This window comes from Dreissena polymorpha, chromosome 7, assembly GCF_020536995.1.
Source record: "Dreissena polymorpha isolate Duluth1 chromosome 7, UMN_Dpol_1.0, whole genome shotgun sequence".
NCBI lineage: Eukaryota > Metazoa > Mollusca > Bivalvia > Myida > Dreissenidae > Dreissena > Dreissena polymorpha.
Window position 1 is genome coordinate 110,202,289 of NC_068361.1, and position 72,089 is coordinate 110,274,377.

General features: G+C 35.0%; 1 protein-coding gene and 1 long non-coding RNA gene across 2 annotated transcripts in view; both read right to left on the minus strand.

The window, feature by feature from the left end:
- Window positions 1–816, minus strand: part of LOC127838008 (uncharacterized) — a 1,462-nt gene extending 646 nt beyond the window's left edge. Inside the window, exons 1-2 of the long non-coding RNA XR_008029600.1 lie at window positions 681–816; window positions 95–205 (exon numbers count right to left, since the gene is read on the minus strand). This is a non-coding gene — a long non-coding RNA (uncharacterized LOC127838008). The remainder of the gene's footprint in view (window positions 1–94; window positions 206–680) is intronic.
- Window positions 817–13,140: 12,324 nt separating this feature from the next.
- On the minus strand, window positions 13,141–39,747 carry LOC127838956 (zinc phosphodiesterase ELAC protein 2-like). Its single transcript, XM_052367091.1, has 19 exons — window positions 39,693–39,747; window positions 37,349–37,419; window positions 36,150–36,220; window positions 35,053–35,116; window positions 31,758–31,936; window positions 30,104–30,162; window positions 29,091–29,151; window positions 28,658–28,712; window positions 27,527–27,665; window positions 26,549–26,773; window positions 25,650–25,825; window positions 21,344–21,446; window positions 20,314–20,455; window positions 19,807–19,955; window positions 18,854–18,944; window positions 16,657–16,777; window positions 15,319–15,397; window positions 14,074–14,218; window positions 13,141–13,806 (listed from the first exon to the last, which is right to left on the minus strand). Exons 2-19 carry the CDS (start codon window positions 37,404–37,406, stop codon window positions 13,291–13,293), a joined length of 2,433 nt encoding a protein of 810 aa, XP_052223051.1. The 5' UTR covers window positions 37,407–37,419; window positions 39,693–39,747; the 3' UTR covers window positions 13,141–13,290.
- Between the last annotated feature and the right edge of the window lie 32,342 nt (window positions 39,748–72,089).

Genomic DNA, 72,089 nt, shown 5'->3' on the forward strand with positions numbered 1-72,089 from the left:
CATATGACAAATCATTGGAATAGCTCTAGAATATTCAATACAAAAAGGAATCTCGATCATCCCGTACTTCACGTTATTGTTTGAACATGCTTACCTGGTTGTTCTTTGTCCATTGTTATTGTGTCTTAAAACTCTATAATAAAGTAGTGACTGTGATAATTTAAAATTTAAACACCACGAGACGACGCAAACGAAAAACAGCGCACTCTAGGTTACAATATACTAAATCTTTTTGGAGTGCAATGCTATACTCTCTAAAAACATGAACATCATTTATTTGAAGACACGGTTCTCTGTAGGGTTACTTGCCATGACTTTATTTTAGTATATTTCTGTGTGCATGTGGCAGGGAAAACATTGTTGTTTACTAGAAATTCACTCTTTTATCTGAAGATTGGAGACTACATAAGACTTTGACAGATGGCGGGAAACCCTCATGAACTGGATAGAAGCCGGTAAATAGATGGCCGTAAAACAGTGACTTTTGATTCGTGGCGAGTTCTTTCTTACATGTCGCGTGACCTATCTTTTTTATTGCTTAAATCAATTCGGCTTGGAATGCTCTTCGAGAAAAGGTATGGTTATGAGGGTCTCTATGCGCAAAAGTTTGACTTTATTTTTCGTTAAAGTTATTGCATTTACATTGAATTTGTGTAGGAAATCTTTTACTATATTGTAACCTCTATACTTTCCGCGTTCGATGATGACGTCACGGCGTTATTTATTTCAGGGGAAACAAATCATGCTGCATGAAGATAAAGTCGATCGTACATTAATTTGCGTTTCTTAAAATTAATTCCTATGACAAAAATCCACAGATTAATACATTAATAATGTTTCGTTTTAATCAATACATAATATATCATCTAAAAGTATATGAAACTCCTGCAGAGACATTACAAAAAAAAGGAAACCATTGTTATCAAGCGCAATTCATATGGGAATTTAAGGAAAATGACCAATTGCCTAGTATAGAACAATACTTTATAAAACAGCACAGCACAGAAAAAAACGTTATAATAAATAAGCAATTGACTTTTTCAGACGACTGTATACAGTAACGTTAAATGGACGTCTTTTCGACGTCTTTTAAAAGACGTCATTAATATATCGCTGAAAACACGTCTTTACGACGTACTTTAAAATACGTCATTATCATGTTGCTAAAAAGACGTTGAAAAGACGTTTATTTTACAATTTTCTCAGACGTCTTTATAGTGTTACGTTATAAAGACGTCTTTTTTACGTCTTTCAACAGACGTCATTATTATCTCGGTAAAAAGACGTCTTTTCGACGTCTTTTAAAAGACGTCATTATTTTCCTCGCCAAAAAGCCGTCTTGTCGACGTCTTATAAAAGACGTTATTATCATATTGCTAAAAAACACGTTGAAAAGACGTTTGTTTTACAATTTTCTAAGACGTCTTTATATTGTTACGTTATAACGACGTCTTTTTCACGTCTTTTAAAAGACGTCATTATTATCTCAGTAAAAAGACGTCTTTTCGACGTATTTTATAAGACGTCATTATTTTCCACGCCAAAAAGACGTCTTTCTGACGTCTTTAAAAAGACGTTATTATCATATTGCTAAAAAGACGTTGAAAAGACGTTGTTTACTTGGCGGCGACGTCGCGACCGTAAAACAACAAAATTAAGACGTCTAAAAGACGTCTCATGTTTGCTGGGAAGTACTATCGAGGGGGTGGTGAAATCTATTTAAAAGTATTTTTTCAGGATCGTTTTGCTTATAACTAGAGCTTCTTTTATATATTTACATACATTGGGAATAACTATCGCAATAAACCTAATAACTTGTTGAATTAATTAATGCATTGTATGTTTTTATGATGCACGAGCAGTTATTAGAATAATTAAATGGCATTAAATGATAGTGCACGTATCCTATTTCGTAAGCCTGATTTATATCTGGCATTTATAGATTTATAGCGATATTAACATATATCGATGTGAAAAATACACTTTAAAGATGACTGCAGGTGTTATGTAATCATTTTAATATGTTAAAAGGACTTTTAATTCACCAAATGATTCACAAGAGCAGTATTATTATTTTAAATGAAAAGAGGAAGATCATCAGGAAAAATCAAAAGTTGTTGTTTTTTCAATCATAAACTCTCCAGGCAAAACTGTATTTGGCAAATAATTCTTTAATATTATCTGCAATTCAAAATCTTCTACCTGTTTGATGGTTTCCACTGAAAAGTAGCTCTGCTGTGTTTCTTAGAATTTAAATAAATAAACTACCATAAATAACTGGCATGATCAAATCGTATTTTGGTTCACTCAGTTCTACGTTCACATATGTTGATACAAAGTCTTGAAGATTTTTTGTCTAAAACATACGGTTAAAATAAATAAAGGTCATTGTATCAAATGAATAGTGCAAAACGTTGGAAAATAGAAAAACTGTAATTTGACAATTTTTGAACAGGACGTTTAAAATCATACACAGAAATTGACCAACACCAATCATCTGCAGTGTCCCGCTTAGTTAAGCATATATCTTACTTAATTAATGTCATTTATAGTCTAAACCAAATGGGTATTACTCAAGCGCAAAGTAAACATTATTCGTGACCTTGAAGTATGTTATTTAGATCCGATTTAGAGTTAACGGGTCATTAACACGAAGTTACGTACAATCAATATTGCTTGCGATTTGAAACAGATTTATTTTCTAAAATCACATCTGTGGCATATTGTATTAACCTTATAATAAACAATCTCATAAATGTTCGCAAATGCTTCACGCATACAAAGGTCATGAATTGTAAATATTAATTATTTTTTATATATGGGTGTATTTCATACAATTTGTATTTCAAAAAGATACACACAGATTAACAACAACAATGCACTGTTTTGATTTGAATGCGAAGACGCGAATTCAAACACCTTCGAAAAAATTGTATTAGTCACATTTAAGACAGAGTGATCTGCTTTGCTATACGAAATATACTACAATCTAGCAAATATAAATCGGTTTACCCGTCCGCATAACTTGTGAAATGTCTGGATTTGTGCATGTCTTTCAATAACTATTTCACATAATTATTTACTACAAATAAAACAGTTTTGTTCCATTTCAGTGATAAAGATCAGACAGTCAAGATCATTTTTCTTACAGTTAACTGTCTGAAATAAAAGCGTAATGTGCCTCTCTGAATCGGTTTGAGAAAATTTATATTAAATTAAATGTCAAAGATCAAAGAATTGCCGCATCAGAGATTTACATATTCTTTAAGGTATCCCTTATATACTACACATGCATGTAAATGTCAGAATGCAATACAATGAACGACAATTTCATACATGTTTTTTTAATTATAATAATTAGTTTACATTTCAATCATATACAGTGAGGTTGGGTAAAACATCCATAAACTAAACTGATAAAATATATAACTAGGTTTTGGCACAGTTCGCAAATAAACCTTTATTGAATTGAGTATTGCTAATTTTTTGTCAAGTGTTTTCTTCTTGGAATAATTATTTTATTTGTTTCTTTGTTGTGTAATTAATTCCCATAATTTCCCCATTTACTCAACTACTTGATGCTAAATTCATAAATCCTTATAGTAGATAAAAACATTTCTAGACATAAACTGGAGAGAAAATGCAATAATAACACGCGGTCCTATATTCATGAGAAGGAACCAATATCCAGACATAATTCAAATGTTACGAAGGTGTATAGGATAAAGTTGAAATAAATAGATTTCATATAGGTCATATTCGTGTCAACAACATGTATGTATATAGTCAGAATTTGCAATTTATAAACGTTCAAATTACCATATATAAAATATTAGATTTAAGTACAGAAATGCTTTTAAATAGATTTAACAAAAACAATAACACGTATCACTACTACCGATCGCATATGGAGAATGAATATGTTAAAACACTTAATGATGTATATGAACTACTGCATCAACATAACCCAAAACAAACCGTTGTAGTATCAAATATAATCAATTAAAGCTTGGCTAAGATGATCCGGACTGAGTTCATATTCCAAATGCCTTTTCTTCCGAATAAAATTTCTAGTGCCATAGATATAGATATTCCCATCAAATAAGTCATAATATAAATATAGAAATTTAATGAATATTTTCATCTTAATCAGACCAATATACATATTTTTTCTATATAGTTGACCATTTAGAATAAAAAATCTTATATTTGCATCTTGTGAAATATTCGCTAAAATGCGATTAAATTTTATCAATCTGATCATTCGTGTCTCGCTCGCTTTTGTATTCATTACAACTAATACCCTTTAATAATGCACTTGCATGTACCTAATGTGTCATGTCATCGAGTATTATGTCACAAGTACTTATAAATGAAAGTCATTGCAATAAAAATATATAAGAACTCTTAACTTTTTGATTCGAGGTCAATATGCTCCTTCTTCTACTTTGAATATCTTAGTTGATATAACGTTGTTGCAAAATGGTAAAATCTGGGAAATAACTGACGAACACAAAGAATTAGCGTTACTTATTTAACCGCCTTTATTCTTAAATGATTGAAATTAATTACATTATAAACAATAATTGTGTTTAAATAAAAGAAATGAAATTGAATATTTTTCTCATTTTGCAATTAAAGTGCCGTAGAAAGCACACTAAACCTATTTTTCCGAAACGTGCATATAAAATAAGCTTAAATTAGTATATATATATATGTGCTTAGATATGAATAATACATCTAAAACAACATTTTTCACAAACAGCTACTGTTTACATCCTGAATATTATTACTTTACTATTCCTTTTTACACACAATCTAAATTTAATTTCCCTGTCGCAATAAGGAAAAAAACGACAACAACTCAGAAGAGTCAAACTGAGTGTATTGCGGAAGAAAATCTCCATATTGACAGTAAAAAAGATTATTTGAACTTTACCACGGAATGTTTTGACCTTGTATATTGCCGTTTAACGACCCGTTTCTTTCTTCACTTTAGTGGCAATTACAACCTAATTGCATGACAAGTTCGTGAAAAGTTCATCCAACTGACATGACTTTCTGTTCAGTTATATTCACCCCAAGCTTAAAACAACAGTGCCATTGTTATACAGATACAAACACTGATTTTCTCAAAGCACTTATTTCTATACTTGAGGTGTGACGTTGAATTGAGACAATGACCCGTGTTGGGGGACAAAGGTCAATTCGACTATAAAACAGCTTAAAAGATCCTGCCTTAGCCATAACTTTGCATTAATATGATGGACTTATAGAAACAATGGCACACATATAAAAATAATAAGATGGCGTGATACGTGGATTACCAGGCTCATTGCCTCAAATGAATTTCATATTTAGAGGTCAAAGCATTTTTAAATCATTTCTCACCGATTTCTTTACTATATATTATTGTATGTTTAAATAACACGAGGTTTTGCGTGAAAAAGCGGTCGCCCTACGAACAAATGTATGGTCACCGTTAGCGGTCCAGCAGTAAAAATTGACTATAAATTAGATCAGTTTTGACATATGAGAAGTTTTGTGACCAAAGTGGTATGAGAGGCAAGTTGCGCTATGAATACATGTCTCGTTTTTAAAGTTAATTCCCCAAATTAATTGGCTGACATAACGAATGAGAGGTGTTTTTAATTTACATAGCAACAATTTGAAAACTTCGCGATATTGTTCAAAGCAAACAAGCGTACACGAAAACGGTTAAGTGGCCAACTTTGGCTTCTGACACTTCTTTGGATTTTAAATCTACAATGCTTCGTAATCTATAATGGTTTGAAATCTACCGGCATTTCGAAATCTGCATTGGTGCGAAATATATTGAAATCTACTATGGTTTTGCAATCTTCTGTGGTTGTGTCTTAAAAAATTGCATTCTCTTGCCCTGCTATTTCTTAACGATTTAGTAATTACATCGAAACATTATCTTCTTGTATTGCTTTTTAACTGGGATTGAAATGCCATGAGAATATTGTTTATTTACACGTGTATGTCTTGTGATCAATTTTAGGGCAAGTGTACGGTTTGGGATACCTGAAATCCCCCCCCCGCTCCAATACTTTACATCGACCGGTCAAATGCCCTGAACCCAGTTTAAATCATGTTTCTATGTTGAATGTCTTGGTGTATGAATTGACTTGTACTGTTAAGGCGATTCCTAATTTGCCTTAAATTAACTACAAGAAACGTTTTCATATACAGATGATGTTTCTTGAGTTTAACTACATATTATCTGCGTTGAAGACTTTCTTGGTAGTTTATGTATCCGATCATTTTAAAGTTGTTTTGTCTTTATTTGTAACTTGACACCAGACAATTGCTCAAAACAACACTTCAACATTAAAGGGGCCTTTTCACGTTTGGGTAAATTTACAAAATTGAAAAAGTTGTTTAAGATTCGCAAATTTTCGGTTTATGTATGATATTTGTGAGGAAACAGTAGTACTGAACATTTACCATGCTCTAAAATAGCCATTATATGCATCTTTTGACGATTTAAAAACCCGAAAATTATAAAGCGTTGCAACGCGAAACGAATTAATAAGTTGGATAGTTCTGTTGTTGTCGCTATATTTTGGGAAACTACGAGGATTGCTTTTATAAAGTATAAAATACGTCTGGTATTGCATACGGAAGGATGGTCGAGTGGTCTATGTGGTAGACTTTTTACTTCAGGACTCCAGGGGTCAGTGGTTCGAGTCCTGCTGAGGATAACCTTTTTTAAATTTTATTCTTGATTTTTAACTGGAGCTTTTTATATCCAATGGTTACATTAATCAATATAAAAGCATTTAATGCCAAACTTCAAAACATGCAACATTCTGTGAAAAGGCCCCTTTAATGTTTGCCATCAAAAGTATATACTTATATTTTCTAGTTGAAGTTTAACTACTTCTTTACCACTATTATCAGTATTGACATTTTGGAAAATTAAGTCATACATATGCGTTTGATTGATATCAGTACAATATTGTTGCCCAAATATGGAAAATCTGAAGGAATCACAAATCAAGCTCCATACTAAACTTCCAACATTATCAACCTAAGGAATCTAAAAAAAAGACATTTTTATTTAATATTGAACATATCAGCTTCTAACTTATGTCAATCCAATTTAAGTGAACAAAAATCATATTTCGATAATACGGCATATTAAGCATTGACGAAAAAGGAATTTGAAAACTAAAGTCTGAATATTTTTGTTTGAACAAAAAAACATAAATCGATGATGCATCTATTAGGTGTCTATATTTGATAGCAAATCAGACCAATGAGTTAAATATTTTGACAGGATACAATTCATATTGAACACATATTCGTAAGCGAATTCTTATGCAAAGTATAATTATAAACTTGAAATGTTATGAGTTTGAAATGTGTACTATTTAATCAATATTAACGTGCAATCTATTATTGGTATAGACTAGAAGATGCTCATGATAGCATATATAATTCATAAATTTATTATTTATAAATAATTCTTTTGACCACATACACAACTTGCTGACACGCTAGTTTTTTAAAACTTAATTTCGGATTTTCTGTTTTCTGGGTAACAGGCGATCAGTGTTACCATTAACTTGATAAAACCGCGAAGTTCTCGATTTACTACTCTTTTCAAATAAACACTACTTGCAAAGATTACTTTTAAATTATTGAAACGTGGTAAAGCTTCTCTAGAACATAGTTAAGTAGTTTTTTAATCAGGTGTTTTATAATTGAATTTCGGAATGTTTGATTGGAATTCTAGCAGTCATGAATTAGTTTTCAATGAGCACTTGTTTGCATACCGTTTTTTTTTTCGGATTATACAATTCAAACAAGTTTCAAATAATCGTATATGACTTGCTATTATGATAATTTATTTGCATTACTAAAACCTGCACACCGCAAAGCTGTAATTAAACAAGAGTATCGGTATGTATATTTTCAGCATTGCTCTGACTTAGCAATTTGTACTAATCTTAATTTTAAGAATTATTTTAGATAGAAAATATCGTTAATTTATTGTCATAACAATGAAACACGATACTTAACTGATTGAAAGTCCAATTAAACTTGGTAAGTGTTCGACTTCTGTTTTATGAACATCCACGTCATGTTATGCTTTAAGATTGCTTATTCCATAATAATATAACAAGGCTTTTGATGTCATGAATTATAATATGAATTGTGAAGAAGTTAAGATTTTCTTAAATCAACAACGTTTAGTAAAACTGTAAAAAATCTTTACGAATCTAGCGACCATATTTTCCCCGTGTCATACCTATACAATTCGCTATATCGAAACTGGGTTATTTATCTAATGAGATCAATGACCAACTGGACTGGAGTACCTTGACCTAAACCCGGAAGGTTTGTTTGCAAGCCACTTTATCAGCCTATTAAAACTAATTGTATTTCTATTTTTGCACTGACGTTTGTTGACACTAATACAGATCGTATTTCTAATTAATTTCTGGCAGTACATACGTGCTCTACAACGCGTTTATTTTATTAGTTTAAGAAATATTATTGGTCCTTAATTCGTGGTATTTGTACTGTCCCTCCAAGTCAATAATGCCACAATTTGTTCACATGAAAGTCACTTATTTCTTGTCCGAAATTATATTGATTTATGAAACAGAATATTTCAGGATCGCATACCTAATACTATTAATATTTTTTCGAAGGTCAAAATGGTAACGACGAATAGAAAGTTGTTCCAAAGTGATTATGTAATGGAAAGACGTATGCTAAATGCATTCAAAATAACCGTGCCATAAATATCTAAACCAACATGCAACTAACATACGCACTTGCATACAAATTCTTTATTATTGTAACTATATATACTTACATAAAATGTTGGGAGAAATTTACAATTTGTGTTACTCTGTGACTTACTCGTGGTGAAATGTGATATTTGGAGCTCATACAACGTTTTATCTGCATCTGTTTCCATCTGCACACCCTGCCCACCCCCACCCACCAAACAACAAAAATCAGCAACAATTGTGCAACAATTTGCACTGACCTTTAAATTGTGGCTCACCAAAACTTAATAAGTTATGAAAAAAATAATGTAGTCAAATATAAAATAACAAATGATGAAAAAACGTGCATCTGAAACAATCAGTAAATATCAACATGTTTTTGTTACCCAATATGAATATATATATATATATATATATATATATATATATATATATATATATATATATATATATATATATATATATATATATATATATATATATAAACTCGATCTATAATGCCCTCTGGCGGGGTGCAGAAACTTGGCAAAAGGAGGGCTTGAACGGGAGAAATCGTGTATTAACAAGGCGATTCACGTGCCGTTCAAGCCCTGCTATGTGTTTTTCATATCCATAAACTGGTCCACGCGCAGTTACTTCCCATTTTTCATTGGATTCAATGAAGTTTGTTAATAATTCCATCCTTCGACGACTTACCAAGCATAAATGGGGAACTGAATAAGCACCAGTTTCCATGCACTCTCTTGACAACAGCTTTATTGGCAACGTCAATGAAGTGAAGGTTATTTACTCAACACTTTCAAAAGACTATGCTGTAAATGTAAGTGTTTATGTACCTTCAACATCCCTGCTGTATGCTTGAAATACTTCAGTGACAATGTATTGGCAGTATTGACTCTCTTTGAACCGTATGACGTCATATGAAATAATCGAATTTTTGCTACTGTACTCGGACATGATCATTTGCGGGCGCCCTCAAAAGTCGTTCATGTCCGAATGCGCCCGAAGATGATCATGCCCTCGAAAACTTGTATTATCCCTATAATAAAACTTGTTCCATTATTGTTAATATACAAGTTCGTACTGTCTGAAATATACTATCACATATTTGACAGTTTTGTTCTGTGGGTCCCGCTGCGACTACCTCTGTGTGCGGACCATTTTTTTCATCAAAAATAATTAAAGATTATTAAGTATTCCACAAAATAATAAATTAAAGACATATCTGAAAGTTAAATTGCGCTAAGACCTAATGACCGCCCGCAACGAAAACGTTCGACAGTCCCAGTTTTGTTGGAATGTAACTATTAATACACTATATTTAAACAGAAGCAGAGTACTGTGTGCATTGTTTGATCTTGCTGTTGCATAGTGTTATTCAAAACACATGTGAAATCATCGTTGGATACCTTTTCTCTTTATATATATAGGGACCAACAAAATTGTTCAAGCACCTGTGCTACAATTATTCTGGACTCGCTGCATAGCAGTTAACAACATCATATCATCAAATATGAACTTAGGCATACCTGGTAATGTGGGTGTACGTCCTCTTCTCCGAATTGATTCCATTCGATTGATTGTTACAAAATTAATAATTACTGTATTTCGCACTCAAATTATGCGTGTAGTCCCCCATGGTTGCTTCTATGTTATGCCGCGTTATGGCAACCGATGGCATTACCCCTAATGCTGCCTGCGTTTACACTATGTTCCCGGCGACCACGGCAATCACGTTTCGGGCCGACGTGGAGGAAACGGGATGAACGTGAGGCAACGTAGGGGAACGGGATGGCCAAACGTGACATACCGGGGTTGCCGTGCCAAAATTAAAAACTGTCAAAAATTTGCCACGGCAGCCACGACGGAAATGAGAAACGTGATAGAACTTTTTAACCGCAACAAAACTTTACAGTACGTAGCAGGCCGTAACAGAACCCGAAAAGGGTCCGTACTCTATGATACACCGACATGTTATGTTTCTATCAAGTTTTGATACGTTTTGTCAAGATTACCACGGCAAGCTGGGAAAATTGACAGCCATTTTGCTACGTGTTTATTCCAACCCGTTTTGCAGACATGCGTTACGGCTAGTTGAGTTGTTGTACGGTCTCAACAACGGTACGTCGTGCCCGAAACCTCTCGGATGTCCACGTTTGATCCGCACGGTACCTTGACAGAACGTGACAAATGAACGACAAACGCAAAGAACGTACGGGAACTTAACAGAAGGCATCGTACCTTTAAGCAACATTTATAGATCCGTGGATGAAAACTAAGCGCACCGTCGAAGGGCCACGCTTTCGCTTCGACGGCACGTCAAGGATACCTTGATAAACCGTGAGGAATATTGGCACAACCTAGCAAACTTTGGATTAAAGGTCAACAATTGCAACAGTCACACGGCGCGATACGTTTCGAGCAAACGGGACTGCCTTGGCTGCCGGGAACATAATGTAAACGCAGCATTATAACGTGGACGTCACAATTACAAAATGACTTCAACTTCACGTCACTAAGATTAATGTGATAGGTGAAGATAATTATATACTCGCGTTGAGTAGCAATCGATTTACTTATAATATTTTAGCTCTACACAACTTAAGCTAACTAAATACCACTAAATATATAACTATATATCTCGTACATTATGGCGATGTTCTACTTGATATGCGACACCATTATTTCTCTATAAAATAGAGGTAATCAAAGGGGCCTTTTCACGTTTTAGTAAATTGACAAAATAAAAACAATTGTTTTAGATTTGCAGATATTCGTTTTAGTTGAGAGAAAACATAAATAATAAATAAAAAAATAAAAAAAATAAAAATAGCCATTATATGCAACTTTTGACGATGTAAATACCTGAAAATTATAAAGCGTTGCAACGCGAAACATTTGGAGAGTTCTGTTGGTGTAGTTATATTTTGTTAAACTACGAGGATTCAGGATTGCTTATATAAAGTATATAATACATCCTGCATAGTATGAGCACAGATGGCCGAGTGGTCTAAGTGGTAGACTTTTCACTCATAGGGTCAGTGGTACGAGCTCAGTTGAGGGTTACTTTTTTAAAAATTGTATTCTTGAATTTTTACTGGGGCTTTTTAGAGGTCATGTTTACATTTATCAATATAGAGCATTTAATGACAAACTTAAATACATGCCAAAATCTGTGAAAAGGCTCCTTTAAAGGGCGAAAAAACTTGCTGGAATAGATCTAATTGTGAACATCATGCGAAAATGAATAATCATCTATCTACTATCTTCGGATACTGTTGAACTCCCCTTTCGGGTATTTTAAACAGATCGCGCTGTCAGTGCAAGAAAAAGATTTATACCATATTTAAAATTAAAAGCAGCTGGTTCACAGATTTTCCTATTTGTGAACAGGGTCATGAAATGCTTTTACAATTGCAATTTTTTAAATGGTTTAAAAACAATTATACCGACTTGGCAAATATAAAATAAAATCAAAGTGCCGGTCGGAACCCTCAACTGATATCATCTACCACCTAAACAGCACTGCTTCTAAATGGAAGATTTTGTGCCCACGTGGCATTGACCTTTGACCCTAAAATCGCCTTTATCAAGGTGGCTGTTCTTCAAAGTGTATTCTTTTTTTTCCAATACTTAAATACAACGTTCATACTAAAAGTCTTCAAGGAACACGGAACTTGCGGATAACTGTTGACAACTCTTTATATATTGTCTAGTGCAACATAACCAGCGTTACAGCCACAGGGGGGACACATTATACTTTCATTCTGAAAGTAACCGTTTAATTTACCGACCTTCATTTGTTAACTTTTCAATAGTTAAACAAGTTGTTCAATTTGGTGCTAATTAATCGTATGATTTCCAAGACTTGCTAATAAAAGAATCATGGATGCTTGTCATTATAAAAAACATAACATCACCAAAAGTGTGCCAAAGTTTCACCACGCTTACAATTAAGTGGCCCAATGTCATGTCAAATCCCCCGCAGTTGTTACTAACAACATTATATCTTTATTATCAAAAGCAACTGCTGTCAACTAGCTACCAGCATTTAAATTAAAATTTGCTTTAACTTATCAATTTTTCGGTAAAATCTAAATATTAAAATTTGCAGGTATATGTAAAAAGTAACTGGTAAGTAAGACACAATTCTCAATCTACCACTCAAACTAAAGCCATGTACATGTAGTTCTGAAATAAAAAGCGAGTCCAAATATATGGTAGTCGTACCTCACAAACTGTTTATATTGTTTAGCCTTATATCTTTAAACCGTATTTGATGAAACACCAGCAGTGACTATACAAATTAATTAAAGTAACAATAATTTCTTTATCGGGACTTTCTCGCAATAAGCAAATGAAATTCAACTGAAAAGTTAAGTCAAAGCGTATATTTCTAGTAATACCAGTACAAGTGCAACCAAAATATCGAATACATTTATTTAACTTAATTATCAACATAAAATTGTTTTCATTTTTTATGTTCAATTCATTAACCTATTTTTCATAAAAAATATTATCATTCAACCTTAGAACGTTTTACATCTTTTTGCAATTCACCATGTTTTCTTTTCTCAGTCTGATCTACCTTCGTGTTCTGAATCAAAGAATCTTCACCAATCTCATAACTGTCAACAGAACAATCACCATTTTTCCCATGTTCTTCACCAGCACCAAGGTTTAAGTCTTTAAACTCTTTAGAACTCTTACACACTTGTTCCAAATTCTTGTCAACCTTTGCACCCTTGTTTTCATCCGATTCTGCACCCACACCTCTGACACTTCTGCCTGTATCCTCCCCATCTACACATGTCCAGCTCTCTATCATTGCCAGTCTTTTCTTCAGCACTTCCTCCAAGTCTTCAACTGTAGCTGCCACGCCCTCTGTCAGACTTTCTTTAGAGCCATCAGCGGGTTCAGTTTGTTTCACTTTCAAATACTTCTTTTTCGTGTCCGCTGCTTCAATGTGTGCTCCATACAGGCTCTCATAGAATGGCTTCATGTGGTATAGGAGATGTAATTGATTGGGCTTTATCTACAACAATATGATAGAACAATAAAATGCAAGTATTTTTCCTCTATGTATGTATTGAAACCAGTACTTTAAAAGCCTTTTGATGGAATATGCTTACCTATTACATAATTTCAGGCAATTTAATAATTTCAGTGCCCATATATGCAAATAATAAGGATATAGGAAATAATTGTAGTGTTAAAATAGCATGTTTTTATAAAGACATCCAGAACTATAGTAGTGTCAGAGCCACATTGTGCAGACTAACAATAAGACAGAAAAGCTTACCGTCATAAGATCGAATGCATAGCCAACGTTTTCTGTGAACAAGGCAGTGAATTTTGGTATGTTGGGCATTTTCTGCGAAAAATGGGTGAGCAGAGTGTACTTGGCAGCCATCTTCTTGCCAACTAGTATTGCCTCACTGGTTACACTGTAAACAGAAATGGAAAAGCTACTTACAAAAGGTGGATTTTTTTTAATATTTAAGATCTTCACCGGTAAGTGGCAACTTTTTGATTATGCACTGACCATAATACATTTATAAGCACTAAAGGTCAACTTTCTGGAAATCAAAAACTGCCAAGTTATTGTTCCCACAAAAGAATCAAGATGAACTGATTTAAATTATTTAAAGCAAAGAGGTTAAAATGACATCATTTTTTTTTTATAATTCAAGGGCCATAATTCAGATGCACTTCAGTTGATCTGGTTGGTTATCAAACTAGGGCAAATTATTTCGCCTACAAACATTATCACCAAGTTGTCACTCATATCAGTAACTTTTCAAACTTGGGCGAAATCTTATGCTCAATAACATTATCACAAAGTTTTTACTAATATCTGTAACACTTGCAATCACATTTTTGGTCTGACAAAAAAAATGGAATAACGTGCATTAACACCACATGTCAAGACCCTCGTTCCAAATACATGTACTGAGTTTTATCAGTCTATCATACGTATTTTTTTAGTTATTGTGGGATCCAGATTTTTCTTATTAACAGACAGACTGACATAATTTTGGACAAAACTGAATTAGAAAGCATATGTCTCATATTGTCTTCTATACACATATGCCACTCTATAAAAACATCAAGTTTTTATTAACCTAGCTTACATTCTTGTTGAGGTATCGCAGGATACAGAATTTAGTTTTCAATTATTTCTGTACCTATAGCATCGGTGACCGAGGCAACCTCAATTTTTGTCAGACGAAAAAAACACAACTGACATAATGTGGATACATGTATTGATCATCTGTCTTTTTATCTACATTCCACTTTCATTAATCTAGCTTAAGAACATTTTCAATTATTTCAAGATCCGGACTTTAGTTTGTTATTATTTCTGTAGCCATACAAACTGCAATTAAAACCTACTTACAACAAACTTTTTGACTTATACCTTTGGACGCACACACAAATAACCAGAAGGACAAAGAGACGCATCGGAGATGCAACTTAAGTTCCCCCCAGTTACCCCGCCGACCGGGTTGGGGAGAACTAACCAGCTGCTTGCAAGGATACATACCAATGATGCTTTTTCAAAGCATGGTCAATTTCGACATCGTTAAATGTGGCTTCATGGATCAATATATCACAATTCCTGCCTGAAAAGAAACAAACATATCCTAATTTAAGGATAATTAAAAACAAGAGAACCGCATAACGGGTGCCAAGCTCGGCTGCGGGTGCATTTTTAAAGAAATGAAAGTTTGTCAGAATTTGTTTTAGAGGTCACAGTGACCTTGACCTTTGACCTAGTGACCGAAATACGGGTGTGGCATATAGAACTCATCAAGGTGCAGCTACATATGAAGTTTCAAAGTTGTAGGTGAAAGCACTTTGATTTTAGAGCCAATGTTCAAAACCTTGACAAAATGTTAAGGTTTTAGCACAAAACGGATGGCAGACAACACGACAACGGATACGACACAACACGACGAGCTGGCTATGACAATACCTCGGGTTTTCTCCGAAAACAGCCGAGCTAAAAAAGATCCAAACATATGAAAATTTACTGGTTAGATTAAACCAGTCTGATAAAGCATGGCATGTACACGATATGTGCAAATCTAAAACAAAATAATCAATTTGCTTATAATCTGTATATTTAAAGATTCAGTTTCTTTTTTTATTCAAATGATATTATAATTTTGATGCCACTGCTTATGTTGCTGCTACTTCTTACCTTACTCATACTGGCACTACCGGTACTTCTGTACTTTTACTTAAGTAAATTAAATTAAATTGTTGCTACTTTTACCACTGAATTCACAATTCTGCTGTTTCAATTGACACCTTTCCCCCCATCAGAATCAAAGTGAAAATGGCTTTTGCAACCAGCATAAAACCAGAACAGCATGCGAGTTTTATGCTGTTTGCTGCTCATCAATATCTAAGGGTTGGAAATAAAGCCTTAAACAAGAGATGTGTTTGTCAGAAACATAATGCCCCCTAATAGCCCACTTTGAATTTATTTTTTAAACCTATGACCTTGAAGGATGACCTTGACCTTTCACCACTCAAAATGTGCAGCTCCGCCAGATTCACATGCATGCCAAATATCAAGTTGCTACGTTCTATATTGCAAAAGTTATGAAGAAGGTTAAAATTTTGGTTAAAGTTTTGGGACACACTAACGGACACATACAATGACAGACAGGTTAAAAAAAATATACCACCGGTCTTTCGATCCGGGGGCATGAACATTGAATCTAGTAAAAAAGGTGTGAAATTTAATATAACTTTCTAATGGACTAAACCTGTGTACAAATTCGTATCTTAGTGGTAAAGGGTTAATAATTGGATACCGTAAAAATGAAATAAGGTGTCGGTAAACACCAGGAGTATTGAAAACAACACCAACCTGCCTTCACCAGAGTCTCACATGGCATGGTATCTCCGGAGTAAACCAACTTCCAGCCATCATTGTGTTGCATAACAAGTCCCGCAGATGACTTTGTGTGCAATACCTGGCATAGCTGTAGCTGTGAAACCAAGAATTCCAATTGGAACTATATTCAGATACATGTTATTGTTAAAATCAATGATTCAAAAGGGAGGCCCCTCCCCTCAACTCACATCCATGTTATGTTAATAAGAAATAAAACAAAATGTCCAGCATACCCGGATTATTTCCTAACATTTGATCACTTTTGCCCATTTGTGTACTTTTAATACTTCTTGTATAGTGAACATAGGTTTTTCTTACAAAAGCTAGGAGCTTTGCACAAATTGTATGTGCAATGGGCTGGACGGCTCATTCCGACTCATATCCCTGCATGCCATCATATTCAAGCTAAATAACATTTGCAAGTTTTTTTTATATTGTTCAATATAAAGCATTTCCAGCCTGCTTATACACCTCCTTGTACAAAGATAACTCTTTTTCACAATACAATGAACTGAACACATTTAGCAGGATTTTACGGGACGCAATATTCTGCTTCAAATACGCATAAAATGCCAGTCAGGACCCATAATATTTGTTAATTTGCGTTCCATGGGACGCAAATCATTTTAACGTATTGGTTCTCGTAATATCAACAAGAAACTCTGAAAGACAACTGCAGTACATAATGTTCTAGAAGGATGTGCGAGTTGTCTCGCTTGTTGATTTATCGAACAATGGTATTATCGCGCACCTGCTGTTGCTTGGTGCAAAGTCCCGAATTGAGATTACATTGCGTAAATGTAAGCTATTTATGTCCAGAGCTCCAGATAAGGGCCGTACAGCCGTAAATACGCCTTTTTCATGAAGATTTACGCATTTATTTTTATAAACTGGATGTACAATTACGACACTAATATCCATTTTACGCATTTACGAAAAAAATCTTGCCGTTCCGATACGTCTGCGTCGGCGCGGTGTGATTTGTTGATTTCTAACCTAACGGCGCTTTTCGTTAATTTAATCAATTTAGATAAATTACCGAAAAGTTGTAGACTGGATTCATATATATTATTGTCTATTCTGTCGCGTGATTTCCTGTAACTTGTAAATCCGTCAAAAACGATATGTCTGCGCGCAATTGAATGCCGGCTTAACCGAAAGCGGCTCAAAACAACACTTTGTTGTCATATAATGACTACATACGGCGTCTTCAAACCATCCTGATATTAAATCTGTAAACCCAGAAAAAGACATTGTCGCCCCGATATTAAACGATTTGATTGCATCGGTGGCGTAAAACGTTAGAAAAAAACGATGGGAAACGGATGAGAAAGTGAAATAAGTGTTCATTTACTTAGCTTACTAGTTGGCTTGTGTTTTCTTGTCAAGAAAAATGAAGAAATAGTATTAGTCATGAGTTTTAATGTGTAGTTGTATTAGCATCATTATTCAGAATGGAAAACCTAATACAGTAACTGTTTAAGAAGCTACATATATTTATTATAATTGCTGCAAATGTTTCTGTAAAGTCAGTAATACACCCTTCAATATTCAAGAACATGGGTAGTACAGTACTACCTGTATTTTTGGATATGGTAGCACAGGTACTAATTGATTTTAAGCGTTACTCCTTTTCTTTCTGTCAGTGGCAGAACCGTTACTTATTTCACAAATCCTTATCTGGAGCTCTGTATGTCGCTATGAAAGAAAAGCTTACTGAGGTTACGATAGTTTATTATCTAGCAAGCAAAATTAAACTATACAAATAAATACAATCTTTAATTGTATATGTGTGTGTTATATCTCGGCTATTGTTTACGTAAATAATCAATTACTATACTTTTAACTGATTGACTTTGACACTGTGCAGCCAGCATATTTATTGGGACCACCATTTTTATTGACAGGACCCCTGAAAATTACCCTGCTACATGTATTATCAAATTGAATTTATAAAATTGACCATAATACATACAACACCAAGCAGGTCCGAAATACAATTTTAAATGTGACATTCCCAATATCCAATGCAATGATGCCAACTTAGGTAGCAAGCTTATGTTTGATTAAACCAGACATATATACCATGGGCATATTTTAATTCACAAGATATTTAACAATGATGTTGGTAGCTTTGAACATTAAAAAGTTATTAATGATCAACACTTACATCAGTCAAGTAAAGCCTCGTCTTGACTTGTTGTAACAAGTCTTCCCGTGCAGCGTGGTTTGCATTGAGTAAAACGCTGTGGGGGATGAACCTGCAGAAAAGACTCTCATGTATCTGTTTGCACTTGTTTACAACCATCTACTTGTATAAAATAAAATATAAAAAAATACTAACCATTATAAATTTATGTTGCAAATAAATATGACAAGATTTGTGAACCATTCTTTAAAATATTTGAAATCCCTACAAAAAGTTACTTTAATTGTAAGCAAGATGATAATCATCCTCATCATCAACACAATATGCATCCTCATCTGTATCATCCTCCTCTTCATCTGCATCCTCATCACTATCACCATTATCATAACTTTAATACCCATCATCACCATACTTATTATCAACTTTTTTTACTTCCTCATTATCACAAACATCAACAGCATCTTTATATACCTCTTCATTATCATCCTCTTTTTCTTCATCATAATAAAATTATGATCTGAAAAATCCTCATCGCAAGTTATAACAAGAGCTGTCTCCATAGGATGATATATGCTCCCGATGAACGCTTTGATAGAAGTTATGAGCGTTTTTCGAAACCTATACCAAGATTTCGAAACCTAAACGCGGACCCTAATTTCAAGGTCAAGGTTAAAGGGGTCAAAATGTGTGTGCGTATGGAAAGGCCGTGTCTTTATACACATGCATACCAAATATGAATGTTACATCTGAAGCGACATTTAAGTTATGAGCATTTTTCGAAACCTAAACACAAAATGTGACTGACAGACAGACGGACTGACAAACAGACGGACAGTGCAATCATTATATGCCCTCCTTCGGGGGCATGAAAACAAACAAAAGCATACAATAAACTGTAACCCATTAATGTAAATTACAGCTCAAATTAGTGAAACGTTCACCAAATTGGACACTCAATTTTACCCTTAACATACTCGAAGTCTTGTGAAATGTCGAGGACATGCTTGGAATAGAGTCGTATCCAGTTGATGAGGAAGTAGGGAGCCAGCAGCAAGGGTCGCTGTCTAACTCCCGAATCTTGTGCACGAGTTTCACGAATCGCTCTCAAAATGGAGAACAATCCCTGCCAATAGAATAGTATAATGTACCGCAGTAAAAAAGAAAGATTAGAGAAAGAATCAAATTAAAGTCTTCATGGGCAGTGATAAGACTATAGCCTTCAGGATACATGTACATATGACAGAAGCATTTGGTTTATTGATAACTATGTTTAAATATCATTTTAGAAAACATCATCAAAGAAATCATCATAAAAGCCAAAATGCTCAGAATTCCTTTATCAGCAAGCCCTACTTGCCAAAATGGGTCAAAAGGCACGAAATCTGTATTAAAAGAGAATGAGTTACCACATCACAAGACTAAACTTTGCATATCTTTTCAACAATGTCGGCCAACCCTAACCAAGAACATTATAGCCTTACCCCATGGTGGTCGAAGTGCAGATGTGACACAAAGATAGCTTTGGTTTGCGCAAGAATCATATTGGTTCTCTCCCTTCCGTACATGGTTATCATCTGATGGAGAGTGCCCTCACCACAGTCTAACAACATGTACTCATTCTGTCTGAAAACATCAAAAGGTGGTGTTTATTATAGACTATAGTCGTGGAAAATCACACAACTCTGAATTCTGGCCAGAGACTGCTTACAAAAGGATGACAATGAAATGGAATAGACTTACTGAAGTCAGGTAATTACAGAACATTTATAACATTAACCCATTTATGCCTAGCGTCTAGAAAAAAGGATTTGGCAAACAGCGTAGACCCAGATGAGACGCCACATGATGCGGCATCTCATCAGGTTCTGCGCTGTTTGCTTAAAGGAATTTCAATAAGAATTATTTTAAATATAGAAATAAATATACTAGACATCCCTTATTTTGGAAATAAATTGATCCAATTTAGAAGGATGGGAGAGTCCACTAGGCCTAAATGTGTTAAACATGAGTAGGTTTTATGAATATTTCATAATCTTGCACCTTGGAGCACATGGTGTGAACCCATTGGATGAGGATTCTATTCTATTAAGAATATTAATGCATTCAAATTTCTACTCAAACACTTTATGCATTGTTTAAACAATCGAACATACATTCAAAAGTGAATTATCATCTATATTGGAAACAAATTGAGTCGCGTTCTGAGAAAACTGGGCATAATGCTTGTGCGTAAAGTGCCATCCCAGATTAGCCTGTGCAGTCCACACAGTCTAATCAGGACACTTTCCACCTAAACTTGATTTTCGGTAAGGAGGGACTTCCTTTAAACTAAAAATACCATAAAAGCGTTAAGTGTCGTCCCTGTTAGCCTGTGCAGACTGCACAGGCTAATCTGGGACAACACTTTACGCACATGCATTATGTCCAGTTTTCTCAGAAGACGACTCAATTATAGTTTTTTCAACAGTTTCAATAGCAGTCAGCCCATGGCTGCTTATGATCATAGGGTACCTTAAAGTAACAAGGATTCCTGATGCCCCTCTTTTTTGTGACGGTTTCGCAGACCCCGTGCCAATAAATGTTATCTCTGGATAGTCTTTATCAAATATAGGCGCTGTAGGGATGGGAAATATTAATGTGTATATTCATTCTTATTGTAAACCTTTCATCTACAAAGAAATTGGCATAAACAAATTGTCATTCACAAGCGACTAAAAATTTAAAGCCTTTTGGCTTATCAATATTTTCCAAATAATATACCAATATGTTTGTTATGCTAATTAGATAAATAACATTTGTTCCAAGAATACAATTAACCCTCTCCCACTCATAAGGTGAAAATGGCTATGTGCAAACAGCATAACACCAGAACAGCCTGCAAGTACAGGGTTTTTTTGCCCGATTTTATAGCCGAAATTTGGCTATGTTCCCAATCCCAAAAAGTATACTTTTTCCCAAAATGTTGCTAAAAATTCCCAATTGCCAAAAAAAAAACAATTTTTTTTTTATATTTTTTTTTTAGAAAGAAGTCTTATGTGTATTTTATCTCAATTTTAATTCAATTACATCTAACAAAGTATTATATGATTTTTTTCTTTTAATTTGAATGATTATAAAGAGTTAAATCAAATTTAGTATTTCCCTAATCAGTGGACTTTTCGTGTGAAAAAAAAGGCTAATGAATTTATTTTCCCAATTTCATGAAAATGCTGATAAAATTCTTAATTCCAAAGCCATGGGCTATCTCCCCAAAAAGTGGAAACAAGAGGGCCATGATGGCCCTGAATCGCTCACCTGACTCATTAAGATCAGATGAAAACTATGACCTCTATTGTCTACACAATGTTTTTCTATGATTTGACCTAGTGACCTAGTTCCTGACTCTAGATGACCCAAATACAATCCCAATCCAGATTTCATCAAGATAAACATTCTGACCACAGTTCATAAATATTGGATGAAAACTGTGACCTCTATTGTCAACACAAGGTTTTTCTATTTATTTGACCTAGATTTTTACCCCAGACGACCCAAATACAATCCCACCCAGATTTCATCAAGAATTCTGACCAAATTTCATAAAGGTTGGATGAAAACTGTGATCTCTAATGTCTACACAAGGTTATTCTATTATTTGACCTAGTGACCTAGTTTTTGACCCCAGATGACCCCAATAAAATCCCAACCCAGATTTCATCAAGATAAACATTCTGATCAAATTTCATAAAGATTGGATGAAAACTGTGACCTCTATTGTCTACAGAAGGTTGTTCTATTATTTGACCTAGTGACCTTGTTTTTGACCCCAGATGACCCAAATACAATCCCAAACCGGATTTCATCAAGATAAACATTTTGACCAAATTTCATCAAGATTGGATGCAAACTGTGACCTCTACTGTCTACACAAACAAATTGTTGACGGACGGACGCACGGACACACGCAGGCACGCACAACGGACGCTGGACATCACACGATCACATAAGCTCACTGTGTCACTTCATGACAGGTGACCTAAAAATATGTGTCGGAGATAAACATGAACAGTTGTGGTTAAAATCCCATAGAAACAAGGGCTGTTTGTAAAACATGCATGCCCCCCTATATGGGCTATAAGTTGTAGTAGCAGCCATTGTGTGAATACGTTTTTTGTCACTGTGAATGGTGGTGGTGGTGGTGGTGGTGGTGGTGGTGGTGTAGTAGTAGTAGTAGTAGTAGTAGTAGTAGTAGTAGTAGTAGTAATAGTAGTTGTAGTAGTAGTTGTAGTAGTAGTAGTAGTAGTAGTAGTAGTAGTAGAAGTAGTAGTAGTAGTAGTAGTAGAAGTAGTAGTAGAAGTAGTAGTAGTAGTAGTAGTAGTAGTAGTGGTAGTAGTAGTAGTAGTAGTAGTAGTGGTAAAAGTAGTAGTAGTAGTGGCAGTAGTAGTAGAAGTAGTAATAGTAGATGTGGTGGTGGTGGTGGTGGTGGTGGTGGTGGTAGTAGTACTAGTAGTAGTAGTACTAGTAGTAGTAGTAGTAGTAGTAGTAGTAGTAGTAGTAGTAGTAGTAGTAGTAGTGGTAGTAGTAGTAGAAGTAGTAGTAGTAGTAGTAATAGTAGAAGTAGTAGTAGTAGTAGTAGTAGTAGTAGTAGTAGTAGTAGCAGTAGCAGTAGCAGTAGCAGCATTACAAGACCAATACTTAAGAATGATCAAATGGGAAAAGGTAACATAGCACCAGCAGTAAATATGGGGCTCATTTACAGGTCAGATTTGGAATCTCTGCTGTAAAATGAGATTTTGAATGAATTAAAGGGAGGCAAATCTGTAATAAAAAGAACATGCATAAACCGTAGTTGTTTCCCTTGTTTGAACCATGCTAAATCCTTACAAGTTTGGAAAGAATTGGATGAAAAATTTGGACTTTATTGCATAAACACCATTTTCTCAATTCAAGGGGAGGTAATTCTGTACTTCATGGACCAATAATGCTCATTTTTTTGTAGGGTTCGTGTCCTCATTGATATAAAGACACTGTGCAAATTTGGAAAGGATCGGACAAAAAATGTGGAAGATTTTTGAAAGTTTTCACAACATAGGCAAAAACGAATAAACATGCAAAGTTCAACGAGCTCCTGCGGCCATGTTTTTTGACGAATCAAATTTCTTTGAACAACTTTTTCAGGGGAGCCCTCAAAGGTCATCCCTGTGAAATTTTTTGAAAATCTGATGAGCGGTTTCTGACAAGAAGATTTTTTAAGGTTTTTACCATATATGGTCATGGCGGCCATCTTGGTTATGTGATCAATTTTTTTTTAACAATTCTTTTGTCCCATGACCTAGGGATGCTCCACATGAAATTTAGTTGAAATTGGCTCAATGGTTTAGTAGAAGAAGATGTTTACAAATTGTTTACGGACGGACGGACGCCGGACGCTGAGTGATCACAATAGCTCACCTCGAGCTATCGCTCAGGTGAGCTAAAAAAACCCTGAAGTAACTCGCAGTCTGTTCAGGTTTATACTATTTACTGCTCATCGGTATCTATTGTTTAGCAATGAAGCCTTAAAAACTTGAACATAGTAAGAAAGGTCTTAATTAAATTTAACTTTCTAAGGGCCTACAAAGGCATCAAAATACGTATCTATGTGGTAAAGAGTTAAAAAATAATTGCTAAAATTGTGTTTCCTCCTGTTCATGGTATCATGCAGAATTGCAGACACGTTACTAAAAGATTCGTTAAAAAAATGATCCATATGAAGAATAAGATCGAGAGGTTTGAATATTCTAAAATTAAACAAGGGACAAAATTGTCACAAAACCAGATTTTCATTGTGAAAAAAAAATCTGATAAAGGGATAAAACTCAAAATGAACTTTTGAAATGAACAAACAAAATAAACCCCCTTTGTAAGTTTGTTTAAAAAAAAATAAATCTATTTTTAGTCGTGGCGACCTTGACATTGGAGATATTGACGTGATTCTTTCGTGCGACACACCGTACCATGATGGTGAACAAATGTGCCAAATGATTTTAAAATATCACAATAAATGACATAGTTATGGCCAGGACAAGCTCATTTATGGCCATTTTTGACCTTTGAACTCAAAGTGTGACCTTGACCTTGGAGATATCGACGTAATTGTTTCGCGCGACACACCGTCCAATGATGGTGAACAAATGTGCCAAATAATTTTAAAAGATGACAATGAACGACATAGTTATGGCCCGGACAAGCTTGTTCCGCCAGCCCGCCAGCCAGCCAGCCAGCCAGCCAGCCAGCCCGCCAGCCAGCCAGCCAGCCCGCCCGCATTCGCCAATCTAATAACCAGTTTTTTTCCTTCGGAAAACCTGGTTAAATCTTGTAAGTTAAAGCTTAACTTTGTAACTTGAACATCATTGTAACATCATCATGATCTGCCAACAATAATTCTAAAGGGAACACTAAGTCAGATTGGTATACAACAAAGTTTCTTCTGAGGCTTAGCACACAAGAAAAGCATTATTATTACAACACAATGACTTCATATTTAACGATTTCTTGTAAGTTGTAGAGAGTTCTGACCTTACGACACAAGTAAAGAGTTTCACTTTGATTTTATTTAACTCTTCCAGTGCTGGAACCGAATTTTGAAAGCCTTTGCAAGAAGTTTGGATCCAGATGAGACGCCACAGAACGTGATGTCTCATCAAGATTCAAACTGTTTGCTATTCTGATAGTATTCTTTGAAAAAAAATCAAAGAAAATGCTAATTATAGAAATTCAGCAGGCGACATTTTTGCAGACGACAACTTTCCCACCATACAAAGGGTTAATGATGCGCTAAAATACCTTGCACACATACCTGCATCACCATTCTTCAGCTTAAGCTTAAACCTTTCCATCGCTTTGTCCACCCATTCCTTGCTGTGTTCTTCTTTACTGCTGCCGCCAGACCTGTTCAGCTTTCGGACGTCTTCCATAATCTTCTCTTTCGCCACCTCCATTGCCTTGCCTGCATGGAACTGTGGAATCTGATCACTGCATTGGAATAGGTGGCATGAATTAATTTTGTGAGCGTCTGTGAAATTTGGTCAATGCATTGGAATGGGTGGCATGAATTTATTTTGTGAGCATCAAACTGTGGAATCCAGTCACTGCATATGAATGGGTGGCATGAATTCATTCAGTGACTTTTTGTTTGAAAAGTTTCATGTTAAGCACAAAAATTTGGTAAATTAGTTGTGAAAAGTATCAAAATTGTTAAAGCCAGAATCATTCAGTTTTGAATAATGTCAAGTCTTCAAACATTTTAAGATTGATCTATTTATATTTTATTCTCTTCACTTCTTTTATTATCATATCGGACATTTTTTGTGTATTCACTAACTTTCAAAAGAGAAGACACTATTTGGGGAAAATGTAAGATTTTTTGTCTGAGGGAAACTGCCTTTAAATGGAACTACAATAAACAAAACAAAATTAACTGTCATTAGATTTAATAATGTATGGGCCTTTGATTTTAATAAAGCAAAAAGATTATACACCTTAAAATCCACTTCAATCAAGATTCGAGTTGATAAACTATAGTCTGCATAGTGTTTAATGATTTCACATAGCTGTAGCATCGAATCAATTTACTTTGAATCCTTCATCAAAAATAAAGGTGAATTAGTCTCCATTATACTCTTATCCCCTGGTTAAATGAGAATTTCAAAGCAGAGTGCCCATTGAAAAACACGTGCGATCATATATTGCACATACCAATGAAATCCCTTCGAACTATACGGCATCATCATGTAATTCAAATGGTAGCAACCATATACAGTGTTGGCGTCCTGTGCTATATCCGGTCTTATGAACGAGTACCCACGAGGTAGGGGGAATATATCTCCGTGAATGTGGTTACGTATGCCACATGCGTTGTGAAGTTCAGGAAGGTAGCTCATCTCGGCAGCTTCATTGAGAATCAGGTGACGACAGTCGTAGCTTTATAATAAATGACCCGGTAAGTGTAAAGACCCTTAAGAAATATAAATAAATACACAAAATTGCACTAAATGCAGAAAGCATTAATAAATATTTCATAAGTTTTATTTTCTTTTCATTTTAATATAGACATGGGCCTCAGGATGCAATATTTATTGTACACATCAACTACCAATGGTAAATAATAGCTAACAAGCAAATTCGTTGAATTGATATCCCCCTTCAATATGCTTCTGGACACAAAAGTGTTATATTTGACACTCAAAAAAGCATTTTTTCGAGATACAAAGGGCCATAACTCCTTTATTATCCAATGGTGTACAATGCCATTTGGCGTGCATCATCCTCTTATCCATATATATATATATATACTCATACCAAGTTTCAATGCAATCCGCCAAAGCACTTCCAAGATATGGCTCCGGACACAAAAAAGCATTTTTCCAAGATACAAAGGGCCATAACTCTGTTATTAACAGATGGTGTACAATGCCATTAGGCGTACATCATCCTCTTATCCATATATATATACTCATACCAAGTTTATTTGAAATCCGCCAAAGCACTTCCAAGATATGGCTCCGGACACAAAAGTGCCAGACGGACAGATGGACGGACGGACAACACCAAAACAATAACCCTCCGCCTATTGCGGGGGATAATTAGTTAAACAAAGGCAAATAATTCAACAAAACAGTATAGTTCAAAATCACATTATAAACATACAAACATTTGATACACATCCCCAATTACCGTTTCATGAAGGTCTGGTATCTGGGGTCGTCAATGATGCTCTGTGGAGTGATGTGCACAATGATATCAGGTGAGGGAAGGTTGTGAAGGGGGGAGGTCAACAGGGAAGTCAGGTAGGCCTCACAAGGCACTTCCAACACTGAAAAGGAAATGATTTGCGCGTTTACATACAGGATAGATGAAAGTTTGAGCATACTCAAACTAGAGCTTTGTCACAGGCGTGACAAATACCCCCACATGCTGCATTGACACAGAATATTTGCATGTTGTCTTCATAAAAAACAGCGGACACCATGCTCAATGTTTAAAACGCACTAAGTGAACCCGTGACCTAGTTTTTGACCTGCCATAACCCTTGTTTGAACTTGACCTACACATCATCTAGATACAACTTATGACCAAGTTTGGTGAAGCTTGGATGAAAATTACTTGAATTAGAGAGCGGACACCATGCTCAATGTTTAAAATGCACTTAGTGACCCCTTGACTTAGTTTTTAACCTGGCATGACCTTTCTTCGAACTTGACCTAGACATCATCAAGATACAACATCTCACCATGTTTGGTGAAGATCGGATGAAAACAACTTGAATTAGAGAGCGGACACTTAATACGGACCGACCTACCGACAAACTGATCGACCGACAGACAAGCTAACTCCTATATACCCCCCTAAACTTCTTTTGTGGGGGTATATTTAACTATGTATATATCTCATGAAGGAATGTGATGTTGTACTGCTTGACACCAAACCCTTGATTTGCTTCAGTAATATGGCATACTAATTTTATTTCAATACATGTAGTGATCATAGACAAATAAGTAAATATATATTTCTGATAACAAGTAAATAAAAAACATATATTTAATATAAATTTGACTTTTTCTTTTGTTTTGTTTGCGTAGCTTTTACCAGCATTTTGCTTTGATTCTTTCAAAAGGATTTCACTGACAGATTTTGCATAACATTTTCTCATAACATGACTACATCAAAATATGACATCATTTTATATTGTCATAATATGAGTTACTCGCAGACTGTTCTGGTTTTTGGGTGTTTGCACATAGCCATTTACACTTTGCTTCTGAGTGGGAAAGTGTTAAACATGCACTACAAAGTATCCTTGCTTACCTATCAGTGGTCCCAAAACTGGCCCCTCTTCTTGAATAATATCTTTAGGCTCCAGCTAAAAAACACAAGCAAATGATGTGTGTAAAGTTAAAACAGTTATGCCTGCTTAAGTTTGAAAGCAAACTTGAAAACAAATTGTGTTATGAAGGTTCAATGACTGAAAATTTGAGCCATTAAAAAAAGCAAATTTGAAATAATTTATTCTAGGAACTGGGCTTTTTCATACCCACAGCTTTTGGTCAATTAAATCAATAGTTTAACCTGAGACCTTGTAATAGATTGGTTATGAAGACGACTACTGAGATAAAGTAAGATTTCAAGCTTCATAACTTAACAGTTCCTTCTTATATTGGTCTCATGGCATGTTGAATTTAATGAAGATTTACATGTATTAAGCTTTTAATGACATTAAGTACAAAGGCTATTGACAAACCTGTCTACCATCCGGCAGGGTGACTGACCTGCCCTTAACTAGCTCCCCTACCCAGGGTCCACTGAAAGACAAACAGTAAATCAAGTGGTTAACAAATAACTATTACATGTAGATACATATTTACCATCCTGACGGCTACCTACAAATTGCATATGAACTGCAGCCAAATGCATGACAATAAATACAGTGAAGGGCAGTATTTTATGTTATTTATATTGTTAAATCATTTTTCAAATTTTAGCTGGTGAAGACTGTTTACTGAAAATAGTGACAGGTCCATATGCGCGTTTATGCCTCTTTACTATATGTAGAAGCATTTTCAGGACACTAACCAGCCATGTAAACAACAAAGGATAAAACTGTGTGAGAAACCATATAACATGTATACAGAAATTGACACATGCCCAATTGAAAATGATTTGACATGCACTGGTATTAAGTCATTTTAAATCCAGGGAAGATATATTACAGAACATCATGGTTGGACTTCAAAGTATTGCTTTTAGGGTACTCAGTGTTCAAATTTGAAACAACAAGAGCTGTCACGATAGGACGACATGTGCCCCCTATAAAAGCTTTGGTAGAAGTTATGAGCATTTTTCTAACCTAACACAGATTTCAAAACCTAAACGCGGACCCTAAGTTCAAGGTCAATGTCAGAGGGGTCAAATTTTTTGTGCGTATGGAAAGGCCTTGTCCATATACACATGCATACCAAATATGAAGGTTATATCTCAAGGGACATATAAGTTATGAGCATTTTTCAAAACCTAAACGCAAAAGTGTGAAGGAAGGACAAACAGACAGACAGACAGACGGACAGTGCAATCACTATATGCCCACCTTAGGGGGCATAAAAATGACATAATTTGCACAAATGAATAAATGTACTCAAATTATCAACTACATATATTTAATTAAGATTACTTTTTTTTTAGTTCAGTATGTACAAGTTTTGAAACTCAACACAATATCATAGGTGAGTCTTACATATAAAAATGTTGTGAACTCACCTTTGGATTTTGAGAGCCTCCAGTTTGTGTCTATCCACCTTGGGTGCAGTCTCCTTGAACTGAAAATACCAGACTCTAAACTGGCTGTGTGTGAACAGGAGTTTTGCTAGCGCATCTAAACATGTGTTTTACAGACCCATTCCCAAAGCGAAATTGAACAAAAATCCCATGAAAAGAAATTCTACTTTAATTTCCTTTAATTTTTTTAAAGAAGTGTCTTATGATTACCGGTATTGTTTCTCACTTTTATTTTAATTACATCTTACAAAGTTAATAACTATAATGTACACAATATTTGTCTTATGTCAATAATTATTTAGTTATTTAAAATTAGTTTTTCCGAAATATGTTGACTTTTGTGCGAAAAATTTGTAATCCCCTAATTGCATTTTTCTAAAATGGCCATGAAAAACCTGGTAGAAAAATAATTTGAAGATTTATACCGGTCACATCATGTACACATAAAGATACATTAATAAGCAATGTTTTTTTAAAAAAATTATTTAATTAAATTGCGGTACCATTTAAAGTATCAACTGTCAATAATGAAATTAAAAATTAAAGAAATAAATAACAGAAACAAATCAGCCATTGTTATTTAACAAGAGCTGTCAGAGGACATCGCGCTTGACCTTTCGAGTGCTTGACAGTATAACCATGTTGGTTAGTTAGCCATGATGGGGAAATTATTCATATTCAATAATTTATTAGACGATCTTTCAAAAATAAAAAAAGTTTTTTTTTTTTTCCTTTTTATTTTTTTTTTTTGGGGGGGGGGGGGTGGGGGTAGGGGGGTTGAGAGGGGGGTATAATGTGGGCTGTGGTCATTTATGAGACAATCTTTCAAAAAGGAAAAAAAATTGGGGGGGGGGGGTAGGGGGGGGGTTGAGAGGGGGTATTATGTGGGGTGTGGTCATTTATTAGGTGATCTTTCAAAAATAAAAAAAGGAAAAAAAAATGGGGGGGGGGAGGTGGGGGGGGCAGAGATTCTGGGTTGGGGCGTGGGGTATTGTTTGGGTGGAATCCATTGTGGTATTCAGGTAAGTGTTGTTTTGTCAAAGTATTAATAAAATCTGATCATAAATAAAGAAGTCTTGGCAATTTAAGCAAAATGTTCAATTATCTAAGTATACAAGGGACCATAATTCTGTCAAAATGCTTGATACAGTTGTCTGCTCTTGTTTATAGGTTGGGGTCATGTTGGTAAACAAGTATGCAAAATATGAAAGCAATATGTCAAGGGACATTGGAAATGTTTGGGGTAGTACGCAAACTTTAACATAGATTTATCAATAATATGCACATTCTAAGTATATAAGGGGAAATAATTATGTCAAAATGCTTGATACAGTGGTCTGCTCTTGTTTATAGGTTGGGGTCATGTTGGTCAACAAGTATGCAAAATATAAAACCAATTTGTCAAGGGACAATGAAAATAATTGGGGTAGTACGAAAACTTTAACATTTGCACACTAACTGAAACGGAAACGCCGACGCCGGGGTGAGTAGGATAGCTCCACTATATATATTTCATATATAATAGTCCAGCTAAAAATGTATTATCAACTCAATTGTTTTTATTGTTATTCATTAAAAATTCCCAGGAAAGTACAAGCTTTTTATAAAATAACAATTCCTTAGCAAAATGTCATACCTTGACAATATAAGCCATTGTCATATGTTTAGCTTGCTCAATCTCATCTTCCTCATTAATGTCAGCTCTGTTCCTATGCATGTTCTCAATATTGCCATCATAACGCTCGTCATATAGAGACACATATTCCACTGTCACTTGAGCATCTTCGTATGACTTGTGTGGCAAACCACGCCATTCTGAGGTATAACATTTTAAGGTTCTAAATGTGATTTAAAAAAAAATGAAAACAGGTCATTCAGTTTGTCAATAAAAGTTCATCCTGTTGACATCAATGATTGAATTTGACAAGCATTCTGTAACACAAGAAGACAAGCAAGGAGTTTATAGTAGGAATGAAAACCGTGTAATTCACTGAAAATGTTTCATGTTTTTTGAGTGACCTAAAACCCTTCTTTAACACAAGAGAATGTGGTATTTTATGAGGGACACAATCAATGTCGTACAAATAGAATATACTTAATTGAATTATAAGGAAGAAAATAAAACACAGTTTGTTAGACAAGACACTTTTAAGGAATATCTAAGTAAGTATGGCATACACTTGGTAATAAAACGTTTGTGAAAAAATCATTTGTGAAACAACTAAACTAACAAGAATATCAGTGAAACTGATGGATGCTCCCCGATGATGCACTTTGTCAATCTATGTGTTAATAACCACCTAAAAAAATCTATTATTAGCCTCGGTGACCTTGACCCCAGTGACCTCAAACCTCATCAAAAGGTAGAGGTTTATGCAAGGTTCCTACATGCCAAATATGAAAGAGATCAGTAGAGAATTGAAGGTGCTATGAGAAACTGTAACAAAAGTGTGACAGAAAAATCTATTTTTAGCCTCGGTGACCTTGACCACAGTGACCTCAAACCTCATCAAAAGGTAGAGGTCCATGCAAGGTACCTACATGCCAAATATGAAAGAGATCGGTAAAGAATTGCAGGTGCTATGAGAAACTGTAACAAAAGTTGACGAAAAAATCTATAATTAGCCTCGGTGACCTTGACCCCAGTGACGTCAAACCTCATCAAAAGGTAGAGGTCCATGCAAGGTACCTACATGCCGAATAAGTAAGAGATCGGTAAAGTATTGAAGGCGCAATGAGAAATAGTAACAAAAAAAGAGTGACAGAAATCTATTAATAGCCTTGGTGACCTTGTCCCCAGTGACCTCAAACCTTAGAGGTCCATGCAAGGTACCTACATGCAAAATATGAAAGAGATTGGTAAAGTATTGAAGGCGCCATGAGAAACTGTAACAAAAATGTGATGGAAAATTCTATTATTAGCATCGGTGACCTTGACCCCAGTGACTTCAAACCTCATCAAAAGGTAGAGGTCTATGCAAGGCACCTACATGCCAAATATGAAAGAGATCAGTAAAGAATTGAAGGTGCTATGAGAAACTGTATCAAAAGTGTGACGGAAAAATCTATTATTAGCCTCAATGACCTTGACCCCAATGACCTCCAACCTCTTCAAAAGGTAGAGGTCCATGCAAGGTACCTACATGCCAAATATGAAAGGGATCGGTAAAGAATTAAAGGTGCTATGAGAAACTGTAACAAAAGTGTGACAGAAAAATCTATTATTAGCCTCGGTGACCTTGAACTTGACCCCAGTGACCTCAAACCTCATCAAAAGGTAGAGGTCCATGCAAGGTACCTACATGCTAAATATGAAAGAGATTGGTAAAGTATTGAAGGCGCTATGAGAAACGGTAACAAAATTGTGACGGAAAGAAGTAAGGAAGGATTAGGAAGGACAAACTGGCAACTATATGCTCCGCCGAAATATTATTTCGGGGAGCATAAAAATTCTGTTCCACAAGAGAACTTCTTAAACAAGGGACAAAATTGTCACAAAACCAGGTTTTCATTGGGAAAAAAAATCTGATAAAGGGAGAAAACTCAAACTGAACTTTTGAAATGAAAAAAAAAAATTAACCCCCTTTGTAATTTTTTTTTAAATCTATTTTTAGTCGTGGCGACCTTGACATTGGAGATATTGACGTGATTCTTTCGTGGGACACACCGTTCCATGATGGTGAACAAATGTGCCAAATGATTTTAAAATCTCACAATGAATGACATAGTTATGGCCAGGACAAGCTCATTTATGGCCATTTTTTACCTTTGAACTCAAAGTGTGACCTTGACCTTGGAGATATCGACGTAATTATTTCGTGCGACACACCGTCCAATGATGGTGAACAAATGTGCCAAATGATTTTAAAATCTGACGATGAACGACATAGTTATGGCTCGGACAAGCTCATTTATGGCCATTTTTGACCTTTGAACTCAAAGTGTGACCTTGACCTTGGAGATATCGACGTTATTATTTCGCGCGACACACCGTCCAATGATGGTGAACAAATGTGCCAAATGATTTTAAAATCTGACAATGAACGACATAGTTATGGCCCGGACAAGCTTATTCCGCCAGCCCGCCAGCCAGCCCGCCAGCATTCGCCAATCTAATAACCAGTTTTTTCCTTCGGAAAACCTGGTTAAAAACATGAACTATTCAATCATAAACAGACATACAAATCAAATATTTATTTAAAAGGTTTGCTCCAGATATCTGTTTAATTCAATAAGTATTTTACTTTCTGTTTAAAAATAAAAAAAATAATCTCCGGAATTTGGCATCAAATAGTTCACAGACGAATATACATGTACCATGGTCTGCTGTAAAACTCTAGTATGGTCAATAAATTGTGATAAATGTAGTACATCAACACTGCGTTACAAAGGATGAAAGTAATTTTCTTATATTTGATACAAAAGCAGTATATGCTAAAATAATAAATAGAGCATATTATTTTGTCTTTTTTGGGAGAAAACCATGAATTATTTTCTCAGTAAGGTGAGAAAATTAATATTTCCAAGAGCGCTTACGCGATATATATCTGAAGCACTGAATGGTGATATTTAAGTCGCATGTCATCCATGTCAAAAACCAAATAAATATGAAATGTAGCCACTAAGTTTCTACCTGACCATAGACAACCTATTCAAGAGCACCATGGAAGACCATAAACACATATTTAAATACATCCATAGACAGTAAAATGTTACTGTGATGATGTCGATATTTGGCTCTTAACAAGCTAGTGTATGCCCTCTCCTCAGATTTATTTAACACTTATGACTTATCTATTTTTGACATTTCACTTTGCTTTCCACTACTGTCCTTATTAAAGGCAGATTTTAGGAACAAAATATCATCGTTTGTCATGAAACTTCACATTGAACCCAAAATATCCAAATTAAGTTTCCATAACTGTACTTACCAATTCTTGCCCTTGGATCAGCATGTCCCTCTGAAAAGTGACTCAATAGGTCCAACACCTTCTCCTTGAAGAATATATCAATCCAGCTTTACTCATTTCAACTATCAGGTTATTCTGGCCATTTTAGGAAAAATGCAATGTTGGGATTGGGCATTTTTTGCGCCAAAAAGTCCACTGATTTGGGAAGATAAGAAAAAGATGTAATTTAAATAAAATTGAGATACAATAATCATAAGAAAATTCTAAAAAAATATACATTGTTTTGAATTGGATTTTTTTTTTCAAATTGTTTTTTGTTACCAATTTGCTTTGGGAATGGGTCAGTTTAACGGATCCGTAGATAAACCAGGAAAAGGCATGACTATCAACATTCTTCACATATATAAATATAGTTCAAGTTAGGAATCAACCAATAAATGTAAATTAATAAAAAAAACTTTATAATCTAATGACTCACTAACTTATAGAAATCACAACTAGCATGATCATAATTGGCCCAAAATTACAATTTCCCCAAAACCATTTTTTTTAAATCCCATTCTATTATTCTAAAAGCTTTCGGAAAGAGGTGTTTTGCACAATATAATTTGTAATATTATAATACTATTAGTTAATGATTCTTGCTATGTGTGATGAGTATCACAGTCTTAGTATTGCAAACAAGACTTTGACCTTATTTATATTTGTAACCACGTATGTGTGTAGCAACTTTTATCCTTAAACCGCATTATTTCCAGTTCATACTCAAACCCATAACCCATAGGTAAAACAAGAGCACTGCATAAAGGGTGCCACGCTCGTCTGCGAAAGCTTGTCAGAATTATTTTTTTTAGGTCACAGTGAATTTGACCTTTGACCTTATGACCCAAAAATGGGTGTGGCGTGTAGAACTCCTGAAGGTGCAGCTACATGTGAAGTTTCAAAGTTGCAGGTGTAAGCACTTTGATTTTAGAGCAAAATGTGAAGGCTTTAGCACGACGCGGACGTCGAACGACAACGGACATGACGAGCTGGCTATGACAATATCTTGGAAAACAGCGGAGCTAAAAATGCACTAATCTGTTCTAAATATAATGCCTACAGGTTTTATTACTCACCACATTCGGAGGTCCATGTAGTTTTATTGTTTCAGACCGCTCAAAATTTTCAGTATTACACAATAGAAACCCTGAAAGTATTATTCCTTGTCAAAAATAAACAACAACACACAATTCTGTCACATAATACCAGTGATGGTCCGGTAGGCCAGGGGGACCCATCACCAATCAAAAGAGTATATATATTTTCCCAAATGGGATCTAAAAATTCCCAATTGAAGGTTTCCAAAAAAAAAAATTCTGTTTAATAAGTATAAACATGTCAATTATCTCCAAGTCCAGCTCTATACATTTAACCTTGGAAAATATATTGAAATCACTTTTATTATCAATTTCAAAGTATTTGTAAACATGAAATCAACAACATTAATTTCCCAAATTTAATCAAAAGATCACGCTGTTTCCCAATTCAAAGGGACCCAGCTAAAAATGGTGAAAAAACACACTGAATACATGCACACAATCTGAAGCTTAATTGTAATTCTGCAATTCTCTTCTGAATAATGGATTACTTGGCAGCCACATAGAACCGCAGCTATATTAAACGTAATATTTTTAATATAAAATAACCATAAACCAAAAAGTTACCCGAAGATGTGCTTTGTAAACAAAAATGAGAACGTTTTCAGTGAGAATAAGTTACAATTAAATTACATTGTAACATTACAAACTGATTTAGACTTTTTAAGGAAAATCATACTGACAACTGAAATAGAGATGACAAATTGTCATTTTAATACCATGCTTAAAGAGTTTATTGTTTGTGGTTTATTTTAGGGCAAGTTGAAGGTAGTTGTAGTTGAAAAAGACTCACAAGTCTCTATTACTACATGTAGTCCCCAGTAAAGAGTTGTAAACAAAGTATTCTGATTTCATTACAAACAAACTATATTGAAATTTCCAGTTAATACCTTGTGTATTGAGGAACTTAGCAACCCCAAACATTTATTTGTTGAAGGATGGGCCAATCAAATTACATGTATTATTCACTCTTATACTTAGTTTAGTTTAAACATATTTATTCTACCTCAATTGCATTGAAGGTACTTAGTACTTATTTGAAACACACTAGAGTCTGTTTCCTGGGCCAATAACCAGTACTTGGTGTCTTTGAGGGAGATTTTAAGATCAAACCTGACCTCCCGGTCTTTAGGCAGACACCATATCCATTACGCCACGGCGATCACTTTTATACTTACCACCAAGGCCACTAAGAGCTTCATGACTTTTTCTTGTGAAGAAGATATTGTTCACCATATTTATGTTGACACTAAAATGAATCAAAGTTAAAAATTACTTTACACAACGCACACATACAAAAAAACAAGAGCTGTCACCATAGGATGACTTATGCCCCCTATAAACGCTTGATAGAAGTTATGAGCATTTTGAAACCTAAACACAGATTTTGAAACCTAAACGCGGACCCTAAGTTCAAGGTCAAGGTCACAGGGGTCAAAATTTGTGTGTGTATGGAAAGGCCTTGTCCGTATACACATGCATACCAAATATGAAGGCTACATGAATATCTCAAGGGACATAGAAGTTATGAGCATTTTTCAAAACCTAAACGCAGATTTCCCTAAACGCAGATTTCGAAACCTAAACGCGAACCTTAAGTTCAAGGTCAAAGTCACAGGGGTAAAAACTTTTGTGCGTATGGAGCAGCCTTGTCCATATACACATGCATACCAATCATGAAGGTTATATCTCAAGGGACATAGAAGTTATGAGCATTTTTCGAAACCTAAACGCAGATTTCGAAACCTCAACGCGGACCCTAAGTTCAAGGTCAAGGTCACAGGGGTAAATTTGTGTATGCGTATGGAAGGGCCTTGTCCATATACACATGCATACCAAATATGAAGGTTATATCTCATGGGACATAAAAGTTATGAGCATTTTTCGAAACCTAAATGCAAAGTGTGACGGAAAGACAGACAGACAGACGGACAGTCTGATCACTATATGCCACCTTTTCTTCGAAAAGGGGGCATAAAAACAATCAAATGAATAAAACTGGGAGATTACCACCATGTACATGATTTGGGACTTTAGGAACAGATCCAGGATGAGTCCTCGATTGTTTGCACTTTAAGAACACCACAAACAAAATAACACTATGTTGTGGAGAAGATATGTATTGTTAACCATATGTAGAATCAACATTTATTTTGAATTTATTCAGTTTGAAAGCAGAGTCTGCACGTAATTGCCCTACAGACAAAATGAAAGCACAATAACCCATCAGAGATAAATTTATCAAGCCAAAAAACTTATTTCAGTTACAGTGACTTAACCACTTGGCTCGAAATGCAATCCCTTGCTAGATCAGCCTGTAACCAATCAGCACCATATTAATTTAAGCTATAGAGAGATCTCGGACAACTTTTTTAGCAACAGTGATCTGACCTAAACACAACTTGCCCAAAATGCAACCACTTGCAATGTCTGCATGTCAGCTGGAGACAACAGTACAACAAGTTCTATATGTGGCATAATTCTGCTAAATTAAAGCCAAGAGTTCAGTGCCTTGGTCATCATATGATCCCACAGAGTCTTAGATGGTTCAATTATGTGCAATAATGTATCTGTAATACTTACAGAGATATGAACTTGATGGCTGCACATTTTAAAATGAGTTTCAACTTGCACTTAAACCTGACTTTTCTATGTACAGAGGGTGGCATACCAGCAATCGTGCTAAAGGGCTTGTTGCAGTTAAGGTCTGTGTCAGTGAATTTTTATAAAGACCCTGAAAACATATATTGAGTCTTAGTTCACAATCCTGCAGTAGACATTTTTATGGAGTTGTTTCATGCAAAAAATTGGTTGAATTCTATCATGGTGCATCATTCTGCTAAAGGACGGTCTGAGTTATAAGCCTTGGTGAGTGACCTCCCATTATGTTGCCAAAGACATGTGTGAAGTTTTAATTTAATATCTGTAAAATTTACAGAGATATGTAATTGTCGCATGCCAGATTTAAACCTAAATTCCAACTTTAATGCAAACCTTATGCAACTAGACTTAAATAGTACAAAAAGTTCCATAGTTATGCTACAAAACTGTTCAAAGTTATAGGCCATGGTCAGTAAAAGTTATTTATTACCCCAAACACATACCTATTATGTTTTATTTTATTTCAACATCTGCAGTTACATATAGAGATATTAGGTACCTGCACACAAAAATTAACTAAAATGTTTAAGTATATGTACCGATAGGTGCATAATTATGCTATATTGCCGGTCAGAGTTCACAGAGATTGGTCAGGGGCACAATTTTACTTTGTTGAAGGGGAGAATTATGGAATTTGGTCAGTGATCTGAAAATGACTTAAAACAAGTGTGAAGTTTCAAATGAATACAAACAGTGACATGGATATGTTAACCAGCCCCTAATGAAGACACTGACATTTGGGTGCATAGCGTAGCTTACACAATTCTATGATTCTACCTAGATATTAAATCTTATAATATGTTATATGCATTTAAGGATTTTATAACAGTTAAAAAACTAACAAGTCTTACATATCCTCACCTTTCTGTGAATAACTGCACAGATTCTGGGGCATTAAACAAATACCTGAAAAACAAGAAACAATTGGGCCGTGCTCTGTGAAAAAGGGGTTTAATAAATGTGCGTAAAATGCCGTTCCAGATTAGCCTGTGCAGTCCACACAGTCTAATCAGGGATGACACCCTCCGCTTTTATGTAAAGCCAGCTACTCACTTTGGGTAATTTTACAATGAAGGTGTAACGTTTTGAGTGTTAGAAATGATAGGAAATTTGTCAAAAGCAAGCCCTTTGCTGTGATTGTTTTATACCAAGGTAACGTGTCGAGTTAAAGACTGTAAATTAGAAATGGGAAGCAACTTTGAATGCGAGCAATTTACTTGAGTTGAAATGTTTCAAACTTTGTTACGCTGGCGTAGCAATGTGAGTTTATAAAGTAAATTATTAAGTATATAATATTTGTAAAGCTGGCTATTCATTTTGTGTAATTATGTTGGGATTTTTTGTGCCGGAGTAATATTTTGATATTAATTATAAAGGAATGGAAATTTTTAAGCAATTCACTTTTGAGTGGTAGTCGTTTGAATTTACTGCAGCATTTCATTTATATTTTGGGTTTGTAAATAAGAAAGGTATTTCATGAGTGATTAACTTTCAGTTGAAATGTGGCCGGCATATCATTCCTTAGGATCTGTAAATTTTGAAATGATTTGGCATTATGTACGGCAAGTGAATCACTTTCAGTTCAACAGTTTGGAACTTTGTAAAGACAGGGTTACATTTTTAGTTTGGGTGCTGGGAATGAGCAATGATAACAAATTTGTGAGTGATTTACTTTCGTTAAAATATTATGCATTGTCCTACACCCGCACAACATTTTGAGTTTGGGTCTGCACATAAGAAATCATTGGGAATTCAAGCTATTTACTTTTGAGTTGAAATGTAAGGAAATTTGTTACACTGGCATAACATTTGGATTTTGGGTTTGAAAAGTAAAAATGATAGAATTTAATGCCAGTGATTCACTTTCACTTGAAAAGTTTGGACTTTAAGTAAGATGGCATTACATTTTTAAGATTGGCTGCTGTTAATTAGAAATGATAGAAAATTTGTATGCCAGTCAGCGTTTATTGAAATGTTTCAATTTGGTAAATGCGGGGGAACATTTTGAGTTTTGGTCCGTGAATAAGAAACAAACAAAAATGTGAACGATTCATTTTGAGTTGAAATGTTATGAATTTTGTAATGCCGGCGTAACATTTGAGTTTGGGTATGTAAATAAGAAAGTATTGGAAGTGCAAGAGAACTTATGAGTTTAAATGTTTGAAATTTTGTTACGCCAGCATCAAATATATGACATAAAATTTTGTGTTTTTGTCTGTAAATATGGAATAAATGGAAATTTGTGAGCCATTAACTTTCTGTTGAAATGTTATGATTTTTGTTAAACTTGCATAGCATATGAGTTTGGGTCTGTCAATAAGAAATTATTCGAAATGCAAGGGGTTTGCCTATTAGTTGAAGTGTTTTAAATTGTGTTACGCAGAGCGTGGCTTATGTAGAAAGATAGTTAGAAAAATGTTGTATTTGTTAAATGCCAAAGTAATACTCTACTGTTTTGTTTTACAATGAATTTGTTCGTAAATTTACACAGTGCTTGGGTCAATTTTTGCTTATTATTTCGAGAAGTTTGTTAAAATATCTGGTATTTTGATGTTGATTAAAGTGGGTTAAATTACTCAAGGCTTGGCTTATGTAGAAAGCTAGTCAGAACTATGTTGTATTTCTAAAATTCAAAGTACAATATAACTGACCTATTTACAATAAATAAGCTTGTAAAATTACGCACTGCCACTGGAGAAATTGCCAGGGTTTTTATTTTGATTTAAGTGCGTAAATTTACGAAGAGCTTGACTGATGCAGAACGATCATATATTTTAGATAAAAGTATTGTATATTTGAATTTCAAACTATAATATTGCTATCTTTTGTTATACAATTTGTGTAGAATTATCATGATTTTAGAGAATTGTAATGTGTTTAATGAAACATCAAAACACTTTCTTGAAAAAAGACGCAGTTGGTTAAAAAGGCTGTCCTTTACGTTTGTGTTGAAATTGGTATAATACTTTTGCATGTTCTATAAACATACGGGGTTGTTCAGCACAATTATTGCGGACATGAAAACGTTAACACAAATTGAGCTAAAAATCTATAATTGCTATGAAATCTTATCAGCAATACCCATTTTCGGATAGCACAAAAAGTGAATAAAAAAATGGGCATGTAATTCCAACAGAGTACTTCGATTAAAGTCCACTAATGGTGAGTATTTTCTGACCATCTTTATTGTTTTCTTAGTATTGAAATAAATCATTGGGAAAACAACAGTATGGGCATGGTATTTAAACTATTTCTTAGTTCAGGAGTCTAAATATGCAAAACATATTAGATAGATTTAAATTTTTGACAGAGCCGATTTGGATCGCTGATGATTTCGTTTGAAGACCACACCTTGGATGATACTTTCTAAAATAAATACGCAGATATGGTCATTTTAATGAATGCGAAAAGAAGGTATAATGTATTTCAAGTACCGCTGCACAATAATTCATCAGAACTACACATTGAAATAAACGAGCTTGGCATGTTTAAAAACGCACCAAAACCGCATACGTTATACTTCACACCATCACGATAACCAGCATACGGTATATTGCCTGAGGCATGGTAGTTATATGTTAAATTCATAACCCGCTTATGTTGGTAGTGAAAGAAATATACATAATTTGCTATAACCATTGCATTAAGCATTACACTACTTTCAAGTCAAAACTATATTAAACATACTTTTAAACATTTTATAGATATATACCTATACAATATATTATGTGTACAGTGAATATAATCTTGTCTATATATGTTAATGTAACGTGAAATATGTGACATTCCGATTCATACACAATAAAATACATGTAAGGACTTCCTCGCGAATTTTTCTGATTGTTATTTATAATTTAAAATGGTCTCGTTTACAGAGTATAATTTACTCTAAGAATGTCATTCAATACGTTTTCTAAATACATTTAAGCATAGGAAGTTAAAAACTTAAATGATTTAGAATAATGACTTTTACACGAGATTCATCCATCTGCTGGCAAAGCTCGCAATACTAGTGGCGAAACGTATATCGTAAATGTAAAGCGTTTTCAAGCCTTTGTTCCATGACAGTCCGCCTTTCAAGCGGGATCATCGACTTTAATCGGTAAATAGAAAGCATTTTGGTGTTAATCCGTTTGACGGCTTGCCGAACGTCAAACTTTCCCAAGACTTAATCACAAATAAAAAGCGCGTCCTAAACTCAATCAAATAAATGTTTGCGTATAATGCAAAAAGAAAGCATCAAAAAGACGTGTACATGTATATAGAAAATTGAACATATAATAACAATTAGGAAAGATCAAGCACTTTGCTTGACATTCCACTATGTGGAAGCATGTCATTGAACATAGTCTCTATAAGACGATATTATACACCTGTCTGTCACATTCCGCCATATTACCTGACATTTAATCATGGTACCAGGTGTATATAAAGGGTTATGAAACAAGTTTCCTTCACAGGTCATCTTTAAACTATTAAATCATTTGTTTTGTTTTCGCAACACGATGGAAAACTGCTCGCGCAAAATGCTTACAATTAGAATACGAATATTGATATTCTTTTTGTAGCTCCTCATTTATCAAAAGCCAGTATAAAAAATCGTGAACGTCCATTCCACCATCATCTTCATCGATGATTGTTCTTGAACTTAAGCTTGTTCCGTTTCTGCAATAATCTTTCACAACAGATTCATTTAGACTCCGATGAACATAAATCCGTTCTCGATTTTTCTCAATGGACCACCACCATGTTCTTGTCTTGAAGACAACAAACATGTGGAAGAAGTTAAATTGTGTTATTTGCCACTTAGACAGAGGCCGTTGGTATGCCCACACTTTATCTATATCCTCGTTAGCGCCTACCTTTTCTAGGAGCTCTGCCATTATTCCACAGTCGCCAACATGACCTCGTATTTTGCCTCCTCCAGTTTCTAGATCGAAGAAGATCTTATAATGCCACTTTCCTCGCTGCTCTAACCCCTCGGTTGAGGATGTATTGACTGAATTTCCCTTAAACAAATGCGATATCAACATTGTTTAAGCATACTTGTTGGCATACCTTTTCAAACTTGGGACATTTTAAAGCATTTGCGTTATGGCTCGAGTTTTGTTTAAGAGGTATGTTTTTGTCACTTGACATAATAAAAGGTACTCTAGCTGCTGAACAAATATTTATCTGCATAGCTGCAGTTTTGAATTCCATTTGTTGATGTCACTTGTAAACTTCAAATTAATAATACAAATAATATGCATAGATTTTACAAGGTTCCTCGTTATTCCCATGTCAGTGAGAAGTTTCACGTAAATATATTGTCTGTATATGTGTTGACAGGTGAACATAATGAATAGTTATTTTATATATAACTTGAAATACTAATTACTTGAACTAATAAAGATGTATAGGATAAATCCTCCCGAATTTGGACTAGCAGAAACTTTCTTCTGATATTATTGTTGTCGGCTTTATCCATGGCATCGTAAATTAATGAGACATTCTATGTTCAGTTTCCCGGTTCGAGACTGATTAGCTATACTACCATGATCGGCATGTAAAAAATATGAAAATTATTATAATTTTAAGAGCTGATCGTCATTTACTTATGTTAATAGTTTAACCGAGTAAAATTTGTCAGGAAAGCAGATCCACACGTTATTTTACGTTGACATACAAAATGTCATTATATTTAAAACAAATGTATGCAAAATGTAACGATCTAAAATGGTTAATTTTATCATTTTGAGATTCAATTATAACATGTTTGCTGTACTTATTTGAGAATCGATCATGTGTTCATGGGTAATAAGTTGGTTCCTTATTCCTTATTCACGCGAAGGATATTTGATGTAAGGTTTAAAGAACAATAATGCAAACATTTCTGAAGTAAATCAAAACACAATAACTCGAATACATTCACTTTATCTATTACGTTACATATTCATGTTTCTTCTTCGCGTTTGCATAGGATTTCTTGTTTAAACCGTACCGATATTTTCTAATTCGAATACTTACTTCCCATCAACAAAACCTAAAGCATAAGTAATAAGGAACTAAGAGAAAGGAATCAACTTATCACCCATCATGAGTTTTTGTATTTAAAACACACAATTATACAATATAATAATGAAATGTGAACAGAAAAAAATGCACATACAATACTAGAAACCCACTTTTCACAATAAGGAATACCTGAAATAAAACACAAGCCACCAAATTCATAAAAGCTGAATACTAATTGGATGGTCGCATATGCACAACGTGAGAAGAGTGTCATAAAGTGTTCGTAGTGGCCTTCTGCACTCAAATCCGGTTACTTGAAACGTCTCAATTAAATATGGGTTATATTGGCGCAAACGTAAACAGTCTTTTCCATCAATACATTGCACTTTTTGAAAACAAACAAAATGCATCATCAACACATAACAACCATAAAAATACCAGTCAAAGTGTCTTCATAGCAATGCTTTTTACATAACGCTTCAAGGGAGTTAAAACTACAAATCAATCACAAACGTATGTTGCATGTTTGTAAATAATTTAATGGAGAAAAAACACACACTATTATCCAATAAAACTTTTTAAAAGCAATATTTTTGTTTCGTGATTTTTGTATTAAATGCTATTATAATTGCTGCTACAGGTGTTTGTTAAAACATGCTATCAGGGTATTTCGACTTCCCATTTCGGCACAATGTTGCCATCTAAAAATCATTGTTTCCAAAATATTGTCATCATTTTAGTCACGACAACCTTTCTAATTTTGCTTTTAATTTTGTTCATGCTCCTGCTTGCTTGCTTTTGTCAACATGCATCGTCATGCGAAATGATGCAGTCTGGTCTGTAGCTACGCTATCCGCTAATGTGACCGAGAAACGTTACGTTGCTTATATGCCATCGCTATTCCGACACTTTTGCATCGTTTAAACCTGTAATTGAGCGCTTCTAGACGGCCCATGAATTTTCATATGATATGCTTCAAGATTTCTTAGCTGCGTATAATTTGTCATGTTCCACGCACCATGTTTTTAAAACCTAAAGTCATGTGGTTCAGACTTTGCTTAACCCTTTACTCCTCAGATACGTTTTTTGACCTGTTTGTAGTTCATTAGATAATCAAACTAAATTAAAGACGTTTCTTAATAGATTCAAGTCTTAGGCTTCCTTTCCAACCCTAAGATCTTGATGAACAGCAAACAGGATAAACCCTGAGCAGCCTGTGAGTTACTTGGAGGTTGTTCATGATTTATTATGATTGAATATAGCAATTTTCACTTTGCTTCTGAGCGGGAAAGGTTAAAATTTCAACCAAAATCACAATTTGCCTTAAATGTTGGCGAGAGTGTGCTTTTGCTCAATAAAGATTTGAAAGCAGATAGTGCGTGATAATTTCGTGTTAGCAGATATAAATCTTTTATAAATACACTACAGTGTCCTGTATATGAGAGTAGCGGGCGCGAGATTAATAATTGACATATTTTATTTTATTTAAATTCATACCATTTTCTCTCAAACTGTGAATGTTGCTGAAAACTCCTTTGAACTACTTACATTTAAAGCGTAAACAATCCAGGAATGTCTAGAACATCTTCTTAAGAAATTAATATGATTTTCGCTATGAATTGACATGACGCCTTATCAGTGATCGCTCCGCCCACTTAATCACGTGGCTCAGCGGGAAGAAAACCTAGACAAGCTAACACCAAAATGGCTTCTTTGCCTATAGACTGCATATAGATTTACGCGATATTCCGGATGATTTTATGGACTTGTTTAACACCATATTACACTTGTAAAAGGGTTGATGCCATTAAGTTATTCTGCAAATGCAAAACATATACGATTAAAGAGAACATCAGCTATTTATAAAACTGGTAAATCGGTACATTAAACACGCTCTCAAACGCTTGCGCGCTTACCGAAATCGAACCCGTTATTACGTGTAATGGTGGTATTTGCAATAAATTAACACTTCACCGGTATTTACCCGTGTTATTCACAATATTATTACCGAAACATTCCCCCCTATCCGTGTATTTGACACAAAATAGCGCATTATAACTGGGAATTCGATGAAGTTTTACGCGCTTTCTGACGCCGGGGGGTACCTCAATCCCACATGTTATTGCGTACAAAAGTGATATTAATCATATTAAAGGGGCCTTTTCACAGATTTTGGCATTTTTTAACTTATTCATTAAATGCTTTATATCGATAAATGTAAACATTGGATCGTAAAAGCTCCAGTAAAAAATCAAGAATAAAATTAAAAAAGGAAAAGAACATTGCCCGGAACAGGTTTCGAACCAGTGACTCCTGGAGTCCTGCCAGAGTCCTGAAGTAAAAACGCTCTAGCCTACTGAGCTATTCCGCCGAGTACACGTACTTGACGTATTTTATACCTTATATTCACAATCTTCGTAGTTTCACAAAATTTAACGACAAAAACAGAACTCTCCAAATTATTCAATCGTTTCGCGTTGCAACGCTTTATAATTTTTAGGTTTTAAAATCGTCAAAAGATGCATATAATGACTATATTAGACCATGGTAAATGTTCAGTATTACTGTTTCCTCACAATTATCATAACTAAAACGAAAATGTGCGAATCTGAAACAACTTTTTTCAATTTTGTCAATTTACCAAAGCGTGAAAAGATCCCTTTAAACATTGCTTATAGGACATTTATCAAACACTATAATTTAAAGCGCAAAAACAACACAGTAAGTTTGGACATTGTCTGATATAAAATTAGCGTTGTACGAAATGGAATACGGTCAGGCTATTATAAATTAATAAGGCTACCAATATCAGACGCTCGCGCAGGTACCAACTTCCCCGAAGTTACCGCATTTATTAGTTAACAAGTATCAGTAATACTAATTCTTTTACAATAGCATTTATCGATACGTCTTTATTAAAATAATAACAAAATGGTTTTACTTGTGTCTGACACACACAGACACGCGATTTTAACGCGGATTTCGTAAAGTTACACGAATTGGGTACCAAAATTCTCAATTATTTTACATGCACACGTGATATAATACATACTTAATAATGCTACGTTATTGCTTATATGACATTTCAAGTTTGTGAAATAAATTAATCTTCTATAAAGGGGATCTCGGTAATTCTTGAAGCTTCCACTCGCTCTTGTCAAGACCGCATTGCCGCGTTGTAAATGGTATAATTTTAATTCAACTAACTTATCTTTCTGGATACCAAATGTCAGAGTTGCATTAACCCTTTTAACTCCGTTTTTGCCATATTTCATTTCCGTTTTTTAATCCGAACAAAATAAACGAAACTCGTTTAAAAAATGAGATCTAGGCATTCGAGCTCCTAGTGTGGATTAAAAGCTTTTATTGGTGACACCACATGACTGCAAATGTGTAGATACCGTTAATAAGATAATATATCACATGTCACCTTCAAATAACATGTATGATGTCAATTAAGTGCATTACTATCAGAGTAATAAAACACAGCATGAATTAGGCTTCCTGCTGGGTTTCAGTTCTCGTAAAGTAATGCAGATGAACATGTCTATGATACGGTTAAGCGATATACCCGATGATTTTGGTGAACATTTTTTGCCGATATAGATAAATAAATTCAATGTCACCAACTAATCTCTCAGGATATCGATTGTCCGAGTTACATAATCCCCATTGACACCGTTTAACCATTTTTAATCGTTTTTTTAAAGAGGAAAACGAAAGAAACTCGTTGGAATAAAAGTGAACCTTAACATGTAGCTTGTCTAGAAAATGGCGGACAGATCGTTGCTAACGAGTGCTCCCGATTAATCGATCGCTGATTGGTGGATCAATTCTAGTGGGCGGAGCGATCATAGATAAGGCGTCATGTCAATTGAATTTACATCTTGTTGGCATTTATCTACAAAGTCCATGAATCAGGAGTTCAGAAAGGAAAAGCGTTTAAACTTTATATACTTAATCTTTCAATATCAAATATCTGGAAATCAAAATCATATTATTTATATTCGTTTAATGATGAAACTAAGATAGCGAGGATAAATGAACTTTTAAAGCGAATCAGTCCTGCTTTTTATACTTGTATATATTATATTATTGTAAAACATCTTGAGAGACTTAGAACAGACTGTTACAAACATTGTCATGAGGCCCTCTATTAAATGTAAGTGTAACACGGACTACATGCATATACATGTACACAAAATAAAGACATGAGGTAAATAGAGAATATTATGTGAGTTTTGATGAGGATCAAGTTTATTATGCGAAGCTTATATAACCATGGTAGCGCGATGCTTGCCTTTTTTCCAGTAATAATTATCAAATGTCGCATTTTATGACAATTTTGTTCTTCCGTAGTTGACAAAAAAAGATTCTCCATTTTTTGGAAAAACCCGAGTGTGTCATTCCGCGTAGATATTTTATAACTAGGCAGTCCATGAGATAACAAACTTTGTATTGAACAAACAAACTTTGTAACATGGGTCACGTATGCTTTTGTTTTGAAAACGAGACAACGCGTATTTATATCAATAACAATAAATCAATTAAGATAGTTCTATATTATTTTCGGGGCACAAACAAGTAGTTCCGTCTATAAAAAGCAAAATACCCTGATGAAAAAATTCCGATAGTATAGAGCTCAAGTTTACACGTTCGTTGTTACATTATCGATAATCAGCTGGTAATAGGATAAAAACATGTAATGATTTAACAGTAAATAATAAAGATTTGTAAATTAAGTTAATTTATCTGTAACAAAATATGATGATTTACATACAGTGTTAACAATATACGATATTGCAAAATCTAAAGAAACTGATTGTGGTCAGTTATGTTTCAAAATACTCTAACTTGTTATAATACGATAATTTAAAAGGCCCTTACAAACATTCCGTTGATAATCGTATCCGATTCCAAAAAAGTTAATGAAGAACGTTCATGATTGTTACGGATATTTGATGAGACCTGTATACATCCAAGTATTCTGCGGTCATAATTCACCCATCCGATAGCCGAACGGTACCAAAGCCAATAACTTATGGTGGTTTTGTTCGAGATTCGAAGTGAATATTTTCTATAATTATGTTTTTATTCAATAATTTTTTGTATATGGACTTTGCACATTAACGACTTTGTGGGCAAAAAAATGTAAGTATAATTCGCATCGACATCAACTTCAACATATGAAAACCGTTTGTATTCGTGTAAAGGTTAAAGGCCAAAGGTCAGGTTTATAGTTTGTTATTGATGACTTTGTACTCTTATGCCAACTTTCACATTAACACCTCTGATCACTGGGATATAAGTCGTCCGTTTACACTCGGCACAGTAAGCATCCACGGCACATTGGCTTATTGCTCTGACAGGTACTTCTGTATATTCCTGGGTGGAGAGGAGCAAGCGTGTGGTTTAATTTTTGCCCCGAAAACATTCTGTTTTGTGGGCGGATTCGATCTAGAGACCTTCGGATTCCTAGACCAGCATCATATCACTAGACCACTGTTCCCACGTGCTAATAATGATGTCAGAATGCCAATGAGTTTTGTATTATTTGTACTGCTATCACATACAAACAACTCTATAATTTCAATAAAATAATATATAATATATATTTTAGACCTTAATTAATTTAATAAAAGTAGTCAACAAGAGAGACACATGTTTTATTAAGAAAAAAAAAGAATTTAAACAAGCTGTAGTGGTAACTATGACGTTCACTATACGAAAGCTGTACTTGTCCATAGTACCATCACCACAGTGGGAGGTCTGCAATATGCCGCTGTTTATCTTTATCGCTTGCACGGAACAAATGAACCGCGTTCTGGGAAACCTGCACTTAATGCGTATGCGTAAAGTGTCGTCCCTGATTATCTTGTGCAGTCCGCACAGGCTTATCATGGACGACACATTCCGCCTTAACTTGATTTTCCCTGATTAGACTGTGCGGACTGCACAAGCATATCTGGGACAATACTTTACACACATGCATTAAACCCCGTTTTCACAGAGCGAGGCTCAAATCATCATCTTGTCTTCGTTTTTCGTCGTTTTTAAAGGTCGAATGATGGGAAAAAACCAATAAGGGCCAGGATAAATATATCGCATGGTTACCGGTTAAATGTTTTTCACGTCATGGTTTAGTAACAAGGGTATTACGAAATCAATAAATTAAATCCAAACGTAGAAAACAATAGTTTATTGCCGATACTTTGGCTGCTTATATTCTTATTGTAATCCAATCTCCTCGCTTGAAATCGTCGTCAAATACCTCGTCGTCGTCAGCGTCGTCGGCGTCGTCGGCGTCGTCGTCGTAGTAGTAGTAGTAGTAGTCGTAGTAGTAGTCGTAGTAGTAGCAGTAGCAGTAGCAGCAGCAGCAGCAGCAGCAGTAGCAGTAGTATGTGAATAGTCCACCTTGTGACAGGAGCACAGTATTTCCAGAAGCCATTTCTGGACGTGTAGAAAAACGTCCCATCATGGCTCCAGTGGATGGTTTTTACCTAGATATTAAAATAATAATAATAGCAGGACTAAAATCCTGTGACAATTACCTTTGACAGGAAAGCTTGGGTGGCAGAATTGTTGGACTACAGAATTGTGTTGATCATTATCAAGTGATGATGAAATATGATCAAAATGTATATGAGCATTCGAACATAATAGTAAATGTGTACAACTGCAACTTTATGTTGAATGGTGATCACGGAGTGATAGATCGACCGACGCGCGGACGAAGAAACACGAGTTGGATCAATAGTTCAATACACAGGTAGCGCTCAAGCGATTTGCTTAAAGACGCCATGTGCAAGGTACGGTTATATACAGACAACGGACACGGATGTGTCTAATTAAAGGGATCTTTTCACGCTTTGGTAAATGGACAAAATTGAAAAAAGTTGTTTAAGATTCGTAAGTTTTCGTTTTAGTTATGATATTTGTGAGGAAACAGTAATACTGAACATTAACCATGCTCTAATATAGCCATTATATGCATCTTTTGACGATTTTAAAACCTAAAAATTATAAAGCGTTGCAACGCGAAACGATTGAATAATTTGGAGAGTTCTGTTTTTGTCGTTAAATTTTGTGAAACTACGAAGATTGCTTATATAAAGTATAAAATACGTCAATAATGTGTAGTCGGCGGAATAGCTCAGTAGGTTAAAGCGTTTTTACTTCAGGACTCTGGCAGGACTCTAGGGGTCACTGGTTCGAAACCTGCTCCGGGCAATGTTCTTTTCCTTTTTTTAATTTTTATTCTTGATTTTTTACTGGAGCTTTTATGATCAAATGTTTACATTTATCAATATAAAGCATTTAATGAAAAAGTGAAAAAAAGGCCAAAATCTGTGAAAAGGCCCCTTTAAGGGTTTTCAAACAAAATTAAATAAATAGTGTAATAACTGTTTAGTGCTATAATAAACTGGTGTTTTTTTATTTGCAATTTTGCCATACAATTAACCATATTGATAACATTTAAATAATTGAATATAATAATACATTTTATTTGGACTGACCCTTTTGTAATGCCGATGTCCCGTTTTCCCAGAACTTTTATGAATCCATTTAGGACATCAGAGTCAGTGCCTTTATTCAACGTTCAAAAATTATTTTATAAAAATAAAGACATTGATTAAATCCAGAATGTTACGAATCAAAGTTTACATAATTATTATTCTCGTACAAGAAACTGCCAAAAATTCGTATTTAATAAATGTCTTCAAGTAATTTTAAATGTGAACTGAATCAATTTATTTCTAATTATATAATTTTAGATTTTAGCATTCTAACGTGAACCTATACAAAAACTTGCAAAACGTTAATTCAAAGGTCATTTTTTATTGAATTTCGTGGAGGGTGTTTTCCGGTTCATAAACATATTGTCGTCTTTCCTGAACGAACCTGTTTTGACGTCATACACTCGGACGACATAGTCGTAGCACGTTGTGAACATATTCAAAGCGATCGTCTGCGCTTAAAATCAGGCGGCTGCTGTCTCGGGTAAACAACATGTCGAAGGCGAACAAGTCACCGTACCGCGCGACTGAAACCAGCGAGGAACTTATATGAGCGCACAGGCTATTCAAGGACGACACTTTCCGCTTTATGGACTTTTTTGTTGAAAGGAAGTCCCGTCTAAACGAAAATCCATTCTAGCTGGAAAGTGTCGTCCCTAATTCGCATGTTCGGATTGCACAGGCTAATCTGGACGACACATTACGTACTTGCATTTATTTACAGGAAAAAAATATTTATTTGAATAAAACTTAATTTCTGCAACAGTTTAAAACAAGAACAAAATAATAGAGTCAGTGTTATACACCATACGTTCATTCTTAAACGTCAATGTGGTGACTTTAAAATAGCCTTATAGTAGATGGACCGTATTCAATAAACCGACCTTGACAATAACATTTGCAAAGTACGTGCTATGCTAGTATGTTATGTGTACAAAGAAAAAGAAACGACGTTTGCCTTATCATGGATTGTACGATAAATACCGCCCTGTGCGTACTGTCAGATATCTCAAACATGCGAGAGTGGATGACAAGGTCCATCAATACTATGGTTTCCTTAAGAACACTCATTGCGGCGAGCGTTCCCGGTTCGTTCACCTGTAAAACATCGATTTGAGCTACGCTCTAGGAAAACGGGGTACATTGCAAGTGCCTAAAGAGTCGACCCATATTAGCCTGTGCATTCCGCACAGGAAAAAAGGAAGGAATGCAGTTTAAAAGAAGTCTCTTTTTAGCGAAAATCCAGTTTATGCGGAAAGTGTCTGACTGCACAGGGCAATCTGGGACGACACTTTACGCACATGCATTAAACCCCGTTTTCCCAGAACGAGGCTCATTTGAGTTACCTTCCATCGTCGGAATCAACGACATACTTTCAATTATCTTTGTTTGTTCGTTTATTTGCATTTTTCGCCGTTTCCGACATATATAAGTCATATTATGGCGGTCAGTTAACATACTCACACTTTTCCTAGGCCAGCTGATTTCCCATAACTGAATGTCAGAACTAATAACTGCCCAACTTCAATAAGAGAGAATTGGGGAGAATGGCCGTTGCTATATGAACAAACATTGGAATCACACGCGAATGTTAATTTTACTCAATACGTCAATAAACACAATGCAATACAATTTTAAGATGTTTTTTTTTTACTTGCTTTACCGTTTTTAGAATGTTTAGAAAGGTATAAAAACTGACCACATCTTGGTTGATATCCTGCAGTGTCCGACAAATTACTTATTTTTCAGGTAGCCCACTGGGCTACCAATAAAAATATTTGGTAGCCCATAGAATTCTCCTACAAAATGATAAAAGGTAGGTTTTCATCTTTATTTTATTTCTTCATTTACATATACATAATAGGTATACATACATATACATAAAACAGCAAGTAGTCTGATGTAGACAGTCAATATCGTAAAGTAATGTTACAGTACAGGCACCGTGTACTTAAATGTAAATGTACCAAAGAAAATCATATACTACATGTAGATATTACATGTATGTGTACTTAAATTCGGACATCACGTTAAGTCGTAAACGTAAATAAAGCGTTAAGATGATCAATACGATTGACTCGTATGGTTTTAAGGTTCATGGGGGGATAAAATTCAATAAAACTTCGCTTTGGTTTTTCTTCATTCAATGTGGTACAATATGGTCAAACTATATATCATTTTAAAGCTTAAGATGGATAGAATAACATAAACACATTTTTGACATTCAATATTTGTGTGCTTTATTCATATTTTGGTTTAAAACCAATACATTTTTACACTAATTTACAAATTCTCAATCTAAAGTTAGGAAGGATATGCACTACCTTAAGTTGAATAAATACAAAGCTATATACATATACAAGGTCAAGTTAGCAACATTTCACTAAAAAATATTGTCATAAAACAACAAATGAGTTTTTATTCAACTGCCTTTTTTGGATAAATTTCCTAAACAAAGTTCTAAAAATAACTAAAACGTAACTACTTTTTAAAAATCCAGGTATGGTGGATAATAAGAGTCACAATTCTATTTCAAAGGCTTAACAATTTTGTTATTTACCTCTCAACCAAATTGCAAATTTTAAACCATCTCAAATTGAAATAGATTGCAGACGACATATAAAATTGTAAAGGAATATAAAGAAATTGGCAAACCGATTGATTTTATATTTCGATTCCTTCTTCCCATTTTGAAAGCGTGGCCATCGCTGTGCTCCGTAGAAAAACGTGCAAAACAAATCGGTCGAAACCACGTGCAGTGGTGAGAAAACCGGGTATGTGTATACACATACCTGAGAAAACACATACGTATTTTGACAGTTGGGTGGCAACTAGTAAAACAATTATTAACATTAATCAGCAAGAGATCGCACTAAATAACAGAAATGACCACGTAGAGATATCATCAATTACCCTTTTTCAAATATTTTCCAGCTGAAAATTGTCCCCCACACGTCTTTTTTAGTTTATTTGTATTGTTTTTCTGGAGCCGAAGTGCATCTCACAGAATATCCATCCAACTTCCGTTGTTTTCACTTTCGTTATTAAAAACTCCGTTTAAAAGAATAATTTCTACTTTTAGATTGTTAAAGAGATGCATTATTATAAATAACAATAGAATAGTATACCGTGTTGAATTGAACGGAGTTACGTATCGATATTTCTGTCAGTCAGTAAGCGTACTATTTTATGCGCAATAATATAATACATGTGATTCGACAACGATTGTAAACATTGGTGAAATGCTTCTTACATAGTTATTCTTTTGATTGTTTGTGAGGTTTGATCGTGCAGTTTGCAAACATCAACGTAAAGATTACAATCCAATGCATTTGTCATCGTCAACCGTTTGGAATGTCAATTAGGCGATGGGTGAGTTTTTAGCATGTTTCTTTCTATTTTATTAATTTAAAAATGGCTGTCCCCATGGTGATGAAATGACATGTGTTCGAGTTTTGATATTTCTAGATATGTAAACTTTTTTTACTATTTAAGCGTAACTTGCCCTCGTCAATGTCGATATTAATCACTAGTTATTTGATTTTCCGCCGAAATACGTGGAATAAATATGATTCAGATTTTTGAAAATAATGTATATTTTATTGTTAAAATCGCTTTGTATTTTGATTGATTTTGTGGATGTTATGAAATCTTGATGTACAAAATTGGTAGCAGTTTGAAGGAAAAACATCCTTTAAAGCATATATGTATACATTTTCAATGTGGCACTCTTCCTTTAGTCAAATTTGAGTTCAATGCTAGGGGTCCCACATTTTTCAAAATGAAGCCTCTACATGAACCTTAATCAATGCAATTGCCCTTTTTGACAACAAATACCGAGTTTCAAGAAATCAAGACTATTAAATCATTTATTCACTTGTGTCCGACTTTAAGTACTGTCCGAATTTACGTATTGCATCCGTATGTTACGACACTTGTGTGCAGTCAGTATACAATACAATAATTGTTTCAATGATGAAGGAACTGATACAGCGTAATGGTAACGATACAGCGTGTTTACATGATATTTTATTAAGAGAAAATGTCACTGCCAAATAATTCGCGAGATACCCCGGTACTTTAGTTGAAATTCATAACGAAACTTTTAATGGAAATTTAATGATCTCAATGTTGTACCCGCTACGAAATTTTTGTTTACAAATAAATACACCCACGCCAATTTTCGCGCGCTTTTTATCGGGACAAAAAAGTTAATTTCTTAAATGTAGAATTTTGTAACCTTAAATAGCTGTACACAACGCGTGCAAACCGTGGCAGATTATTTACGCATGTTGCAATACAACGGTCCTGATTGGTAGCTTATTTCATCATATCTTTAAATAGAAGCATATGCCGAAATTGATTTGACACTTTAGAAAATTTCAAACGTTTGTGTTTATGACTGTTATCGTCTATATTACCCACCCATAATTTGGTTTTAAAAATATAAATCGGGCATATATGGGATTATTGATTAACAGTCGATTAATCCAATTATTAATTGACAATGCAAACTAATTAGCAGGTGTTAACCGCGTTCACAAAGTTGTCATTAATATTCATTTTCGGTTTCGTTACCGTTTTGAAGAATCCGCTATTGTTTTGATTTATTTAATGTTTGGCGTCCTTGGATATTTAACAACATCAAAAACGTTGTCGCTATTACTCATTGTTGCGGTTAACAAAGAATTCCAAACTGCGAAATGATGTTGCATCATGTGCGCCAACTATCCAACCGGCTCTCATTATTATTCCTTCGTGTGTCCAGTTTTCATTATGGCGTCAACGCAGCCGTTTGTGTCGTTGAAAAGTTTCACGTTCTTGCCACCACGTGGCGTCACTAGGAGTTCTACAATGTAAAAAATGACGTCATAGATAAAGTGGGCGGAACGGTTTTTTGCAATGACATTGCAATGGCCCCGAATCGTGTAGTTCGCAAAATCTTCAACGCATTTTAAACGAATTTGATTTCTTAGCAACGCTGTATAGTTATAGGATACTTAGGATACTCATAACCCAGACTGGCATCACAATGATTCAACCTATAAAAATTCATATTTATGGTCTGGAATCTATAATTTGTCACAAGTAAGGTATTCCCGCATGGCAAAAGGGGCATGGTTGCAATGTTCTGAACACTGGCTACCTCTTAAACATGAGTTGAGCCTCGCTCTGGGAAAACGGGACTCAATGAATGTGCGTCAAGTGCCGTCCCCGATTAGCCGGTAGAATAAACACAGGCCAATCTGGGACGACACTTTCTGCTTGAAAGGGACTGTCCAACAGACAAAGCGTCGCACGACGCGAAACGATATTTTGGGAAACTACCAGGATTGCTTATATAGCTAAAAAATACATCCGCAATAAACAGGAGCGTGGATGGTCGAGTGGTCTAAGCGGGTACCTTTTTTACTCCAAGAATCCAGGGGACAGTGGTTCGAGCTCTGTTGAGGGTTACTTTTTTCCTTTTTTAAAATTGCATTCTTGTTATTTTACTGGAGATTTTTAGTTCAAATGTTTAAATTTATCAATCTAAAGCATTTAAAGCATTTAATGACACGCTTCAATACATGCCAAAATCTGTTGGACGGCCCCTTCAATGGTATTTTTCTTTGACCACATAGGGCATAAGGCCAATTTTCGCATTAAGCGGATCCATTTATAAAGAACTTTAACAAAAAAAAACATTATTCAGTGATTGTCATTGTAAAAGGTATGTATACATATCAACTATTATGAAATAAAACCGAAAGATTTGATAACTTTGATTAAAGAGAGGTTTTTACTTGTATGAGCTGGGTTTCTTAAGTAATTACGATATTTGACCAGCAGATCTCTTATTCAATGATCATCAATTCCTAACTGAGATGTACAAAACATGATTGCGTGTTCTTGTATTGCCTTAATGTATGTTAATAAATAGGAGTCTTGTTCTGTGAAAACTGGGCCTAACGTATGTGTGTAAAGTGTCAGCACAGGCTAATCAGGGGCTACACTTTCCGCTTTTATAGAATGTTTCGTTTAAAGGAGGTCTCTTATAAATGCAAATCAAGTTTCCAGGCTAATCCGGGATGACACTTTATGCAAATGCATTAATACCAGTTTTCTTAGAAAGAGTCTTATATGTGTCCGGCTTCAAACCTCGTTGTCATCCAGGCGCCCGTGTAGCTGTGGCACGCACTGAACCGGATCCGTCTGAAGCGCCTCCAGTATGTTCCTGATCAGTGGATCCTCCGGGAACGCCGCTGTTGCCGCCGTGAAGTCCTCTCAGAGCGCCCTGGGAGAGCCGTGAGAAGCATGCGTGAATAACATACTTTTTAGACGTGTTTGGCTCACATTCCAGTGTTAAAACAAGAGACAGTGTCTTGTTAATATATATTTTGACAGTTAAATATATACTGTTATTTATCTTTTAATGTTTATTAAACGAAAAGCTAAAAGTGTTACTCCTTTGTTAAGAGCTATATATTATGTTCACATGAGGAACTCAATTTTTTAAACAATCTGAATTAACGTGTATTTAAACAGGTAATAAAGTGATTTTACCAGCTTACAATTACATCCGGTAACTTAGTCCCTATACAATAGTCAAGACAGTAAATTAGAATCAATTAGAATCAGTGAAAGAGGGGAAAAAGTCGTAAACAATAAAGTGAACAAGTATCACACACGCAGTGAAAATTCTTTACCATAAAACTTACTCAACAGGAAGAGCGTGTAGCTTAGAAACACTGAAGTGCACGTTGGCGAGAAACTCCTTCTTGAGAAGGTCAACGTGACCCGCGTGCAGGCGGTGATAAGGGAAATAGTTGAGAGCCCGGATGTTGTAATCCTTCTCTCCGAAGTGAATGGGCTGTGACGTCACATAGCGGTCCTCTTCTTTTACCTCCCTTAAGCGTTTATGTAAGTCTATTTTCTTTCAAGCTTATTTTATCATCGTTCTCGGAAAACTGACCTTTATCCATGTGCGTAAAGTGTCTTCCAGATAAGCATCTGCAGTCGGCACAGGCTAATCCGTGACTACAATTTCCTCCTTAACTGGATTTTTGCTAAGAAGAGATCTCCTTTAAACAAAAAATGCCTTTATACGGAAAGTGTCGTTCCTGATAAGCTTGTGTAGACTGTATAGGCTTATCTGGGACGACACTTTACGCACATGCATTAAGTCCGGTTTTCCTACAGCGAGACTTATATGGATACTCTCGAGCTTGCGCATGAATTAGGTAACATGTATATTCTGTGAAAATTTCGATATTACAGGGAGTGACATAATAAACCAATATTAAAATTCCCGATTTAAAAATGACTTGCGGCAATTTGAAAATAATGAAACGTTTAAAAAAACATCATGATAATGCTCCTCATTATACTTCTATATTGGAGGATATAACATTATCAAATGGAGAGTAAGTTGGTTCCTTTTTCCTAGTTCCTTATTCCTTATTCGAATAAGGAATAAGGAACAGTTCCTTATTCCTTATTCACGATTTCTTATTCGAATAAGGAATAAGTAACAGTTCCTTATTCCTTATTCACGCTTAACATATTTGACTAAGCTTTTTAAGAAAAATAATGCAATCAATTCTTAATTAAATCAAAACTAAATAACAAGAATACATTTAATTTGTGTATAACGATACATATTCATGTTTCTTCTTAGCGTTTTAATAGGATTTCTTGTATAACCCGAGCCGGCATTATCTACTTCGAATTCTAACTTCAAATCAACCAAACCTTAAGCCTGTATACTTATTTAACGTTTATGTGATATAAAAATGCAATCTATGATAGAATGATCCGAATTAAAGTATCCGAAATTATGGCCTCTGAATAAGGAATTAGTAATAAGTTAGTTCCTTATTCGGAAGCTCGTGCAGACCAACGATATATTAGGAGACCATCAGCTACATTTCGGACAACGTTGTCGTCAGAACGACATCACTGACGTCCCCATAACGGCGATACTGCAGCCTCAAGTAGACTGGAAAGTTTCATCGAGATGCCTATGTATTTTTATTTTGAATTTAACAAAATGCGTACTCAATAAAGTCTATCTTTCTATCTATCAATTTGGTGTTTCTATTAAAATAGATTTTCTTAAATTATGTAAACAATGTATTATTCTGTTTGGATATGGAATACGAAAGTGATTCGTTATTCACTGTTCAGCCGCGAAAGTTACTTAAACAATAAAGGACGAGTAGAAATATATTGGGAGTAATATGATCAATATATATGATTATATGTGAAATGTTTGCCATAGTAATTGTTTATAATACGGTACGCATAAAATACCTGCGTGCAATTATACATTCTTATTAAATTTGGAATCTTAAAACAGGGTAACGATAAAAAATCTTCTTAAATAATTATTCATTTACGTTTTGAGTTTACTTGATATACGAATATTTACGGACTCGTGTGATGTTTAAAACTTGTGTTTCCTGTGCTCGAGTTGTGCTTATCAACGCGATTGTTATTTTCTGGATAGTATCTATATCGAACTATATCTATATCGAACTCGAAGATACCACTTCTGTCTTTTACTCGGCGGTGGACGGCCCTCGAGTCAGTTTCATGAGTAGAACCAGTACTTGGCGTCTTTGGGAGATCTAAAGAACGCTCCCGCAGTTGGGATCGAACTCGTGACCCTGTTGCTAGACTGACACCATATCTACTATGTACGCTAAGTGTTAATAAAATTGACAGTCCAGAAGTCGTTGAGTCACCCAATCATATTCTTGGGATCTTGAGCCGTTAAAAAAATAATGGAGCTACAAAGTCATATTTTCCCATAATAGGCGGCAAAGACCACGTATGTGGGGTACTTTGGACCCTAATTACTTTTATATACCTTTGTTTTCAAAACGGATTTGATATTAACGCTCATCGATGAACCATTCAATAAGTAAATGCAGTTTATTTGATAACAAAGATTTTTTTATTTTTTTTATGAACATCAGGTTGATTTTTTTTACCAAAACACAGTATTCTCGAAATAAAACAACTAGATGTTCAAATCTATATGCCGTCATGTTCCTAAGACCGAATCCGCTGTTATTTTGGGGATATATTGAGCCGTTCAAAAGTTAAATAAAAAAATGCATTAAGCCCCGTTTTCCCAGAATCGAAAAACCTAGCGACGGAAACCTTAAATGACATCGAAATAAAACAATAAGATAGTCAAATCTATGTGACAAAGTGTCCCTAGGGACGAATCCGGTGCTAGTTTTTGGATATCTTGACCCCTTAAAGAATTTCACTTTAAACATAGAAGCTCAATATATCTCATTTTTGACGAGGGTTACCCACTTTGACACACCCTTTTTCGACCCCGGGGCAAAGTTATACCCCAATGCGCACATCAATGTGTCCGTGGTACTTTGAAATAACGGAATATTATAGATTTGAGACCACTTTGACTAGCTTACTATAATATTTTTAAAACAAACAGGCCAACACACAGTATAGTTTTAGTGAAAATTCGGTATTTCGGACCCTTTTCGAACATCTTTCAACTTTTCCAGATTATTTTTCCGATTTAATAGTAAATTTACCAACAATTACTCAAATAATACCAAATAATAATATATTTCGAGAAAAAATCACAATGGTTAATCAAAATGCCCTATTTAGCCCCCAAAACCACTTTAAGAACGCACGTGGCGCGCTTGTTACCCACTCTAACCACCGGGCCGACCCCCGGGCTTGGTAGATATCGACTAAGGCTACCTGAATATACCAGATATCCTGAACTAGACATCAGTAATATTGTCATGTATATTGTATTATGGTAGAAAAATGGACACTTTGACCCCCCTTAGCCCACCCCCACACCAATATGTAGGTTAAAGTTTTTTTTTCGCTTCGGCATACAAATAAAAATAATTTTGCTAAGTTTGAAGCAGCCATGGCCGAGTTTGGTAACTTTAAAAATTAAAAAGAACATACCTGCCTAAAAAAATCTCATTTTTGACGAGGGTTCCCTACTTTGACACACCCTATTTCGACCCCGGGGCACAACTAAACCCCAATGCGCACATCAATGTGCTCGTGGTACTTTGAACTAACGGAAAAGAAAGACATGCGACACCTATGGCTAGGGTGTTATAATATTTCAATACCAAACAGGCCAGCAAACAGTATAATGTTAGTGCAAATTCGGTATTTCGGACCCCTATCAAACATCTTTCAACTTTTCCTGATTATGTTTTCGATTTTACTTTAAATTCACCAACGTTTAGTCAAATAATACTAAATAAAAATATTTTTCGATAAAAAAAATCACACAATTTTATCAAAATGTCACATTAAGGCCCAAAAACCACCTTAAGAACGCACGTGGCGCGCTTAATTTCCCATCCTTTCCCCCGGGCCGACCCGTGAGCTTACTCCCGGGCCGACCCCTTCCAAAATATACCAAATATTTTGGCTATAGACATCAGAAATATAGTACAGTATATTGTATAATGGTAGAACAAATGGTAGAGTAAGACAATTCCATTGCCTTATTATCGTCTTCATAAAACTTGTTACAGCGTGTATCGTGAAAAAGAATATACAATAGAAATGTGACAGAATACATCCACATAACATAATCAAGCTTAAATAATACACGTAACATCTAAAAAATAAAATATCCGAGAGTGATCGTCCGAAATACAGGCTTCTGAATCAGGAACTAACTTATTACTCAATTCCTTATTCAGAGGCTATAACTTCGGATATTTAAATTCGGATCATTCTCGCATTGCGCAGCTTTATATTCGTTATTATTAGCTATGTCTTATGTAAGTTTTTTATTTATATTTCTGATACAGTTTTTGAAGTTTTATCTGACCCTTACCTTTGGCCAAGACTAAACGATACCTCATAACTAAGCATGGTTTAGATATCTCACTCCGTTCTCATACGTGAACAGTTACGAAGGGATATGATTAAGGATGTAAAGAGATTTCAACACGTCACCATAAAATCAAGACTGCACCGGAAGCAGCGTTGAAGGTGCCTCTAGTCGACTGGAAACTTTCATCGAGATGCATCAACATTTTATTTTATTTAACATTCAAACACCTGCGCGAATACTAGCTGAAATAGTGTGTTTTTTTCGTAGATTTGTTTTAGTGCGAATACACGTTTTGTCTTCATGCAGACCAACGGTACATCCGGCGACCTTCAACCTCGTCACACGATTATTGGCTGTGGGATCTACAAAACGGCAATGGGCTCGATGGTAAACAGTCCCTCGCTGATCTTAGCGTAACAGTTGCGCTCTGTTTTCTTACCGAATGCCAATATTTCGGACAGCGTTGTCGTCAGTTCGACGTCACAGACGTCAATATAAAGGCGATAATGCACCGGAAGCAGCGGCCAGGTGCCTTTATTAGTCTGGAAAGTTTCATCGAGATGCCTACGTATTTTGTTTTTCCATTAAAAAACAAATGCGTATTACATGCTCTTATTGAGTGTTTATATATTAAAATTCATTTTCTATCTCCGAAAACGCGTCTTCCCGATCTTGGATGCCAGCGGTACACCCAGCGACCTTCAAAAATGGCACACAATAAAAGATCGTGGGACGCGACAAAATGGCGCTGGTATCGGTGGTTACCAGTCCTATTTTTCCGAGTCAGTGCAGCTGGTTACTTTGTCATTGTTCACCCGCGAAAAAAGAACTGGTCATCATTACACATAAAAACTAAGTAGAAATGTTGTACAATACATATGTGCGATACCCAACCTATATTTACAATGATTTTAATTGATTTATTTGTCTCTTTTTTTCCTTTTTATTCAGAAAATGGCAGTTCCTTATTCAATTTGAATAAGGAATAAGGAACTAGATCCTTATTCCTTATTGAAATCGAATAAGGAACTGGGTTATAATTAAATAAAACTAAGAAGAAATGTACAGCAGTTAAAGTTTTGGATACACAACGTGAAAAACAATGATTGCTATTGATATATTGGTCTCTTTGGTTCATTTTCATTTATTTTTTTTAGTAAGAAATCGCCAGTTCATTATTCGATTTAAATAAGGAATAAGGAGCCAGTTCCTTATTCATTATTCAAACCGAATAAGAAACTGGATTCTCATTAAATAAAACTTAGCAGCAATGTATTGCAATATTATTTTTTTTTACGTGTACCATCATTTCATTGACATGTAGTATTGTTTGGTTAATTTTAATTTATGTTTGAGTAAGACAATGCCATTTCCTTATTATCGTCTTAATAAAATTTGTTGTCGGCGTATTTCGTAAAATAAAATAAACAAAGAAATGTGACAGAATATATCTATATAACATAATCAAGCTTAAATAACACACACATCTAAAAAATAAAATATCCGAAAGTGATTGTCCGAAATACAGGCTCTGGAATAAGGAACTAACTTATTTCTAATTCCTAATTCAGAGGCCATAATTTCGGATACTTTAATCGCATCATTCTAGCATCTGGACCTTACCTTTGGCCAAGACTATCCGATATATGAGTATCAGACATGTTTTCATCATGTTGAAATCGAATAAGGAACTGGGTAATAATTAAATAAAACTTAGTAGAAATGTACTTCAATAACTATTTTGTTATACCCAACCTACATTAACAGTGGTTTTCATGATTTATTGATCTCAGTGATTCATTTTCACTTATTTTTTATTAAGAAATCGCCAGTTCCTTATTCGATTTGAATACGGAATAAGGAATCAGTTCCTTATTCCTTATTCAAACCGAATAAGGAACAAGGATAAAATTAAATAAAAATAGTAGACATGTACTACAATACATATTTTTGATGCCCAATCTACATTTATAATGATTTTCATTGATGTACTGGTCCCTTTGGTTCACTTTAATTTATCTTTTTGGCAAGAAAATGGCAGTTCCTTATTCGATTTGAATAAGGAACCAGTTCCTTTTTCCTTATTGAAATCGAATAAGGAACTGGGTTATAATTATAAAAAAATAAATAGAAATGTACCTCAATAAATATTTGTTATACCCAACCTATATTTACAGTGATTTTCATTGACTTATTGATCTCTTTAATTCCTATTTATGTTTTTGTTAGTAAGAAAATGCCGTTCCTTATTCGATTTTGATTTGTTATTTATAGTAAGTACATTCCAGTTCCTTATTCGATTTCAATAAGGAATAAGGAACCAGTTCCTTATTCCTTATTCAAACTGAATAAGGAACTGGTTTATCATTACTTAAAACTTAGTAGAAATGTATTGCAATGCGTATTTTAAATATCCAACCTATGTATACACATGTATATAGTGATATTCATTTTTATGTTGAACAATTTTGATCATTTTCATTGATGTTTAAGTAAGAAAATGCCGTTCCTTATTCGATTTTGATTTATTATTTATAGTAAGTACATTCCAGTTCCTTATTCGATTTCAATAAGGAATAAGGAACCAGTTCCTTATTCCTTATTCAAACTGAATAAGGAACTGGTTTATCATTACTTAAAACTTAGTAGAAATGTATTGCAATGCGTATTTTAAATATCCAACCTATGTATACACATGTATATAATGATATTCATTTATATATTGAACAATTTTGATCATTTTCATTGATGTTTAAGTAAGAAAATGCCGTTCCTTATTCGATTTTGATTTATTATTTATAGTAAGTACATTCCAGTTCCTTATTCGATTTCAATAACGAATAAGGAACCAGTTCCTTATTCCTTATTCAAACTGAATAAGGAACTGGTTTATCATTACTTAAAACTTAGTAGAAATGTATTGCAATGCGTATTTTAAATATCCAACCTATGTATACACATGTATATAATGATGTTCATTTATATGTTGAACAATTTTGATCATTTTCATTGATGTTTAAGTAAAAAAATGCAGGTTCCTTATTCGGCTTGAATACGGAATAAGGAACTGGTTCCCGTTTCCTTATTCGGCCGCGAAAAAAGAAATTGAGTTTAAATGAAAACAAAAATTAGGAAATGTACTAGATTGCATTTTTATATCACATAAATGTTAAATAAGTATACAGGCTTAAGGTTTGGTTGATTTGAAGTTAGAATTCAAAGTAGAAAATGCCGGCTCGGGTTATTCAAAACATCCTATTAAAACGCTGAGAAGAAACATGAATATGTATCGTTATACACAAATTAAATGTATTCTTGTTATTTAGCTTTGATTTAATTGAGAATTGTTTGCATTATTTTTCTTAAAAAGCTTAGTCAAATATGTTAAGCGTGAATAAGGAATAAGGAACCGTTATTTATTCCTTATTCGAATAAGGAATCGTGAATAAGGAATAAGGGACTGTTCCTTATTCCTTATTCGAATAAGGAATAAGGAACTAGGAAAAAGGAACCAACTTACTCTCCATCATTATCAAAGGCTCACGTAGCAAATTGCGTCTGATTGTAAATCAACGTATATTTTCAGTTTTGCATACTTGTTATTTTGATCATCTTTCTGCTTAAACGGCTAACTGATCATACATATCATAATCTTACTCAATTCTACCATTGGCCCAGGTTCCCGCAAAAGAAATCTGCTAGGTTGCCATGGAGACGCTTGTTCTGCGCATCATCTGCGCAGTAGCGCTCTCGCGCAGCTTCCGTAAACTAACGGTGGTACTAGTTCAACACGCGCGCATCGTCTGCACCGCGCTCAACTGCGGTAAAAAATCAACAACAACACATCTGTAAATTATAGTCAATCACACAGCATTGACAAAAATACGCGTAGTGTGTATATGGTAAATTTAATTTTAAAATGCCATGATTTATTACATGCAAAATGTAGTTTAGTGACCACTCCCGCTGATACTAAATTCATAAGCAAGTGAATGAAAAAAACGTGTTTCTCGGCTGAAATAAATCTGCATGCACGAATGTGAAGCGAATTTATGATCGCAAGTTCTTAAGGCAGACGTTCAACCGCGTTGCGATAAATGCTTTATCTTAATTTTAATATTATGCGACATTGATAATGCATTGGAAAACCCAATATTAATCACCATAGTACATATAACATCATTGTCTTCTCAACAGCTCGACGTTCGTAAATTCAAACGAGAAAATAACAGTAATGTTCAATACCGATATATCGGTCGATGTCCGTCCGTATGCACACGAGAAGTAGAGGGGGCAGTCTGCGCATGGGCGGCGACCAGTAGGTGTAGGCGTCATTTAATACGTCATCATCGCAGGATCACGTCATCAAGCTCCGCCTCGGTAATTCCTTTATTGGCTGAAGTAAAGATCCATGTTGAACTGGATTTTGCTTAAAAGATACTTCCTTTTATGTGCTGGAAAGTCGTTATGCATGTGCGAAAAGTGACGTCCCATATTAGCATGTGCGGTCCGGACAGACTAATCAGGGAAGACATTTTCCGCTTTAATTCGGTTAGAAGAAAATTTCTCCTACACGAAAATCCAGTTAAGGCCGAATTAATTACGTAAAGCCCAGTTTACCCAGAACAAAACTTAAATACAAGCGACTCAACCCCACCTAAGATAAGATATCCCTAGGCGCTGCACACCAATATCCGGCCGTGCAGCTTCTCAAGACGACTGAACAGGAAGTCGACAGCGGTACGAACTGTCGTCTGCAGTACTGTCGGCGGGTCGAACGAGCGCCAAAGCATGGCTTCGTCAAACAATAGCTGATCAGAATTGAACAAAATGTCAGCATAGCGTTATACAAAATAATTTATTGAAACAACCTAGCTTTGTGATTTTTGGTTTGCATCAAACGTTCAAATTTCTACACACTTAAAACTTGTCGACTAATATGATCCTGATTGAAGACTTTCTGGACAGTACGGTTATAACTTAGGATTACCCATGACATTGATTACTTAAAGAAAATAATGAATTTCTTCTTAATTTAATTATGATTAACGGACTAAAAAGAATTTTTGCTTGACTTTTAGTGTAAGATAACAGATACAACTGACACTAATAAATTATTCATCTTTCAAAAAGAATGTCTGTATTGGCCCGATATAGTGTCAACATTCTTTGCTCGTTTTATTTTATTTTCCTACAAGTATTTTCCTCATTTTCCAGTTGTTGAACCTTTGCAGAGCTTCGTGTACTCACCTTTAAGAACAGCGGTGTCGGGCACTTCCGGAATGTTCTCAGCAGGAGGTCCTTCTGGGGCGGAGTCAACTTCGGGTTCCGTTTCTCCGCCCCCGACGACACTATGTTGCGCGCGTCCCTCTGACCTAGTTCCAGGACCTGTATTAACATTTTCTCACCAGGAAATAATTTCTGGAAAAGACGACAAATATGAATTACAAAAGAATGATAAAACATTTTGAGTTACCTGAATTATTTTAAGAACGTACGCGGCGGTTTATGTGTTTTTTTAGTTGTAGATCTGCACAGATTTCGATGTCGTTTGGTATTTTTAAATAGTAATCTATTCCTCAAGGACAAAAATGTGGTTAACCACAGGAAATCATAAATAAATTACTAAATAAATAATAATTATAATTAAATAACTGTGTATGTGCAATTGTTTGGTCTTTTCATCTCTACACAACTATTGACAATTACGTATTAATGTATGTTCGTGTGTTGCTCTTCATCACTCATAACAAGGTTTTTAATGTACAGCCGGGAGTACTAGTATGAATAAGAATTCGCCCTTACATTGAATGTTATCTGTATACGAGTACACTAGTTTCCGTTTGGAAAGTTCCGCTCCCTTGAGGGCCGGAAACGCCTTATAGTTCTCCTCCGGTAGTGAGGACACGATGACCTTGCAGTGAGACGGCAGGGATGCCGGAAGCCACATCGAAGAGCGGCCATTATGTGAGGTGTCCAGCTGGTCAAGCGAGTCTTAGATGACCACGAGTTGACACTCTGCCGTGCCTTGCTTTAAGAGGACCCTCAACTGGAATTTTAGAAGGTCAACAGTCTGAAAAAGAGGAACTAGCTTTTAGAATTCCACCTGACGAATAATCTTTGCATGAAGATCTAAAAGTAAGGAGTTTTTGTTTGTTTAAGAAAAAAGTATGGTTCATGATATACATATGAGTCACGCTCTGGAAATCTGGGTTCAATGCATATTCTAAAGTGTCCTCCCTAAGTAGCATGTGCAGTCCGTTCAGGCTTATCAGAGACGACACTTTCCGCTTAAACTGGATTTTTGTTAAACGAAAAATTACATAACATCGTACTGCACAGACTAATATGGAACGCACAGGCATTAAACCACTTTCCCAGAACGAGGCTCCTATGCATCTTGAAAGTAAATAACCTTGTTCTGGCATTATACCATATTTAAGACTGTACGACCAGATTTAAAATGTAAGATTGACTATTACAAAGAAGTCAGAACGAAAGAAAAACTAAACGAGCAAGAAAATGAATAAAACAAATAAGAAAAAGGTAATTTGTTATCATGAAGATAATGATGATGATGATTATGATGATGAGATGATGATGGTGCTGAATATGATATGATGATGATGATGATTATGATGAAGATGATGATGATGATGATGATAATAATGATGATAAGGATGAGGATGATGAGAATGATGATGAGATGATGATGATGATGACGACGACGACGATGATGGCGATGACGATGATGATAAAGATGATGCGGGTGATGATGATGATGACGACGACGATTACCATGAGGATGATGATGAGGATGATAAGGATGATGATGATGACGACGACGATGATGAAGATGATGATGATGATGATGATGATGATGATGATGATGATGATGATGATGATGATGATGATGATGATGATGATGATGATGATGGTGGTGGGGATGATGATGATGATGATGATGATGATGATGATGATGATGATGATGATGATGATGATGATGATGATGATGATGATGATGATGATGATGATGATGATGATGATGATGATGATGATGATGATGATGATGATTATGATGATTATGATGATTATGATGATTATGATGATGATTATGATGATGAAAAAAAATATTAGAAGATGAATATGTCATTATCAGCATTCTAATCGTTGAGTTTAAAATGTGAAAACGACTTTCATATAAAAGGTTAAAAACATGATGTAAACTTATTAACACTTGATCTATATTTATGTATAAAGGTTTAATCAAAATACGTAAAATAAAAGAAAGTCGACCTGATGATACAAATTTGTATTTTTCGCAACTTATTCTTGACATGGGTAAAATGACTAGTTCACAAATTGCTTTAGCGATATTTCATATAGGGAACCTTATTAAAAACAATTCAAAACAAATGCTGCGTTTTCCATCATTGTATAATTCGCGCGCGAGTGTGTGCGTGCGTTCGTGCGCCATGCGTGCGTGTGTGTGTGTGTGTGTGCGCGCGTTCGTGTGTGTGTGTTTCGCACATTTTAGGTGCACGAAGTGAGACGTTTCTGGTTCAGGCGACGAATCCGTAGCTCCCGGACGAGCGCAATGGTGCTTATTTCCCTCCGGACACAATCGAACCGGACTTCACGCTCGGACGCGCATCAGACTGCGCTGTTTCCTTTATATGACCGACGTTCCGGAAGTAACACTCAGAATACTTTCTTTCGCACGGTGAGCCGCCGAGGCCGGGCTTTAACGGATCAAAAGTAGGAAGAACATTTTGAAACATTCTGTGAGTAACTCTTCTGACCAGCGTTATGAGAGCGCGGAGAGGCTGATATCTCCCAGTGTAGGGCTGTAGGGGTCGGAGCGAGTAGGACACTACCAGACACTGAGGCAGTATTTTTAGTTGTTCGCTTGCGGACGACTAAAGTTACTAGACCACGAATTCCGATTCGAAGTGTCTTAACTTCCATTCACCAACGAACGAATCTGTAAGCATACGCGCAAAAAGGAGTTTGCGGCGCGATGAATGGTATAATAGCCCACTATGTACTCCTAGTCAATTCATGCGCGCAGGTCATTCATAATCTTAGGGTATTAATAGATCAGAGAACATGAAATTCACCAATCGGATGTCGAGCTTGCAATACACTATCATTCGCGTTTCGGTAGAATAGTAAGGATTAGGAATTTACTAACATATCGTAAAAAAATATTGGTGACGAGGGGGGAGTTACACGTTAATGACAATACATCAAAATGAATGAAGATAAAATGGAAAGAAATTAAACGAAGCATACAATTTCTGAAGAAAAAATAATAACCAAAAAAATAATGTTGTTTGCTTGATTATTGTATTCAATGCTCGTTGATATCAAAAACGTTATTATTATAATTATGTTGTGATTCATTTATTTGTTAGACTTAAACACGTCGATGGATACACTCACGCCAACCACCTGTGAATCAAAATACAAGTTTTCTAATCTTTGTATTATTATTAATTAGTTTATTTCAGTCCCATCCACAATTCATCCTAACAATTACTACAACCAAAGATGCATATAGCATGTACGAACGTACTTGCACTATCAAGTATGATTTTCAATATGCAGAAAGGAGTAAAGGGGCCCCCGTAACATGTGCAGACTAGGGACCCAAAACAGGTTAATTCCGCCCTAGCTACGTTTCCTTTGTTTACTTCAACTAGAGGTCAAATTCTTACATAATTCCATTTGTAAGGCTCTGGTTCGGGATATGTAAAGTAGCATTGGTCGGTTATTTTTAGTCATGCGGTATTTTTCGCGGGTGTTTTAGCGTGTCTATTTCGTCACGTGATCAAAAGATTTTCTCCGAAAAAAATAGCTCATCGAAACGATAACATGAAATTATTAAGTTTGTAT

Coding starts and splice junctions, on each gene's coding strand:
- LOC127838956 (XM_052367091.1), bottom strand. CDS start 37,406: ATGGTGAACAATATCTTCTTCACAAGAAAAAGTCATGAAGCTCTTAGT. Junction 35,117..36,149: donor TACATGGACCTCCGAATGTG/GTGAGTAATAAA, acceptor ATATTCTTCAAG/GAGAAGGTGTTGGACCTATT. Junction 26,774..27,526: donor TACCAGACCTTCATGAAACG/GTAATTGGGGAT, acceptor TTTATTATAAAG/CTACGACTGTCGTCACCTGA.